Source organism: Haliotis rufescens, unplaced genomic scaffold (assembly GCF_023055435.1).
Source record: "Haliotis rufescens isolate VD_foot unplaced genomic scaffold, xgHalRufe1.0.p SCAF_25, whole genome shotgun sequence".
Lineage (NCBI taxonomy): Eukaryota > Metazoa > Mollusca > Gastropoda > Lepetellida > Haliotidae > Haliotis > Haliotis rufescens.
This window is the reverse complement of record NW_025963946.1, coordinates 1,268,776-1,340,864: the sequence shown is the minus strand read 5'-3', so window position 1 is coordinate 1,340,864 and position 72,089 is coordinate 1,268,776. Positions and strand designations below refer to the sequence as shown.

Below are 72,089 nucleotides of genomic sequence, written 5' to 3'. Positions count from 1 at the left end.
ATTTTTTGCCCAATAAAAAAAATCCACCCAGATCGGATAACGTCAGCATCTTCAAGATTGCTTTGTCACTGCTGCGGAAACTGCTCGACAGACCATGGGACACACCAGTGACACATTAGTGCGGTCACCGTGCGTCGACGATGACGTGCAGACACCTCCACTGTCACAGGCCACACAGTGCATTCGCGCCACCGGCAGTGGAGAAGAGTCGTCTCCTCAGACGACAGCCGTTACTGTATCTCAACAGCAGATGTCCGTTTCTATCCGGTTCGTCCCGATACTTTCAATGTTTGCCAGCAACAGTGTTAAACGTCAGTTTGGTACTTTCACGCGCAGAACCCTCATTAAACGCCTGACCTCGGGTATACAACCAAGTTGTGGCCAGGTAAGCTGCAGCGCCCTTGTATGTATGTTTCAGGTGTGGCGACGGCATGGTCATTAAGCAGACGAAAGGTTTCAAAACCGTTGGCAAGGTGGCCTACAGCGCTTTCTTCAAACTGTTTACTGTTAACGGGGATCCCAAACTGAGTATTGAATGCAACTTTACCGTCTGCGCCAAAAAATGCAATGGGGTAAGAGCTTAACCGCGCAAACAGACATGAAACCAAACTTATTCTGCTCTAATTTCTTGGCTTCTGGCTTGGTCTTCAGCAACCCGTGTTTGCCGCGCAACAGGCGACTAACGTTTGGTTTGTTTAACCCCGCACTCGGCAATATTCCCGCTATATGATGGCGGTCACAGACAATCCATTGAGTTACATCATGAGCATCGATCCACGCGATTGGGATACGATGACTTGCATCAACCAAGTCGGCGAGCCTGACCACCCGATCCCGTTAATCGCCTCTTACGAAAAGCATGGTCGCCCTTAAGGCAAGCATGGGTTGCTGAGGACCTATTCTACCCCGGATCTCCACGGGTCAGGCGAGTAACGAAATCGGGTGGTCAGGCTCGCTGACTTGCTTGATGCATGTCATCGTATCCCAATGCGTAGACCGATGCTCAGGTCAGTTACTGGAATGTGGTCCACTCGATTTTTTTCATATAACTAGAATATTGCCGAGTGCGGCGTTAATCAACAAAGAAAAATTGGCCTCTTTCCGTTTATGAAATAACCAATTTAGAATTTTTTAGGCTGTCGGTGCTCTAACAGGTGTTGTACAAATTCCTTGTAATGTTTGCTTGGCTATTACAGCTATCCTGTACTCGTAATACCTCAACTTCTCCCGAACAAACACACTAAAATATTGACTGCATCCTTAAACACATGTTGCATTTTTTAATACTCGTTCTGTTTTGCCTTTCAGCCGTCATGTCATTTTGAATGGCGTAAACGCAGGGAACAGCCAGGTAATTTATAAAAACCCGGATAATTCGGGATTTTATTTTTTTCATAAAATGCTCTTAATCCTCCGGTCAAGTGAAATTTAAGCGGCACAATTTATCAAGTTATAACTTGGCCACCCGAGTACATCCGGCTTATAATGGTGTCCAGCAACCCATGGTTGTCATAAGATGCGACTAACGGGATCAGATAGTCGGGCTCGCTGACTTGGTTGTCGCATGTAATCGAATCCCAAGTGTGGGATTGATGCTCATGTCAATCACTGGAATTTCTGGTCCAGACTCGATAATTATTCAGACTTGTCTGAGAATATTACGAGGGCGGCTATAAACATTAAAACAGGGCTTGGCTGCCCGTGTGGTGACTAGGTGCAAGTTATCTGGTCTTTTTTAATGCCGGGGAACGTCTCACTGACCCCAACTGTTTATGTATTTAACAGGTGACGGTACACGAAGTTTTCTCTGGAAATCCGCCGGCCATGCCGCGACGGACATGTACACGCTGAACGGCGTTGCGGTGGACGTACCTGCTGCACAACCCGAAGCTCCTCGGTTAAGTGTCAGACGCAACCAGTAAATCCTGTACCGTTAGATGGTGGTGGTTCATCAATAAAAATAATAAAATCAATTTACCTCTTCATGGTTTTTGATATTTGAGCCATTTAAAATACGTGAACATTAAGAGCACGTCTTTCAACCAGGGACCAGAAACTGGACATCACTAGATCTAGAGGAACAATTCACTCTTGGCAGGGCTGGAATTGTGTGCTCGCATTGAAATCGCTTGAGGTACAAGTAATAAAACTAGTTTAACTGCCTTCTGCTTTCACAACGGCGCTTCATTGGCACTTGACCTTGAAGATATGGGGTAGAATAGGTCTTCACCAACCCATGCTTGCCGTAAACGGCGACTATGCTTGTGAGAGGCGACAAACGGGATCGGGTGGTCGGGCTCACTGACTTGGTTGAAGCATGTCATTTATCCCAATTGCGTGGATCGATGGTCAGGATGTCAATCACTGGATTGTCTAGACTCGCTTATTTACAGACCATCGTCATGTAGCTTGAATATTTCTGAGTGCGGCGTTAAACAACAAACAAATCCAAGTACAATGATGGCAACACCTGGGTACTCTTCCAGAGTACCCAATTAAAAAAATATAGCATTTTTGTCATACCAGGTCGATCTCTCCGGCTAGATTATATGTAAAAAAAAAAAATTGGAGGTTCAGTGACATAGAACCGAGTCTGGCAATGTTCTATTCAGTCGCTCGCTGTTGTGAAATGTGTCGAATATTGGCTCTTTTTATAATATACAGGCATTTCGTTTACCCCCAAAAATGTTACAATATGTTGCGGTTGTTAGATGAACAAGGCCACGTAAATTGGGTAACGAAACTTAAAACTGTATTTTCAGATTAGGATTTGGTGATGTCTGGTACTTTCAAACATGTGGTAATAAAACTGCATTTTTAAATCTGTTACGCCAGCGGTTAAAATGCGAAAGGGACACTGTATAATATGACTTATTTACGTTACTACCTTGCTTCCATGGAAACGGAAAGGGCATCTGCAGAGCTGATTAATCGATATTCAGAGATTTGGTATTTAAATTTGATATTTAGATAGTGTATTTCAGGACTCAACCGATTTGGTTTTCTTACCATCATAAGCAATATAACCGAGGCATATGACTGGTCGAAATTTATTTATTCGATTTCGTTAAAAAGGATATTTAGATATATTTTTGCACACAAAGCACATTTTATTATAATACCAACGGAATGGAGTCCTCTGATTGGTCGAAATTTAGATAGTTAACCCTATTTAAGACTATTTTAACCATACTAATAAGAGCTCTTTATGAAACTGCATGTAGGTGTGGATGATCAGCACAACATAGTCATATAACCTCATTCAGAAATCCAAGATGGTCTCACAGCCGCCATTTTGTAATTTACAGGTCTCAAACATCTTAATGAGTAAATATCTATTTATGAATTCCTTTTGAAAACCCTCGTGAATATCATTTCATTAGATTATTAGTTCATTGTACCACTGCAACGAAGTTAGGGGTTAAAATGGAACCACTTCATTTTTAGAGCACATTGCAATTGTTTTTGGTTTTTTTTCATTTTGGCGAAGTTATTGCCGTTTATTACTTCGTCATTTCAATTTGTCTGGACAACTTCTAAACTACTACATCGATTTCTTTCAGATATGTACGTGAGTGTAGCTAGGGACACTGTACGACCTGCCTTCATTAATTCCCCATAGGACAGTTCTAGTTAGCTTAATTTATATCCATACATGCAAGATGTCCGAGAGGCTTACGTGACGTATTGCCATCCGTCTTTGTACGGCAACGTCATCCATCATTCGAAATCTATTCACAATGCAATACGATTTATTTATAAAAAATGTCGAAATATAGCATTTACAGCTCACCTGGTACGAGCGGGTGAGTTGGGTTTAACGCCGCTTTTCACAGTATTCCAGTTATATCACGGCGTGTCAGCTTAATGTGGGAGGAAAGCCCGAAGTGATGCAGGTATCAGACGTTTACCACTTCGGTGAAACCCACGAGCACGGGTATGGTGCTGACAAACCTAGAAACATAATCGGGCGAACCGGGATTCGAACCCACAATCATAGGTTTCTGGCGTGCCCAAGGGACGCAACTCTGCAGAGCGAATCGCGGCGCCTTAGACGACTGGGCCACCCGTGCCCCCCACCTGGTACGAAGTTCCGTGGTGAGCTTATGTCAGCTCCCCCAAGAGATTGAATGGTCGGTTCCTAACTGACATGAAATACTATACAGGCTGTATGCCTAATGTTCTTTTTCGCTATTTTCAATCAACAATGGTCTTACGACAGGATAGGCTAAGTTGCTATAGAAAAGGTACAGAATTCATTTCCGAAAAATGTCAACTTTAAGTGGCTATATTTGAATCGGCACGGTACTTGGGAAATCTACGGTTTGTGTTTTTTACAACATCATTGCATTAGAATTCCTGTCGCTTGTAACAGCATATGATTCTGGTGTATGCTTAACTGTCATATCCGTAATACTGCAACAAAATGTCCATTATTTTATGCCTAAAACTCTGTTAATGGAGGGGCGGTCGGGTAGCCTAGTGGTTAAAGCGTTCGCTCGTCACGCCAAAGACCCGGGTTCGATTCCCGATATGGGTACAATGTGTGAAGCCCATTTCTGGTGTCCCCCGCCGTGATATTGCTGGAATATTGCTAAAAGCGGCGTAAAACTATACTCACTCACTCACTCTGTTAATGGACCATTCTAACAACCCACTATCATCTACAACTTGGTCTGATCTGCTTGGCCTGAGTCCTCCTTTCCGTCGTTACGGTATTAGAATAGGAATGAGGTCACCTTGTATGGAAAAATAGCCTTTGTAAAACAGTAAGTTTGATCAAAATTGGTTATGTAGCCTGAATATAACAACCACGTGGTCGTTGTAGAGAGGGAATCTAAAAATGATTAGTCATTTGCACATCTAGACAAAGTAACGATCAATTAAATCTGCGAAGTTTCAGGAAAGTTCGATAAGTATTATTTCATAGTGATAACCCTTAATGTTATCTGATAAAATATTATCTATCACATCAACCCTTAATGTAAAACTGTTTACATTAAGAGTTCTTTTTACATTAAGAGTTGTAACAAAGGTGAATTCGCAACTCTTAATATAAAATATTTTTACATTAAGAGTATGTTCTTTACATTAATGGTTGTTACAAGAGTTAACGCGCAACTCTTTTATAATTTTTTACATTAAGAGTAATTTTACACTAAGGGTTGTAACAGTGGTTCCTTCATTTCCGTATCTTTGCTCAAATCAAGCCTATGGGATATTGATACATTTTTGATAGAGCACGAAGATATGCATCACGTGACTGAGGGAATAAATTCTGATATGAATGTTGAGGAAATTACAAACTTAAGGCAATCGTGCAATAAGGCGAAAAGTGAATTGTCTAAGGAAGGAAAAACGTATTTACCAGAATAGCTGTAAATATTGTTTGACTACCTCTTATAGAAATGGGATATTCACAGCAATGTACACTTGGTATACTTCTTCCAATATATAACATGGCATATTCCCGGGGTAAGGGAGTTAACTGGCCATAAAAGTCCAGTTTCCACCCTTGTCGAAAAACGCTGGAATTTCCAGGCTCGACCGTAGCCCCACCAGTGGCTATTACGAGTTATGTCCCTTCTATGTCCCTTCTATTGACCAATCAGATTCTCCTTTCTCACATCACTTGCATTTGCTCCAAACAAAATGGCGGCGCCCAGTCAAGACGATCTCATCGATAATCAACATCCATATTGTAATAAAAGGGGCCCTAACTCGCGAAGGGCATTAAATCATTTGAATATCTTGATTAAAAACATGAAACGATTTGGAAAATATTTGTCGACGCCCAGTTGATTGTGCACATGTTTTGCAAATCCTGCAGTCGATCGAAATCTGCACGTTGAAATCCATGTTGTTCACGAATCGAATGTCCAGGTTCTCTCGTTGCGCGATTTTAATTGGACTATCCTTAGACTCGTTAGTCAAGTCAAAATGTAACTCCAGTATTCCAGCCTATATACTATACTAGTTCGGCAAGGGTGAAAAGTGGACATTTAAAGTCACTTAACTCCCTTGACTCGGGAAGATGATATCATGGAGTTGGAATTATTCCTGATAATTAGAGGCATTACGCTGATTCGTGTTATGAGTGAGCTATATACTTCAGCTTTAAATGGTAGACTCTCTATATGGCTTAAATGATATACATCTGAGGATAACATATCTGTGTTAAATGCCGTGCTCCATGTCGCGAATCTGTGCTCCAATGATCAGGGGTGTCTTAAAACAAGAATAAAGTAAACGTGTTAAAAAGGTTCACACGTTTATTACCAGCCGCTAATAGTATCAATGGACGTCAATATAAGGTATCAAAGAAACCCAATCTACTGACAATGAGAGCTGAATAATTAAATCAGAACAAATACACAAGCGGCTTAGCTAGGCAACTGTATTACAGTAATGAGACTAGCTTAAACAACGCTTTGACAAGATGCATAGACAGCTTATTAAGTCGGCTGCGACCCATTAACACTAATGAGTGAATTACTTCGGCTGGGTTGAATAGCGGGAAATAAACACAGAGCCTATCCCTAAAATATGTCAGCTGGACAATAAAATAGACGAGAACGTCCTAGTATTAAACTAAACTAATAGACTTAACGCTCAGGCACTTTTACTGACCAAGGAAATTTAATTTTCAGAAATATAACATAATCACGGGAAGGTTGGTTATCCACGGATTACTAGAAAAACGGAGTATTGAAAACCCATGTTACTGTTTTGTTTGTTTGTTGTTGAACGCCGCACTCAGCAATATTCCCCTATATGACGGCGGTCTGTGAATAATGGAGTCTGGACCAGACAATCCAGTGATTGACATCATGAGCATCGATCCACGCAATGGAGATCGATGACATGCATCAACCAAGTCAGCAAGCCTGACCACCCGATCCCGTTAGTCGCCTCTTACGACAAGCATAGTCACCGTTTACGGCAAGCACGGGTTGCTGAAGACCTATTCTACCCCGGATCTTCACGGGTCCCCAAGTTACTTAGTTTAGCTCAATACAACCAGAGTAAGTCAGGAGCAGATCCAAGGGGGCCTGTAATCACTTACTAACGAAACCTGAGTTTCGAGTGACCACCCAGTTACAAATCGACCCGTAAAATGCCTAACGATTCCTGGGAGGTAAAGACACAAGATCCTTACCGAAGTTTTTTTTTATACCAGCTCGCGGACCTCGGAGGAGACAATCTCTCCTGGTCAGCCAGGAATACCATAGTCTGGGGCGCTTAGCAAATGTGTTTCTTCACATGGGAAAACACGAACAGCAAACTACTAGGTCCATACGGAAGATGTAAGTATCAAAATAACATAACATAACCATCCAGCGGTATCGTTAAAGATTTACAACAAGCTATGTACAATTATTGAGGGGGCGGGGCGGTGGGGTAGCCTAGTGGACTCATCTATGAACACTATACTGTCACAGTCTTTGATCTCAGGCATGCCTGACGGTAGCGTAGAAGCAAACTTATGCGTACCTCTGGACGTCGGGGCCTAATGTTGTGCTCACTCAGCCGGTTGCGTACGATTCTGCCACTAAGTGGTCTCATCCCAGGAGCTGTCCGAGCTGTCAAAGTAGCGGGTGTGGTATCGATTCCGTAGATGCACCAACCGAATGTAGTTGACTTGTTGACGTGAAGTCACACGTCGACGACCAGCCCGTCATGAGTATTTCCCTGCTGTCGATAACGTCTCCGAAAGGGTGATATTGTGTTTCGATAAACATTAAAATGTCTGGCAACTTCGTTTTGCGCCATTAATGTTTGTAGCATACCCACGTAGACGTTTATTTCCAACACACCGTGGCGTTGCGTAAACGTTATTTATGGATAAACGAAAGGTTTTTTTTGTGAGTCCCTGATAGCTAAACAATCGATGTCTGCTGTTCACATTATAACACGAGTATGAGTATCATGCTCCCATCAAATACGCACACACCCAAATTGAAAAACATGCACGTACAAAAGGTCTCATGAATATGCATTGAAAGGGGGCGGTGGGGTAGCCTAGTGGTTAAAGCGTTAGTATGTCATGGAACTTAAATCCTTGACGAATGAATTGACGTTCATATGAACGTGAGAACTATATAAAAAAAGCCTGCTACAAAACCTACATTGTTGCAAGGTATTAGTTATTGTATTAAAGAAATGCTCGTAGTTATAAATAAAATAAATATCTAGTTTTGCAGTTATAGCTGTAAATAAAATCGATCGCGCCACAAACAAAAGTATATAAAAGTGTAACATGATGAATCTTTACGTAAATTCAATGTCATAACACAATATTAATGTAAATGTTGGACGTAGATATGAAGACAAAGAATCTAAAATGAGTATCTGTAAAAACTGCCAAGGATGAAATTGAGGATGAAATTCACGTTTTATTAGAAACAGATAAGTATCATCACCTTAGTAATTCTGAAGTTTAACGAGAATCTGATGTTAATGATCAGTCTAAAAAATATCCAACACCTCTGATATTATACGTTCTCTAGCCACATTGATGAAACATATATTCTCTGCCAGATAGTTTTGTATATCATATATGCTGAGTCAAATTGAAAACTTCAATTTTTTAAAAGTAATCCCATATATGATATACAACGGACAAATGTATCAGAAAAGTTAATTTTTAATCATTAATGTCCAAAGAAGGATTTTAATTAACGGTGGTAACCATAATTTGTTCCAAGCACCTACGGTATTCGGTAATAACATCAACAGTTTAAATCATAAGTCCCAAGCATAGGAATCTGATGGCACACAAGTTCAGTAGCGTGTATGGCCACCATGTGCGTTGACAACTGCCACACAACGCCTCCGCATGGACCTTGTGATGCTTGTGAACACATGATTGGGAAGACGACGCCATTGTTGCTGCAAAATGGTGCCAAGATCTTGCAAATTCTGAGGTTGGTTCTGGAGAGTGCGCAGACTTCTGCCAAGAGCATCCAAGACGTGTTCGATGGGATTGAGGTCGGGAGACCTTGACGGCCAGTCCATGACGTTGACTCCCGCATTCTGAAGGAAATGCCTTATCAAAAATGCTGATTGGGGTGTGGCATTGTCGTGTTGGAAGATCAAACCGGGTCAATGTGCTGCCATAAAAGGCAGAAGTTCTGGTGCCAGTACCTGGTCGCGGTAAGCAGCAGCGTTGAGGTTGCCACGGATGACAAGAAGCCTGGAACGTGCATTGGCACAAAAAGCACCCCACACCATGACACTTTCGCCTCGAAATCTGTCAACTTCCTGTACACGACACTTGGCGTAACGTTCATGACGGCGCCTCCACACCCTCGCCCTACAATCAACAAATCGAAGATTAAATCGGGATTCATGACTGAAGACGACTTGATTATAATTCCTCTGAGTCCATCGTAAGTGTCGCTGTGCCCACAATTGATGTTGACGTCTGTGTAATTGAGTCAGAATCGGCCCGCAGTATGGCCGTCGTGCTTGAAGGTCTACCCGTAAACAGTTCATTTCTGGTTGATGTAGCCGTCAAAAATCGGTTACGGATGTGACGTAAGACAATCTGACGATCCTCTGCATGTGACGTCACACGTGGTCGACCTGGCCGAGGGCGATCGGCGGTGGTACCCGTTTGCTGTAGACGCGTCTGTAAATCATAAACAGTCCGTCGACTACAACCCGTCGTCCTTGCGACTTCAGCTACGGACGTTCCCGTCTGCAACATGCCGATGACACGTTCACGTTGCACATTTGAAAGGCGTGGCATGACAAATGGCCGTAAAAACTTTTGTTTTCTTGTGTTTTTTGTTGTTGTTAATAACTGCTAACAACTATGGCTGAAAACACGTGCGGTATTATGGCCACGTGACCAGTTGCACGTGAAAAAACACTTTTGGCACTATAGTGCTGTGCACATGATTTTGATCGATTCACCTGCACAAAAGCGGGTGTTATCTGAAGACAATACGTGGCCATTACTGTTTAAATACACAATAAGGGCCCACAATGATAACTGGTCAAAATGTCAAAATTTTAGGATCGTGAAGTTTTTAATTTGGTTCAGTATATATCACGTGATTAAACAAACGAAACTGAAATGTTAACTGTATAATGGGCCATGTGGTCATAAATACCGAATAAATTGTCCGATGTCTGATGACTCGAGTAAGATCTTCAGCAACCCATGCTTGCCGTAAAAAGCGACTCTGCTTGTCGTAAAAGGCGACTAACGGGATCGGATGGTCAGGCTTGCTGACTTGGTTGATGCATGTCATCGATCCCAATTGCGTGGATCGATGTTCAGATGTCAATCACTGGATTGTCTGGTCCAGACTCGATTATTTACAGACCGCCGTCATACAGCTGGAATATTGCCGTGTGCGGCGTTAAACAACAAACAAACAAACAAACAAAGTATGCTAAGAGTAATCGTACTTGTTTAAAGTCAACATAGAATCTTTCGAGAGCATTCCTCACCACTCGCAACCTTGCGTAACTAACATCATGGCTCTCGTCACCCTCTCGATGGCCGCATGAGTCGAAACGGCGCCGATCATAATGAGCCGCAGGTCACTTTGGTCAATATTATCCCAAATATTTAAATCAGTTAGCGGACAATATGGGTTTGTTATATTTTTGGGGGAAAATGTAAGTTGTCAGTTCCAAAACCATAAGGTATACGAAAAAATTAAGTGTGTTGCTAAAATTGTGGTTTACGTGATAGGTAATAGGTTCAAATGTACACGTGTGTTTGTTTACATTCAGGAAACACCTTACTCGGCTGAGACAAGGAGATAAACTCTTCTTGCCTTTTCAAAATTAGATACGTGGACGAAACAAGTTCAACGATTAGACACCAGGGTCAAAGTGATCGAACCTGTATAAAGCTTGGCCAATATTCAAAGAACTTAAGCACCTAACATGTTTTAACAACATTGTTTTGAGGGGGCACGGGTGGCCCAGTCGTCTAAGGCGCCGCGATTCGCTGTGCAGAGTTACGTCCCTTGGATACCCAAGAAACCTATGATTGTGGGTTCGAATCCCGGTTCGCCCTGATTATGTTTCTAGGTTTGCCAGCACCATACCAGTGCTCGTGGGTTTCACCGAAGTGGTAACGTCTTCATCACTTTGGGCTTTCCTCCAACATTAAGCTGACACGCCGTGATATAACTGGAATACTGTGAAAAGCGGCGTTAAACCCAACTCACTCACTCATTCACTCACTCACTCACACTCACATTGTTTTGATAACCGAAGTGTTCCTCGTTCCTTGCCCAGGTGCAGGGGCGGTCGGGTAGCCTAGTGGTTAAAGCGTTCGCCCGTCACGCCGAAGACCCGGGTTCGATTCCCGACATGAGTACAATTGGAAGGCCAGGGGCCACACGCAGCAGGGGGTCCCCGGCAGACATCCATATATGAATATGTTGGGTTACACAGTAAATGTTCCTGTGTTCGGACATTGGTACCTTGTTCGTTTGACCAAAGTGCTCTGGGCTGCTGTATACCTCGTATGTAAGCTTTACCATTTCAACCATAGGCGTTTGAGGTGAGGTGAAATGGGGTTTAACTTCGCCGTCAAGATTATTGCACTTATATAGCATGCACGAATTTGCAGTCTGATTGTCCCAGAATGGCATGAAGTGGTCAGCTCGGGGACACACCAAAAAGCTACAATCCCTGGTTCGAATCCCGGTTCGCATTGATTATGTTCCTAAATTTGTCACCACACTCTGAGACCTGCATCACTTCGGGCTTTGCTCCCATATTAAGCTAACACGCCGGATATGGCTGGATTAGTGTAAACGCGGCGTTAAACCCAACTCACTCACTCCAGTTCAGATAAGGGTTGCACCCGTGAAGATCCGGTTATAAAATAGGTCTTCAGCAACCAATGCTTGTCAGGGCGAGTACATGTATGCTTGTCGTACGAGGCGACTAACGGGATCGGGTGGTGCGCTGATGTCAGTCACTGGATTGAATGGTCGGGACTGGATTATTTACAGGCCGCCGTCATATAGCTGGCATATTGCTGAGTGTGGCGTTAAAAACAAACAAACAATCTTACGGGCCGTCGTCACACAAATCGAATATTGCGTGCGCGTGCGCGTAAAAAGCAGACAAAACATCGCACTCTCACTGTCATTCTTGACCCTGTTGTGTGCAGCGTAGTCATTCGTGACCAACTCGTGTTATTCCGGGACAAGCCGAATAGCGACTCGTGGCCATTTTTGTGACCGGGTTCCGTCTTAGCGCAAACGGGCATGCCCATAACAATTGTCAACTCGTTGCGTAATGGTTCACATATATTTCCCCACATATTATATATAACTCAGATGCAATGTAAAGCACATCGGGACATGTGGAAATATACAGTATGATTGAACACATTTAACTCTGTCTTGGGTATATTTTTAGATGCAAGACATATGTAAAATCAAATATTATTTCTGAGGGATTCTTTGACGAAGAACTTGAAATCATACGCACATTCTGATTTGTTTGTTGTATTTTCGCACATAACATTCATCGATAGGGGTACGAGTCTTCTTGCAGGTTACGGAAAGGGGCGAGTGGTGACGAATGCAGCGTTGTGTCACATTCACAAGAGTAACGAGGGTTGTGAACAGATTGCCCTGGGCGTGTCGCCAAAACGCAACCCGGCGTTGCTGCACGTGTTTCACGCTTACGTGCCGCATATAAATGAAGGCTGACTGATAATACTGAACGTTCCGAGCACTAACCATCGTGGTGAGAGCATTACCGTGAGTACTTCAATCAGTTCAATGGCCAGGAGTTGTTTCCACCCCAAATTTCGATGACGTGATCATGTCAGTATTACTAAAATTCCTATGTTAAAACACAATTTACCGCTAAATCATCATGTGTTTCAGGACAAAATGGCGATTGCGTTCCCCATATTGGTGATTTTCTGCATGGCGGTATGTAATTTCTTTAAAAGCTCGTTTCCAACGCGTATTTGGTAGACGGACTGGGAACCCATGACGGCATATGACTTTACTGTCTAAAACTGTTCCCTTAATTTCCATCAGTATGTATTGCACCACGCTCAATGGCAGTCTGACGGTGACACTTCGCCAATGCTGTTCTATTGTCAGTTGTATTGACGTCAAGACCCGTGAAGATTCCGGGGTAGAATTGGTCTTCAGCAACCCATGCTTGCCGTAAAAGGCGACTATCGGGATCGGGTGGTCAGGCTCGCTGACTTGGTTGAAGCATGTCATCGATCCCAATTGCGTGGATCGATGCTCATGATGCCAATCACTGTATTGTCTGGTCAGATTCGATTATTATACAGACCGCCGTCATATAGTTGGAATATTGCTGAGTGCGGCGTTTAACAACAAACCATGTATTGACGTCAAGAATATCGGTAAAATTCAGACATGGGAGACCCGTGAAGATCCGGGTACAGTACAGGTCTTCAGCCCATGCTTGTTAAAAGATGCGAATGACGGTCTGGTAATCGGCACGCTGACTTGGTTGGTGCATGAACATTGGCAGAATAATAGTTATTCAGTTATAGAATTCGTGTTGGAATGTCAAATGTCTCCCTTGTCATCGCTGCACGTGAGATGTGTTCCTCGGGCTTGAACGTGCACTTCGTTCTGTAGTTTCTCGGGTTATGAAATGCATACTCCGTGGCAAGCATACCCTTCATATACGTATATATATATATATATATATATATATATATATATATATATATATATATATAAACTGAAATTAATATACCAATCCACACAACTGGAATATGATTACATGCATCAACCAAGTCGGCGAGCCTGACCACCCGATCGCCTTAGTCGCCTCTTACGACAAGCATAGTCGCCTTTTAAAGCAAGCGTGGGTTGCTGAAGACCTATTCTACCCGGATCTTAACGGGCCCCACGTTGATTTACTTATGAACAAACGCAACCCTTATTAAGAAAACGTTGCGACGAAATTGAAAATGAAGGGCAAATGGTCCCCCCCCCCCCCCCCCCCAAATCAATGCCAAGAGGTAGCAAACTACGCCTACATGTCTTTTACGTCGCCATGTTGCTGTTTCAGGCTAGCAGCGTCAGGTCGGCGATACCTCCCGGCTACATATTGGATAGTAAGTATGACTTGTTTTTATATTGAACTAAGTTGAGTATCGATAATACCCATGTACTTGGAAGCAATCCAAAACTTGTCACTAACCCATGTGTCTAATTGTTTAACGCCGCACTTGGCAATATTCCACCTATGACGGCGGTCTGTAAACATTCTAATCGGTACCCGACAATCCTGTGACATGAACATCTATCTACGCCATCGGGATACGATGACGTGCATCAACCAAGTCGGCGAGCCTGACCACCTTATCCCGTTAGTCGCCATTTACAGCAAGCATGGGTTGCTGAAGATCTCTTCCAACCCGGATATTCACGGGTAGCGATTACTAATTAATCGTGATTGCCCATGTTGCAATGACTCGTTTTCACTCGTCTTGCAAATTGCGTTTTAAATGAGAATCGACACGTCTATTGCTGAGTGCGGCATTAACTGTTCACCTAATGGTAGTCGGCTCTATAATTTCAGTTATGAATTATGCCATAAACATGTATTTTCAGTTACCCCCGAATGCGGGCCTGACGGAATTGCCGATGGAGTGGTGAAACTCATGACTGACTTCAGCGCTGAGGCGAAGGCCTTCTGTGCAGGAGGAACCTCGGTCAAGCTCACGTCCAAAGATGGCGTCAATTACGCCGTGCCCGTGTCGTACCCAGGAAAGGGCGGCGGGAAGTCGGTTTGTAAATACAAAGTAAGTCAACTGTTTTTCCTTTCGCTTTGGAACCCCTTCTACCATTAAAAACAATTGAAAAGGAGCATGGAACGCAATGGTTTTAGTATTCATATTAGTGTTTTGATCTCATTAAAATGAAATCTTAGTTCTCGCCACCGCTAAAGATCTGAAGACATCCCATTACGGGTCACGTCGGACCGACCTTGCGCGAACTTTCACCGACCAATGGAATGACTGAGAAGGCAGCTTTCTTCAGGCTTTACGGCACTAATTTCAAATTGGCGACTACGCTTCGAAACATTGACAATTTCTCCAAATTTGAAACAGTACAAAAGAACATTTTGGAATGACTAATAGTCTAGATTGTATGGATTCAGTCGTTAAACCTGTAACTATCGTTCGGAATACCCCGTATTAAAGTGTTCGAGGTTGCATGATTAGAAATAGCTTTCTGGCTATCACTTTCATGATCTGGTAAGCGACGCCCTGAATGGTTGGATGAAAGGTCGTTCTGACATGACCCCCTAATGGGATGTCTTCAGATCTTTGTTTAGCGGTAGTGAACTAAGGTATTTTAATGATCTTGGTTTTGATCCTATGTAGCGAAAAAAATGTTTCACTCGTGCAGTGTGAATGTAATGGGCGCAAGTGGACTTCAAAATGTTAGAACGTATACCTGAGGCAAAAGTACTTGGGTCTGATCTTGAAAAAATGTGGATTTTTTAGCTTAGCATGTAACACGTTATTGAGCTTTGTAAATATTTGACGTGTTTGTAGATACCGCGTTCCTCCACACAGCGGCTGTGTAGTGGTGGTGACGCGTCATTAATTGCAATGCATAGTTTCAAATCTGTTGGTTAATTTAACGGAAACTCTGTAAAGCGAGTAATGGAAGAATGACTGGTCTCCGAGTTGGGTATCGTGTTAAACTGTGGCATCAAGCCACCCCACGCGTCACTGAAGCCAGTTTCATCTCGCATCACCTGAAAATACTACTTTTTCATGTAGTTACTATTGCCTTGAGTTTGACATTGTAATAAACTGCTTGTTGAGACATTTTTTCCGTCATCAGAAAAAGCGAGATTCCCTGGTATACACGGTTCTGATCATTGTGGCCTTCGGCGAGCCAGGCAGTCGTCTCCACCAGTCGGACGAGGAATACACCATCACGTGCACCTTCCAGCCCAAGGGAAAGAAAGACAGCGGTCCTCTGAAGATCGTTCCCGGGTTTGTATTAAGTTTGTACTTACCCTGTGGGTATGCCGGAAGTATAAGGTAAACGGGAACAGAAAACATGTGTAAAGTACCATTATATTAAGTTCTAAGATCAAATGTATTTGACACTCGTGCAATGTTTCTTACGCTCTAACATCACTATTTAATATAAACATCGATAGATGTCTAATTTGGGGGCACGGGTGGCCCAGTCGTCTAAGGCGCCGCGATTCGCTGTGCAGAGTTGCGTCCCTTGGGCACGCCAGAAACCTATGATTGTGGGTTCGAATCCCGGTTCGCCCCGATTGTTTCTAGATTTGGGTTTCACCGAAGTGGTAAACGTCTAAGACCTGCATCACTTCGGGCTTTCCTCCCACATTAAGCTAATACGCCGTGATAATAACTGGAAAACTGTTAAAAGCGGCGTTAAACCAAACTCGCTCACTCGCATGTCTAATTTCATGATGGCAGTTGCGCATTAACACAAACGGCGGCCATGGTTGTCGCCATCCGGTTTACTGCTCGTGACCTCAATACAGTAGACAACATCTGGATTATTAATGCTATGATTCAAACTAGACAAATGAAACATTTATGAAAAAACCGCGAAGTTTCGACGCAGACGTGGGTGAATTCGCATTAAGCACGAGAAACTTGTCGGTGACTCCATGTTTAGGGGGAGTGAAATTAGTCCGCCATAATCTGACCTCGGGTATAACGATGAAGTAGCTAATCTAGGATCTGGAGTCCGATGTCGTATGTTTTTTTAATACCAGAAATCTCGAAGGGTTTCTCACCAACGTGTGTAAGAAATCGCGTCGCAAGAGAAACTTGAAGTTTTGTTTTCTGACTTTGAAGGATTTATGAAATGAACTTTATCTTTTAGTGTAAGCGCTCCAAAGGTGATCGAAGGCAACAAGGCTCCGGTCAGCGTGTCCGTTGTCAAGGTGTACTTGGCGGACGTCAAGGGCACGCCACTCACCGGCAACATACCGACAGGGAAGAGCGTCAGACTCATGGCCAAAACAACCAGTAAGTACTCCCTGTTGAGGACCGGTTGGTTTTGAGTTAGAATAGGTTCCAAGAAGCCTCTATGCTGGGTCCGGCACGGGTGGGCAGCCGACCAAGGCGCGTGCCATTCGCCGTGCGGAGTTGCGTTCCTTTGGAATGGCAGAATCTTCTGATTGTAGGGTCGAATCTGTTAGACCCTATCATGTCTAGCTTTGTCGGTACCATACCCGTGCTCGTTGGTTTTAAGTCTTAAACGTATGAGACCTGCATTACATCGGGCTTTCCTCCCACATTAAGATGGTAAATATTGATATACCTGCAATAGTGTACAAAGCGGAGTTAAAACCCAACTCGCACACTGTAATTAACTCAATGGATATGATTATCAGACTAGGTAAATTGTTAATTACCTTACCTTTACCCCACGGCGTGTATCTCTGCTCATGTCTAGTATCTTTGGCAAGACTCGATAATTTACAGACCGCCGTCATTCAGATGGACTATTGACTGGGCGTTAAACAGGAAATAGGGCAGTTAGCCTACGACCACATATCAACTGATCTCGATTGCTTCTAGCATATCAGTATGTCATTGGAATAGTGTTTGCATGTCAAGTTATAATCAATCCTACATTACCAGGCGAGGTAACATTGTGTGCTTCATTACAGCACCTAAGGACCTCGGCATCCAGGTGGAGTCGTGTGACGCAATGGACTCCAAAGGGAACAGATACTCGCTGTTAAGAGCAGGGTATGCACCCACTTTGGCTTGTGAAAGGAACAAGTGGGATAATAGCCCGAATGGGACTGGCTTACTAGAAAGTCATCTCTAAGCATGAATAGTTTCACAACAGTATACATGGTCAAATGGTTGACGGTTCTCATTTCTTACACGAACGAGTTCAACTTCTGAAATGACCATACAAAGGTCATGATATGAATCTGATCCTTAACTACCTTGCAGTATAGCAAAACGTTAACCTAAATCAGACTTTGCGATAGTCCATAACACGCAATTGTTGACATGCACCAAGTCTACAAAGAACCTAGTTCTCATTTCCCAGCAACACGACCCGTGAAGATTCCGGGGTAGAATAGTTCTTCAACCCATGCTAGTCGTAAAAGGCGACTAACGGGATCGGGTGGTCAGGCTCGCTGACTTTGTTGAAGCATGTCGTCGATCCCAATTGCGTGGATCGATGCTCATGCTATTAATCACTGGATTGTCTGGTCCAGATTCGCTTGTTTACAGACCGCCGTCATATAGCTGGAATATTGCTGAATGCGGCGTTAAACAACCAACCCCTGACAGAACACTAGTCATGTCTCTTCATAAATTTCAGTTGCGGCGACGGTATGATAATCGATAAGAATGCGGGCTTTGTTACTCGCGACAAGAGCTCCTCCAGCCCGTTCTTCAAGGTGTTCACTGTCAATGGCGACTGGACGCTCCGGTTCGAATGCAACTTCACAATATGTGCTATAAAATGCAATGGCGTAAGTATCATTTTGCTTATATAATGAAGATATTGCATTGGCCAAGAGATCCATGTAACACGTCTGTTCAGTAAGACGAGGTAACTGTCCGACATCTAAGTTTAAACTCGGTGAATGGTGCTGATGCCCTTGGCATCCGAAGTCGCTGTTCTTCCAGAGATAAGTTGGTTCAGATTATGACGCTACATGACGGGACACGCGATATCCCACACCCGTGCATACCCATTCGTGAATAACTCGGGTTATTCCGGGACAAGACGAATAGCTACTCGTGCCCCTCCCGTGGCCATTTTTGAGACTGGTTTCCGGCAAAGCGCAAGAGGCATAGCTAAAAGAATTGTCAACTCGTTGCATAATGATTCGGGCATATTTCCTCCTTACATAAGTAGGCCATATGCTATTTTAAAACATCAGGACTATACAGTATGACTTAGACATTTAACTGTCTTGGGTATATTTTTTTAAGATACAAGACATGTATAAAATCAAAACTTATTTCTGAGGGATTCTTTGTCAGTACTTGAAGTTCTACGCATTCTGATTGGTTTGTCGTATTTTCGCACATACAATTTATCGATAGGGGCGAGTCTTGTTACATGTTACGGAAAGGGGCGAGTGGGTTCACCCCACGATATATAGGGGTTGTGGAGTAGCCTAGTGGTTTAAGCGTTGGCTCGTTACTCGGAAACCCGGGTTCGATTCTCCACATGGTGCAATGTGCGAAGGCCCATTTCATGTGCTTGTTCAATTAGCTCATGCATTATCTTTGCTGTAATACAGCTGTGACAAATGGCTGAGATGTAAATGTTCTACAGCATCGCCCATTTTAAAAACGGATATAAAAGGATTTCCTCAACTCGCAATCTTTCATACACATACAATGCTTTCAGCCCTCTTGTTCATCACAAAAAACCGCACGAAGACGTCGAGAACCAGGGCTAGGTAAGCACAATCCGTTTCGCATGATATGACGAAAATATTGCATAATTAATGTCTTGTCTCCCGGCAAAAAATAACGTTAATTCAAACCTTGGATACCTGGCTTACTGAACATTGCCATGTATTTGCATCCTTCCGCAAGTGTGGCAACCAGACCTTTTCTTTTTAAGTAACTCCCTTGCCCACGGGACCAGGGTTAGATTCCCGACATGGTTACAAATGTCTGAAGCCCATTTCTAGTCCCCCCGCCGTGATATTGCTGGAATATTGCTAAATGCGGCGTAAAGCGATACTCGCTCCCTTGCCTTAAACATATTTGTTTAACATAACTGTCTTGTGTGAAGGTTCTTGCATCCAGTTGGCTGTGGCTTCACGAAGTCTTGGAACAAGTTCCAGATAACTTGTTTTCGCCACTAGTAAAAACTCCCGTGTATTCACACTTGGTATTTAATTTACTCTAATGAAGTTTAAGAACACCCCCCATTGTTTCAAATCACTCTAGTGCATCTGTCTTGGCACCAATAACATCAAAGAATCGGGTGCTCAACTTATGAGTAGTCTTGAAACACGTGTGCCCCACAAATAGTCTTGTCATTTGAAATGTGTTTTTGACGGTGATTTCAGGCCATAAGTTAAGATTTAATTGGTCAACTGTAACATAGCATAAATGCTGATGCAAAACGTTCATGCTTATTTTTCGACCTCGGATTTACATCTCTAATTGCGCTACCCGTGAAGATACGGGTTGCAATTGGTCTTGACGGGTTACCATGCTCGTCGCAAGAGAACGGAATCAAGTGGTCAGGCTCCACTTGTTGATGCACGTCATCGTATCCCATTGCGTAGATCGATGCTCGTATCAATCGCTGGTCCAGACTTAATTATTTACAGCCCGCCGTCATATAGCTAGAATATTTCCCAGTGCGGCTTTGAACAAATAATACTTGCGTATCAAGTGGGACTTGTTTCCTGTTTTTCAGTTGGGCGACTACAGTCCTACCTGTGGGGATGGAAGACCAATGCTTTCTCGGAACCCTACTCCTTGACGGACAACGGGTATGCTGTCGCGCGCACGGTCAACGTGGGCTCCTCTCGGTTGGCACGGGACGTACTCAACCCGTAAAAAGTTGAGGAAAATGTAATAAGGTGGTTGGATGTCAATAAACGTTATAAAACAACAACAACCGTTTTGCGTTCATATGAAGTTCATGGTATGCTTTACTTTACGAGCACTGCACTCTCGTAGGCAGGTGACTATGCTTGTCGTAAGAGGCGACTAACGGGATCGGGTGGTCAGGCTCGCGGACTTGGTTCATGCATGTAATCATATCAGTTGCGTGGATCGATGCGCATGGTGTCAATCACTGGATGGTCTGGTCCAGACTTAATTAACAGACCGACGTCATTTACACTCTTCAAAAACACAAGTAGAATGTAGACTATACAAAAAATCCGGCATCTAAATTAGATATGATTTTGGAAAATGTTGTTGGTTTGATATTCGACAAACGGTGCGTCAAAACGCAGTCATTGTCGATTTGCAATGTCTTAAACGGCAATATTTTTTTTAATTTGAAGTTTACACAATATACGGCTTTTCCATTGGACGAGGGGTCGGTCATATGAACCGCGAAATCGACGTTCATAAGTGTATGAACGACACAATTTGACGTTCATACGTGTTTCACGAGACCGTGTTCTTGAAATGACGTAATATAAACACTGACGGACTACTTCCACATTCCACAAAACCCTGGGATTTCCCTAACACGAAAACATGCATAAGTGTTCTGATCATTTAGAACCTTTATTCTTGGTCTCAGCGTTTCAGTATACATTCAGAAATGTCAAAGCGTGACTGCATGATTGTTCACGAATATCCTCGCTACGGCCTATCCTAATGAACAAACGAAGAAATGCTCATCTAAACTATCGACTCGATCCGTGTCTTCGGCTGACCGTCTCCAGCAATCTATGAATTTACCTTAGTGTCTGTTTGACGCATCTTTATTCACCTTTCAATGATCGGCCAGTTGATCAATGATTAACACATGTAACCGCCACAGGTTCATTAACAACTTCGGAAATCTCTCCCTTCACGTTTATCGTGTCGGCCATTTTGACGTCTTGTACTTGATGTAAATTTATTACGACGCGCTGTCATTGTGACTTACTGAGGAAGTTCTTTACAGAACTTTCTCATCTAATGAGGATATGATTTGAACACATGTGCTGCGTAAGAGGTTTGTGAAGAGCAAGTTGTGCATCCATACGCTCATGTCGCGTCTCTCGACGCTCATACAGTTTGCCCCTCACTCTATGAAGGTTCATACTCCAATGAACTCACACAAAGTGGACGTCAATTCTTAATTATAACTGTTATGAACTGATGTATTCATTTCCATACATGTCAATATCAAGGCAGATGTACCGATGACGGCCCCAGGGCATATCGATACATACATTAGAGTTGGGTTTGGCCCCCTCTTTGAACAGTATTCCAGGGACTTCACGGCCTGTCGGCTTAATGTTGGAGGAAAGCCCGAAGTGATACAGGTATTGGACGTTCACTACTTTGATGCACTGGAATGGTGCTAGCCATAGAACACAATTGACCCGTGAAGTGCTGGGGTAGAACAGGTCCTCAGCAACAAATGCTTGCCGTAAAAGGCGTCTATGCTTGTAAGAGGCGACTAACGGAATCGAGTGGTCAGGCTGGCTGGCTTGGTTGAACCAGGATTCGAACCCACGATCATAGGTTTCTGGCGTGCCCCAAGGACACAACTTTGCTCAGTGAACTGCGGCGCCCTAAACGACTGGGCCACCGGTACCCCGCTAGATACAAAGACAGATGGAAGGACAGACAGACAGATAACTTACCTCAGGAGCTTTTTTGGAATCTCTTTATTTAAAGATGTATCAACTTTGTGAGGCCCCAAGAGTTTCTGAATCACTTCCAAAGAAATTAGCATTGAATAGATCACTCTTACTTAAATAAAAATAGGATATGCTTCTTAAAAGAAAAATCATCTTCAACAATTTTCATCTTATCTTCAAATGTTTCGTTCACAATGACAAATCTCCAGCACTCTCAACCAGATTTACCTCCAATACTTTTGACCGACCAGTGTGAAGCCCATTTCTGGTGTCCCCCGCCGTGATATTGCTGAAATATTGCTAAAAGCGGCGTAAAACCATACTCACTCACTCACTTTGACCGACCATGTTGTGTTTGCGCGCTCTGTTCCTATCTTTTCCATGTTTGAAGAACCAACCTCCAATAGTCTACCCCGCACTTTACGGCGACTTTATTTTAAGTTGGATATTATTCTCAAAGTCACGATTAGTTTTGCACGTGCGGCTCGTCCTCGGGCTAGCGGCTTCGGACAAACCCCACGTGCAAAAGTAATCGTGCCGTTTCATACTATATCCTGCACGTACATGTGAAGATCCGGGGTAGAATAGGTCTTCAGCAACCCATGCTTGCCGTAAAAAGCGACTCTGCTTGTCGTAAGAGGCGACTCAAGGGATCGGGTGGTCGGGCTCGCTGACTTGGTTGATGCATGTCATTGATCCCAATTGCGTGGATCGATGTTTACGATGTCAATTACTGGATTGTTTGGTCCAGACTCGATTATTTACAGAACGCCGTCATATAGCTTGAAAATTGCTGAGTGCGGCGTTAAACAAAAATACAAAGACTACGCCCAGGTCCCTCTGGGACTTCTTTTTGGTAAATCTTTAGAAATGGCAGTTTAACTCCAGACAATCTTGAAGACGTCAAAGTTCATAGAATTACTTCCAAGTGTATTCTATTCGTTAAAATACATTGTGATGGCGTCACCCGTTATTTCGGTGGGGACATTTCTTCTTTTTCAATACGTGTCGTGTTTTAACTGTTCCAATATTTGACAACCCTTTTCAATTGTTCTGCCTGATCGTATGTTATGACTCGTTACTCGCGACTATCTTGAACTTACTCAAAATTACATGCAGACATTTCCGAAGAGACAACTAGAATTTCGATCTTTATCCAAGTATCGAAATATATACACAAAGAAAAACGTAAAGCACACCCTAATATATTTAATGATTGTTTGGTACCAATATTTGTTTGTTTGTTTGTTTGTTTTGGGGTTTTTTTTCTTCATTTTTTTAAAACTTTATTTCTGTTGCATTTTTACACATGGGCTATACAATGTAATACATAGGCAGTAAACAAAAGTTGAGAACAGAATTATTGTGTGGGAAACAAAAGATGACAAGATGACCAAAATTTGTAGAATTTATCGATACTATTACTTATGAGAGCTGTGTATTTTGTAAGCATGCAATATTTGTAAATCTCTTTTTTAAGAAACTGGAAGTTCGGTACCTTTTTTGAATCTCTATATTTAAAAAATACGAATTTGCAAAGTAAGATAATAACATTTATAGGATCGTTGTGTCGCTGATCAGATCCAAGCAGAATGTTTTTTCTTGTTAATGTGAGTTTAACTTGAATCTCATCTGATAGCCACTCTTCCAGTTTTTGCCATATGGGTTTCACCAATATTTGTTGCAGTCATGAAAAATTTAATTACGGGAAGAGTTATGTTTTCTCGGGATGATGTAATCAGTCATGCGTGACGAAAGCTCACGTGCCATGCATGGTCTGCCCGTGCAGCATGCTACCCTCGAGTATCTCTAAAAGCAGTATATCCAAACGTTAAAATTGCTTTCTTAAGCTCGGTTTTAAACTTTTTTTCCATGACTTTTGTGACCATGGCACGAAGGCGATTATCAAATGCCACAAAATGGAAAATAATCGGCATGCATAACGCAGGAATGTCTTGTATTGCTATTGGTCGGAATTCGGGGTATCATTACACTTTCGTAAGCCGTTAAGTCGAGAAACATGCTCAGACCGGTGATGTACAGGACCGTCCCAGATCCGGAAAACCTGTGACGACACATCGCGAAGACAGGGAACTTCTTTGTCTTATACGCCGAGAACCCTTTTTAACAAGTACTCGCCTGAAAAAGCCGTGATTGCCCAATCGTCGTTTCAGCACCAGAACCGTCAGGAACCAGCTGAAAGCAGCAGGAATGAGGGCTAGACGAGTCACAAAGCGTCCCGTGTTGAGAGATCACCACAAAGCTGCTCGTTTAGCATGGTGTATTGAGCGACAGAACTGGAATCTGAGAACTTGGAGACGGATCTTTTGGTCAGACGAAAGTCGCTTTCTGCTCCACGTCACAGATGGAAGAACGAGAGATTGGAGGCACGGTAACACGGCCTATACCCCCAGGAACATTAAACCGACTGTTGCATACGGCATGGGCTCGTTAATGGTTTGGGGGTTTATCTCTCATGATTGCAGGTTGGATTTGGTCACCACAAGGGGCAACTTAACAGGGTATCAGTACATCCGGGACGTTTTGAGGTCCAGTCGTCGTTCCTCATTTTGACAACCACCCTCTTGCTACTCGACCTCAGTACATGGATGACAATGCCATGCCTCATCGTTTGCATGCAGTCGTGGATTACATGAGGGCCAATGCAATAACGACTCTAACGATTTGAACCCCCTTGAACATGTTTGGGATACTCTGGGGCGGCGCATACAAGCACGAGATCCTTCTGTACAAGATTTACGCCAATTGGAAGCAGCATTGCATCAGGGGTGGTTGTTGTTGACCCATCAACAGATCCAACGTCTGACTGGAGGCATGAGACGTAGGGTGGAATGCGTTATCCGGGCACGTTGGCTACTGATCTGTTTCACGTGTCATGTCAAGTAGAGACTTTAAGGAACATTTTCACAAAAAACATCAAACTCGTTTACTTAATCCTGCAGCTCCATACTTTTTTGAGGTATTGTCTGAGGTAAAAAAAAAGAGTACCTGTGTTACCATGATGTTTTTGTCAGTAAATTTCAATCACAACTCACCAATATCTTCTTTATTTGTTGTCAAATGTTTGTTCTATCCGATAACATTGGTATCGCTCAGCTCCTGTGGTCAGTCATCCCATACCATGAATTTTGCCATTTGTCATGGTTTAGAAATAGGGGTGTGCTTAACTTTTTTCTTTGTGTTTAGAATGCGTGGTGCATTTCGTTTAAACACGCCTCAAAAATATCGAGAGGCGCCTGGATAAGTCCACCCTGCAGTCGGATCAAATATAATCTTGCCATGCACACATCACGTGCCAACAAGACCAGAGTGATTATGGAAATGTCCTGCACATGTTAAATTCACATCCCAAACAAGCTTGTTACGACGTAAATTGTAATAAAAAGGTAAATTGTAATACTTGCAGCAAATTGTAATAATTTTGACGTAAATTGTAATAACGTAAATTGTAATAAAATTTGACGTAAATTGTAATACGCAAATTGTAATAAAAATTGACGTAAATTGTAATAATCTCAACATGCGGTAAAATGTAATAACTTTTTACGTAAATTGTAATAACCTTATAAGTTAAATGACTAGAACCTATCCTTGTCAGGGTTGGTACAGGGTTAATCGTACAATCGTCATTTAAGTATGGGTGTGGGGGTGGATTGAGGTCTTTATCGTACATTGTTGTATAATTATATGTATATATAAACGCATTGGAATTTCATTTCTATGGTTGTCCAGAAGAGGATTAATTACTAGAATGAACTTAGTTTTCTTATTTATTTGAGAAATACCCTGTGTGTTTTGTCCTTAATTGTAACATATCCTATTGACGATTTTCATCATAATTGTTCATATTTAACCTAATGGAATCATATTTCAATTGGTAAAGTAGGTAGTAATATACACAATGGAATAATTCTAACGTAACAAACTTACACAAATATATTGATGTGTAAATGTGGAAAGTCTGACTTTTACGGACTGTATTTTGCAACTGTATATTTGTACATATTTTATGCGGAGAGGAGTTTACTAAGTTGCAAGAACTTGTCCCCAATACAATTCTCATTTTGTTCTGTGAATAATTTTTTTTTAAACTAAACTAAACTAGTAAATAGATGACATGTCATTCTGCAGTAGTCTGTGTGCAAGCTGATATATACATGTTCATATACATGATATCAATTTATTATTATTCAAGTTTCAATTTTCTTAACGTTGCTCGGAGGGCGTAAAGCAAATAATGACAATGTCCTGGGCGATGTACATATAGGTATGTGAACCCTCAAGGACTACCTTTATCAATTATTTTACGTGCAGCTTGTGTCATGTATGTATTGTTAGAATGATACAAATGTATGACTGAAAGATCCATCCTCGGGTTAAAAATGATGGATAACATTAGGTACGTCTATTCGACAAATAGGTTAATTGATTCATCATCCAATAGTAGCTTAGCTAGGAGTCCATTGCAATAATATTGAGTTACGAACTACCGAAGAGAGCTCTGTGCAACCGGACCCTGAAAATATGTCGATTTGCATTGGAGGTTTACTTAATTTGATAAGGAGTACATGACCGTTTCCTTGAAACAAACGAGACAATTCAATCGTATTTATACATTATATTTTGACGAAGAATTCAAATACAACAAATGCGTGACAGATCACCTGTGCAATGTCAAAGGAAAACAAAACAGTCGTCAGCAAATGCAGCATAGATTTCCCATGCATGGGAAAGGAGAATACTTAATACATAACATCATATACAATGTTTTTATTAATATCAAAAGAGGGGCGTGGATATTCTTTACCTACATTGCATATACTATTAGATATTGTGTATTCTCGATCTCTGTGAACTTCTCACAGATAAAGAAATAATAATAAATAAATGCAAACCATGTTAACTTATGCAATATTTGTAGCAATGTATGATTAACATATGGATCATTAATATAACATAAAAGATTTCCTTTCATAGGAAGAAGTATATTTAATGAAATAAATGAATAAATGTAACTGTCTGGATTCCTTTCATATGTCATGAAGAACTAACAACAACTTACTGACAGCTTTTGCTGGGATAATAACGCCTAGCCCCAACAACAAAAACAGAATCCATCATGATGGCACGAAATCATAATTCAAAGCATACACAAATGATATTCTTCGGGCATGTCTTGTTGAGTTTCAAAGAGCATCAGAATGTATAATAAATTTGTTGCAATCAATTATTGCTGAAATATATCTGTTTTGATCAAAATTGAAGGGATGGAAAATCTATAATGCAAAGAGTTTTGTCACTAACGTAAATATTCTCTTTGACCTTATACGAAGAGTATTCTAAGATCATTAAACTCGGCAATTGCGCCAAGCAACCTTGATACCAAATTTGGTACCTCACGTATAATGCGGTACATAATTTTCGAAACAGATAATTACGTTTTTCGTACGTTATCACTAATTTGTGACATATATACGGACAAAAATTACCTCAGAGGATAATCTTCTCTAGGGGTTTAAGAGGATTAAAATAATTCCAGCTAACATCAAGCACTGTAATAAAATATTGAAATTATAGCATACCTTCTTAACATTCCAATGAAAAGAATAGTGACTAACTAAGAAACCAAATGATATTTATCTCCTATAGGTATGTATGTATGTGTGTGTTTGCGTGTGTGTTTATGCATGCATGCATATTATGTATGTATGAATGTATGAATGTATGTATGTATGTATGTATGTATGTATGTATGTATGTATGTATGTATGTATGTATGTATGTATGCCAGTAAATACGACCTCTATATGTCATTGGTATCAGATCTATGACTGCACTTCTACATATAGTTCCAAGCGAAAGATGAGTGACACTACTTTGTGAGAGGTCCCACAAAAATGCTGATATGAGCAATTAAAGGTTATACAAAAATGTAACAAATGAACAAAGTAAGATATTTTAAAACATAAAATAGAAACACAAACCTGTAGATATACGAATTAGAATGTAGCAAATACATTAGATAAACGTATCTTCTACGTAGATAAAAGTATGTCCAACGAAGACATAAGTATATTCTTCGTAGATAATACGTTTTACATTTTTTTCCACTAATTTGAGACGGACAATAATCCCCTGAAAGCATAACGATTGTCGAGTTTAATGATCTTCAAGTACGTTTCAAGGTCAGAGAGAAAATATACTTTAGTGACAATCATATTTTCATTATAAATTTTCAATTCCTTACTATTTTGATACAAGCAGATATATTTCAGCAATTGATTGCAAGAAATTTATGATAATTCGTATACCCTTTGAAACTGTACAAGAGTTATCCGAAGATACCGGATGTTATTTGTGTATGCACGGGATCTGTCAACTCATTTGTTGTATTTGAATTCTTCGTCAAAATAAAATGAATTGTATAAATATGATTAAATTCCCTCGTTTGTTTCGAGAAAAGGATCATGTACTCCTTATCAACTCGTATAGCGTTTCCACTGCAAATCGACACACTGGTTGACCAGCCTGTGTTTGTACCCTTCGACATCACTCGTCCAGGTCGTGTCGGACTGGTCAACGTACTGTTGAAGCAAGTCATGCAAAAAACATCGTGAATAGCACAGTATTGAACAATATGTCACAATTAAGTTATTCGTCGAATAAACGGTTGTGTAGCCCATCATTTTGAACCCGAGGATGGATCTTTCAGTCATTTAAATCCACGATGTTGACACCACCCTTTAATGACGATTGTACGATAAAGCCTATACCAACCATTCCTAACTTAACAGTTTTGTACGTTTGTCATCATACACAGTATTTCTCGAATTGTACATGTGAAACGCAAGCTCAACTGACAAAGATCATTTCTAGTCAATTGGCGTCTTGGACACTACGGTAGTAAGGTTATTACAATTTGCGTAAGAATTTATTACATTTTACCGCAAGTAGAGATTATTACAATTTACGTCAAATTTTATTACAATTTACGTCAAATAGTATTACAATTTACGTTGTTATTACAATTTACGTCAATTTTTTTTACAATTTGCTGCAAGTATTACAATTTACCTTTTTATTACAATTTACGTCGTAACAAAGCTCCTTTTTTCTATACTTGGGCTACCTCGCCAGAAGTATCCAAATGGTAAATGCTTGGGCTCGATTGTACAAGGGATCAATGTGTGAAAGCTATTGATATAGCTCGAGTATTTGTAACATCGGCTAGTGAGTGGTCTGGGTTTGAGGCCGTTTAGAAAAAAAGGTGTTTTGGTTGTATCACGGCGTGTCGACGGGAGGACATTTAAAAGCCCAATAGTATGTGGGCATTTGCCGTTTACCTTTTGGAATCCACAAATAGATGTGTGCTTGTTAGCACTCGCTTACTCGCAAAACGAAATGGAGATATGAATAAATATCTGCTGCATTATCAATGTGTTTAGAGATACACTCTGTGTATTGCTCTTCGCACTTCTTCTAAATCCTGATTTAGATCGGCATAGTTCTGGTTGATAGGAAATGCAACGATCCCAGTCGTCGGGCATTACAATACAACAACCATGGGCATTTGAGGTCTGGACTCACCATGAGGATGCTATCAGAAGACATATTTACGCTGATACACACTGTCACTAAAGTACACTGTTATTGATACAAACTGTCACTGATACACACTATCACTGACACACACTGTCACTGATACACACTGTCACTGACACACACTGTCACTGACACACACTGTTATTTACACACACTGTCACTGATACAAACTGTCACTCACACACACTGTCACTGATACACACTGTCACTGACACACACTGTCACTGATACACACTGTCACTGATACACACTGTCACTGATACACACTGTCACTGACACACACTGTCACTGATACACATTGTCACTGATACACACTGTCCCTGATACACACTGACACTGACACACACTGTCACTGACACACACTGTCACTGATACACACTGACACTGATACACACTGTCACTGATACACACTGTCACTTATACACACTGTCACTGATACACACTGTCACTGATACACACTGACACTGATACACACTGTCACTTATACACACTGGCACTGATACACACTGTCACTGATACACACTGTCACTGATACACACTGTCACTGACACACACTGTCACTGACACACACTGTCACTGATACACACTGTCACTGATACACACTGACACTGATACACACTGTCACTGATACACACTGTCACTGATACACAATGTCACTTATACACACTGGCACTGATACACACTGTCACTTATACACACTGTCACTGACACACACTGTCACTGACACACACTGTCACTGACACACACTGTCACTGACACACACTGTCACTGATACACACTGTCACTGACACACACTGTCACTGACACACACTGGCACTGACACACACTGTCACTGATACACACTGTCACTGACACACACTGTCACTGACACACACTGTCACTGATACACAATGTCACTTATACACACTGGCACTGATACACACTGTCACTTATACACACTGTCACTGACACACACTGTCACTGACACACACTGTCACTGACACACACTGTCACTGACACACACTGTCACTGATACACACTGTCACTGACACACACTGTCACTGACACACACTGGCACTGACACACACTGGTACTGATACACACTGTCACTGATACACACTGACACTGATACACACTGTCACTTATACACACTGTCACTGATACACACTGTCACTGATACACACTGACACTGATACACACTGTCACTGACACACACTATCACTGATACACACTGTCACTGACACACACTGTCACTGATACACACTGTCACTGATACACACTGTCACTGATACACACTGTTACTGACACACACTGTCACTGATACACACTGTCACTGACACACACTGTCACTAATACACACTGACACTGATTCACACTGTCACTTATACACACTGACACTGATACACACTGTCACTTATACACACTGTCACTGACACACACTGGCACTGACACACACTGTCACTGACACACACTGCCACTGATACACACTGTCACTGATACACACTGTCACTGATACATACTGTCACTGATACACACTGACACTGATACACACTGTCACTGATACACACTATCACTGACACACACTGTCACTGATACGCACTGTCACTGACACACACTGTCACTGATACACACTGTCACTGACACACACTGTCACTGACACACACTGGCACTGATACACACTGTCACTGATACACACTGTCACTGACACACACTGTCACTGATATACACTGTCACTGACACACACTGACACTGATACACACTGTCACTGATACACACTGTCACTTATACACACTGTCACTGACACACACTGTCACTGATACACACTGTCACTGATACACACTGTCACTGACACACACTGTCACTGATATACACTGTCACTGACACACACTGTCACTGACACACACTGTCACTGATACACACTGTCACTGACACACACTGTCACTTATACACACTGTCACTGATACACACTGTCACTGACACACACTGTCACTTATACACACTGTCACTGACACACACTGTCACTGATACACACTGTTATTGATACACACTGACACTGATACACACTGTCACTGACACACACTGTCACTGATACACACTGTCACTGATACACACTGTTAGGGAAAAACTGTATTTACTTCGGAGCTTGCGATTCTGAAATAGAACAGTTCCAAAGCATGTCATTGCTTAGTTAATGTCGGTTTCTGTATTTCAATATGACTATATCCCTAAGTAACCGAAAGCTAATATGTTAACGTCAGAAAACGTTAATACATAGCAAGCGGTGCTAGACATCTTTTCCAAATAACGAGTGTAACTTACCAACATGACTCGGAAATATTTATAACCGTGCATTGTTCGGGTGCTCAGGTCCACTTGCACCTCGCCCTTGACACCAGTCAGCTAAATGTCTTGACATGAATCTGCAATATATATCACAAAGTGGAGAACGTGCAACATGCTTTAATGTCGGTAAGAATATGCTTGAACTCTCCGTTCTGTGTCTCCAGAGAACCAAAACCCATGAACATTTTTATATTAATGAATCACCCAAACTCACCATGTCCGTATTTCCACGTGCTTTTCGCCAAGCTTGTGTCCTCATTTCCCCTGGATGCAGTTCCGTGGAGACGATTGACAGACAAACCGTCTTGGTGAGAGCATAACGGTGGGAAGGCCTTTTGTATTCAAGTACATTTCTCGAATAACCATTTTTTATTGGATTATATCATTGCTCCTGTATAATTACGCTTTTCTAATTCACCTATGTCTGGTAACATACAGTCGAAAGCAGGTTACAAGAACCTCTTTGTTCTGAACGTATCGTCTGCATAAATGTCGGCAACTGCAACAGCTACGAATCCCTCGCTCTTATTGCGGGTAGGGGCAACACCGACTCAATGTCTCGGACAGAGTGAGCATTGAGCAATGTCACACAAACGTGAAGCCAGAAATCATTCTACATGCATATTTCGATTTGACATGTACTCTGCCAAAGTTAAACCGGAAAACAGGTCGAATCCTCAGTCCTCAACGTGTGTTCGAGGAATCGCTGTCAATCGAAATATTTAGTATTTTAAAGATAAATAGTATGTATGAAGACGTTATCGATATTTTGTAAGGATCATATGGATCCCCATGGGAACATACCCGTGAAGATCCGGGTTAGAATAGGTCTTCAGCAACCCCGGCTTACCGTAAGAGGCGACTATGCTTGTCGTAGAAGGCGACTAACGGGATCGGGTGGTCAGGCTCGCTGACTTGGTTGATGTAATGTCATCGATCACAATTGCTTGGGCCGATGCTCATGATATTAATCACTGGATTGACTGGTCCAGACTCGATTATTTACAGTCCGCCGTCATATAGCTGGAATATTGCTGAGTGCGGCGTTAAACAACAAACCAACCAACCAACCCAATTGCGTGGATGGATGCTCACAATATCAATCACTGGATTATCTACAGACCGCCGACATTTTGCTGGATATTGCTAGATGGGAACATGACTACCGGCTGGACTTGGGCACAAGATCTGTTTTGTAAACCTGCCTCTCCACCAGTAAAACAGAGCCATGCCATGGAAAGAAAACTAGGCGACTCGCATCTCGGTTTTTATATTTTCCGTCCATGACCCATGCACCAAACTGATACATATACGTAAAGTCCATACATTCTGTATCCCTGGTTGAGTAATACAATGCATGATGGTACATACCCATCCTGGAAATATCAAACTGGTAAGTGATTATCGTCAATGTTGTTTGTTTCAGGTAAACGATGACTGCATACATTGTCTTGGCCGTTTTCAGCTTGATGGTCAGTATTTGTTTCAAGGTTATGTGATTTTATGTATATATGTATGCATGTATACAAGCATATACGTAACCCGTGAAGATCCGGGGTAGAATAGGTCTTCAGCAACCCATGCTTGCCGTAAAAGGCGACTAACGGGATCGGGTGGTAAGGCTTGCTGACTTGGTTGATGCATGTCATCGATCCCAATTGCGTGGATGCTCATGATATCGATCACTGGATTGTCTGGTCCAGACTCGATAATCTACAGACCGCCGTCATATAGCTGGAATATTGCTGAGTGCAGCATTAAACAACAAACACTGAAAAGAAGTTAAAAAACACCTTCAGCAACCCATGCTTGCAGTAAGATTTCCTTAAATACACTGGGTCTCGGAGAGTGACCGCCTCCGTGGTCTTGTGGTAGAGCGTCCGCCCGGAGAGCAGAAGGTCCGGGGTTCGATCCCCAGCCGCGCCATACCAAAAGACGCTTAAAGATGGTACTTGTTGTTACCCTGTCTGGCGCTCGGCATTAAGGGGCTAAAACAAGGACTGATCGGCTAGGAGTCAGTATACTGTGTCTGAGTGGGGTATTCATGTTCAACTGCGGCATGGTATCTCAGTGAGCTAGCACTATAAATCGGCATCAGTCCGGACTAGTACAAGCAGCCACACAAACACACACACGTACATGCACGTCGCTATATAAGTGCAATAATCTTGGACGCGACGTTAAACCCCATTTCACCTCACCTCACCTCATCACACTGAAATATCGGACATCGTTTCTCATACCACTCATGTAAAGATTACGTAGCCGCAACATGCTGGTACATTACGTTTAAGTGCAAGACAATATTACTTTTTTCACAGGTACCTGCCTGGGCTCCTGTTCCGCCTGGCTATGTGTTCGACAGTAAGAACTCTCCTTTCACAGGGTCCGGGTTAGAATACTTGCAGTGAAAGGCGACTATGCTTGTCGATAGAGGCGACTAACGGGATCGGGTGGTCAGGCTCGCTGACTTGGTTGATGCTTGTCCTCGTAGCCCAGTTGCGTAGATTGATGCTCATGTCAATCACTGGATTGTCTGGTCTAGACTCGATTTTTTAAAATAATTTACAGACCGCCGTCATGTAGCTGGAATATTGCTGAATCCAACGTTAAACAAACCCTTTCACAGAGCGGTGGGGTAGGCTAGAGGTTGATGCGTCCGAAAGCCCGGGTTCGATTCACCACATGTGTAGCCCATTTGTGGTGTCCCCGCCGTGATATTGCTTGAATATTGCTTAAAGCGGCGTAAAACCATACTTCCTATCACTCCTTTCATATATACAGTGCTTTAAAACGCCATGCCGAAGACCTGGGTTCGAATAGCAACGTGGATCGATCTGCCTGACATCAACCACTGGATTGTCTGGTCCAGACTCGATTATTCAGACCGCCGTCATATAGCTGGAATATTGCTGAGTGAGGCCTTAAACAACAAACATCTCGATTATCCATTGAACAATCGCCATTCTATTATAAGCACCTGGCGTGACGTCTGCATCTCGATCATAAACATAACAGAATATCTCTTATGTGATTTAATTGTACAGCTATTTCTAGTGTCATGCTATTCGAGTCGGGTTCAAGGGTAAGCCATGGTGTTGAAGGTTTCCATGGTCATGATTAGAAGGTGTGGTAATTATTTCTCTGGTATAGTGACGAACATTTACACCGGTAGACGGCTGCTTGTACAAGTCCGTACCGACGCCACGCGTATAGTGCTAGCCCACTGAGATACCATGCTGTAGTTTAACATGGAGCCAGTCAATCCTGGTTAGAATAGGTCTTCACCAACCCATGCTTGTCGTAAGAGCCGACTAACACGATCGGGTGGTCAGGCTCACTGACTTGGTTGATGCAAGTCATCGTATCCCAATTACGTAGATGGGTTATCATGTCAATCACTGGATTCTTTTCCAGACTCCATTATTTACAGACCGCCGTTATATAGTTGGAATATTGTGTGTGTGACGTTAGCCAACAAACAAAACAATGTTTTATGAATTCAGTTTCCCCTGAATGCGGTGTTGACGGCGTTGCCGATGGTTTCGTCACGATAATGACTGACATGGGCATGGAAGCGAAGGCCATTTGTGCGGGAGGAAAGGAAGTTCTGTTTAGCACGGAGGATTTTGTGTTCTTTGGACTCCCAATATCATACCCGGGCAAGGGATCTTCCCCTTGTGTGTTTGAGGTTTGTTTCAATATGTATAGATAGGTTAAAAGACCAGTGTCAAGCTCTGACACCCCAAGGTCACGTCAGTTGAACTGGGCGATCTGGGACCATCCCATTACATGTGTGTTCTTGAGAAAGAGAAGAAACGATTCTTAATTTTGCCAACGATTCGTTGTGGGTGCGAACTTCCGCTTGGTAATTTCTTTACCATTTGTCCCGATTCGGTAATTTCGCCCTGAACAAATTGTACAAAACAGATGTATTTTCTGTAGTCGGATATGCTTATGCGAGATAGATGTCTTGGGAAAACTAAGCTTGTAAGAGACAACTATATGGAATATTTCAACAAGACAAGTTCGTAACATGCTAATTCGCTTGCCAAGTCGCCACTACGCCAGATAAAGTTTTGCAATTTATTCAAAAATGAATTTGCCTTGTCTCTACTTTAAGGCCCTTAACATACACTAGTTTGATTGGGGTCACGGGTGGCCCAGTCGTCTAAGGCGCCGCAATTCGCTGTGCAGAGTTGCGTCCCTTGGACACGCCAGAAACCTATGATTGAGGGTTCGAATCCCGATTCGCCCCGATTATGTTTCTAGGTTTGTCAGCATACCCGTGCTCGTGGGTTTCACCGAAGTGGTAAACCTTTTAGACCTGCATCACTTCGGGCTTTCCTCCCACATTAAGCTGACACGCCGTGATATAACTGGAATACTGTTAAAAGCGGCGTTAAACACAACTCACTCACTCAATCACTAGTTTGATTCTATGTGTAACTCTAGTTCACGGGATCCGTGAAGTAATTACAACTCTTACGAATCAGTATAATCTTGAATCGCTTGGAAAATATTAAATTCATGTTAATTTATGCTTAAACGCATATTTCCCCAGAAAAAGCCAAACGCAAAAGTGTTCACGATCGAGATCCATGTTTCATTTGGGGAAGCAGGCCAGCGTCTTCACTCCCCGGAAGATGAGTTTAAGCTATCGTGCTCCTTCCAGCCAGAAGGGAAGAAAGGCAGTAAGCCTCTTAAAGTCTCCCCACCGTAAGTCTAGACGAGGCCATTTCAAGCTGTTTCTCATCTCGGGGGGTTTTACTCATATAACTCGCCTATTTTCGAGTACTGTCATTAGAAGTTTATACAAATAAATGGAAGTGACTGTAGTAGAAAGAACAAGGCACGAACATGCTTTCCTAAACCAGATATTAATTTAACCGGAAGTGATTATTTTTAATCTTAAAATAGCTAGAAGCGTGGACCCGTTTCAAATTTGTACTGCACTGGGCATGTTTTCCCAAACCGGAAGTATTGGCTTAAAAGTGTAATGCTAATAACGTTAGTGACGGGTGTTGCTAGTCTCTTAGCTCCAGAAATCAAGCTCTGCTTGGGGCTCCAGGTGGATTATATTTTTCTTTTTGTATAGAGGCGGTCGGATAGCCTAGTGGTTAAGGCGTTCGCTCATCACGCCGAAGACCCGGGTTCGATTCCCGACATGAGTACAATGTGTGAAGCCCATTTCTAGTGTACCCCGCCGTGATGTCGCTGGAATATTGCTAAAAGCGGCGTAAAACATACTCACTCACTCACTCTTTTTGTAGATTTAAAATATGATAATTTTCTTGCACTAAATGTTAGTCAAGGCCGCCGCCGGTGGGGCAGGGTACGTTCACCTTTTCGGAAACATCCGATATAACTATTTGATACCTATTCATATACATATGCTCATCGTCGGAATCGTGTAATTGATTTTGGGTCGATTTTTAAAAAGTGTAGCTGAAAGCAAAAATCTAGGTCGTATCGCATTGGACAAACTAGGGGATCAAAGTTGAATTTATCACATTGGTGACGTCAGCTTGACGTCATATGGTTCATGCAGCATGTTTCTGATGGTAAAGTGTTTGGCCCTGCAGGTAAAGTGTTTGGCCCTTCAGGTAAAGTGTTTGGTTCTGCAGGTAAAGTGTTTGGCCCTGCAGGTAAAGGTAGGGATGGCTGCTCATTGGTATGTGATGTAAACACCTTCCTCTCTGGGGTGGTTTGCTCCCAGTCGGTTCAGTGGCTGTATTTAAAGTAAAACATGCGATCTTTTCGTTGTCTAGGTTAGAATAGGTCTTTAGCAACCCATGCTTGTTGTAAAAGGCGACTGTTACTGTCGAAAGCATTCGTCACCGCTCGCCCCTTTCCGTAACCTGCTAGAAGACTCGTCCCCCTATCGATAAATGTTATGTGCGAAAATACGACAAACCAATCAGAATGAGCGTATGATTTCAAGTTCTTCGTAAAAGAATCCCTCAAAAATATGTTTTTATTTTACATACGTCTTGCATCTAAAATATATCCAAGACACAGTTAAATGTGTTCAATCATACTGTATAATTCCGTACGTCCCGATGTGCTTTAAATTGCATCTGAAATATATATAATATATGAGGAAATATCCTATTCGGCTTGTCCCGGAATAACACGAGTTGGTCCCGAATGTGTCGAAATAGGCGACAAACGGGATCGGGTGGTCAGGCTCTTTGACTTGGTTGATGCATGTCATCGTGTCTTAGTTGCGTAGATCGATGAATATGTCGGCGTGAAACAACCAAATGGGACAATAGTTGGGAAATAGATCTGGATCACGTGATTCAAAAATGTTTGTCCAGAAACGACGTGGGTTAATAAGGACTTGAGCAATAGTGCTGGGCCACTGGGATTGATGCAGCAGTAATGAAATTCATCAACTCTTGAACTCATTTCAGAGTCAGTGCTCCGCTGGTGCTTCAAGGCAATAAGCCGCCGGTGAGCAAATCGCATATCAAAGTCATGATGGTAGATGTGCTGGGCAGACCTCTCACGGGCGGGTCCATCGCAGCCGGCAAGATGGTGCGACTGAAGGCCTTCACCTTGAGTAAGTACAGCCAAGACCCGTGAAGATCCAGGGAAGAATAGGTCTTCAGCAACCCATGCTTGCCGAAGAAGGCCACTAACGGTACCGGGTGGTCAGGCTCGCTGACTTGGTTGATGAATGTCATCGATCCCAATTGCGTGGATCGATGCTCATGATAATAATCACTGTATTGTCTGGTCCAGACTCGATTATTTACAGACCGCCGTCATATAGCTGGAATATTGTTGAGTGCGGCGTAAAACAACCAACCAACCAAACTAAAGCCTAGTAATTTGTAAAGATGGTGAAGCCTCTAACTTTAATCCAACCTATCCCAGATAACACTTGCATTGATGATTGAGGGCTTCCTTTGTAGCCGAAATCAGTGGAGTGATTATAGGATATCTTCAATCCAGTTGTTATAAGAATACATTCGTGTCGAATATACACTGTCCGCGTAATTAATGCACCCACAACTGCTTGATTGATTCATAAAATGTGTTGATAAAGTCGCTTTGAATAACTTAAATCGAATTGGGGGGGCACGGGTGGCCCAGTCGTCTAAGGCGCCGCGATTCGCTGTGCAGAGTTGCACGCCAGAAACCTATGATTGTGGGTTCGAATCCCGGTTCGCCCCGATTATGTTTTTAGGTTTGTCAGCACCAGACCCGTGCTCGTGGGTTTCACCGAAGTGGTAAACGCCGATATTAAACCATACTCACTCTTTCAGCCCCCGGCGACAAGGGGATCCAGGCAGTATCTTGCAACGCCGTTGATTCCAAAGGAAACAAGTTGTCGATGCTAAGGGATGGGTAAGTCAAAGCTTTTGGGTCACCTCAAGACATAGAAAGTTTCTTTAACCTTTTCTTCAAGTGCTCTTCCTACTCATTTATTATCCTCCGCAACGCGTTTTGCGGGGGCTATTAAAATCGACACCGTCCGTCCAAGATGTCGTTTCTGGAGCAGATCTTGAAAACTGTACAGTATTTCTTCACCAAAGTTGGTACATAGATAGGTTTTGTTGTGAACTGGTGCCTTCTCATAGTTTGGGATTTTGAAACAAGTATTTGAAGTTAATATTTTTTATTCCGATATTTGTACAAGTATTTACATTGCGGGGGATACCGGTGACTTTGTCCTCTTAAAACATTATTTCAATTTCTTCAACCATATGTCAAGCTTAATTTATGAACTTCATTATAATGTCGCTTAGATGGAATATTGGTGAGTTGGACTTTGGCATGGAAAATTAAGCTAAAAACTATATCTAAAATTAAACTAAAAACTGGAGACAAAACAGAACTTAGTATAGTTTGTGTTAAAAGAACAAGACTTAATGATTCAGTGATTCTCTGAAACTTGTGTGGGGGTTGGGGTGGGGGTGTGGGTGTGGGTGTGGGTGTGGGTGTGTGGGTGTGTGGGGGGGGTTTGCCCAGTCTAAGGCGCAGCGATTCGTTGTGCAGAGTTGCGTCCTTTGGGCACGCCAGAAACCTATGATTGAGGGTTCGAATCCCGGTTCGCCCCGATTATGTTTCTAGGTTTGTCAGCACCATACCGTGCTCGTGGTAAACGTCTGAGACCTGCATCACTTCGGGATTTCCTCCCACATTAAGCTGACACGCCGTGATATACCTGGAATACCTTAAAAAGCGGCGTTAAACCTAACTTACTCACTCCTCTTTTTGTCAAATGCTAAACCCTTGCATCGCTGGCCATTCTAAAGTAATTTAAATCCTTATATTTCAGCTGCGGCGACGGTATGATCCTAGCGAAGGACAAGGGGTTCGTCACCAAGGGAACGGTGGCCCTCAGTTACTTTTTCAGAGTATTTACTATCAACGGTGACGCAGGACTTCAGTTTGAGTGCAAATTCTCAGTTTGTTCTAAAGCATGTGACGGGGTAAGTCTTTCTGGTTATCGCCTATCAGTGTGACGTACATTTACCGAGTGTACTGTATCTCATCCTATTATAAATCTCAGATCCCCAGATCTCTTCGCTACCTTGCCGATGTGTGACGTTCAATTTTAATTCGCTCACTATTCACTACCATAGCTTCGTTTGAGTCGGATTTGAATGACAAGGCGCTAAACACAACCAATCAATCCTCACCAGTGTGCGAGTTATCTTCTGTGGGAAATTACTTAAATGGAGATCGTGACGTGATTTCTGAAATGACGCTATTGGAAGGAGTGAGTCGAGAAATAATTATTCTCGTATACTACAATGACAGCCTCCGTGGTCTAGTGGTAGAGCGTCCCCGGCTGCGTCATACCAAAAGACGTTAAAAGACGTTAAAAGATGGTACTTGTTGTTACCCTCTCTGGCGCTCGGCATTAGGGGCTAAAACAAGGACTGGTCGGCTCGGAGTCAGTATATGGGATTTTCATGTTAAACTGCGGCATGGCATCTCACAGGGCTAGCACTATAAAAATCGGCATTAAATTTTAGTCCGCACTAGTACAAGCAGCCGCGCACGCACGCACGCACGTCGCTATACAAGTGCAATTATCTTGGACGCGACGTTAAACCCGATTTCACCTCACCTCGTATACTGCTCATGCAATGACAGATTAACAATGGTAATGTGAAAGAATCGGATGGTCCCCGCCTTTTCGTAATAGTATATAATGTAATTGACAAATTTAATTGAGAATCGGATGCATAGTATAATACTGATAGTTCTTCCCTTGTTTTGTAACACGAATGGGGATTTTTAAGGCTGGACAGGTACCATTTGTCCGAGCTCTCCTTCACTGGTTGTGACAAACTTAAATAAACACGTGTTCAAAGCGTTCAGGTCATTTTTTGAGTTTGAGATGAGCATGTATAGCTTTTGTTCCAACAAAAACGTTGAGTTTTTTTAAAAGAAATATTAATGGACTGTATAAGAACAGTTTGACGGCAAGAAAATGGACACTTTCACTCTTCTCCCGAAAACCAAATGATACATTGTAGCTTTCTTAATATTTTATTTGTATATATTAGATAGCTACGCGATAAATCGCAAAGAGTAATGAACAAAACGTGGTTTATTTCACGATAAAACATTGTTCTACCATGACGTCATTCATGGAGATTCGAAAAAGCGCTCGCAACTTGATGACGTCGTAAATTGGAGGTTATTAGGTGTCTAGTGGGTTGTTCCCGTAGATGTCGCTAGGCAACGTAGATATTCGCGATGGCCGAACGGTCGCATCCAAAAGAGATGACAATCGGTATTGGGAGAAAAGGTACAAGTGATTGAGGGGAAGATTGTGAGAATGTGCTCGAAATACCCACCTCTGCATAAATTGGACTTGTCCGGCGTTCCCGAGGTCGGATTCTATTGAGGGAGTTATTAAGATTTGGGTAAATATTTTTAAAGCTTGTACATTTTATCATCATCCTGAGAGGCTGTACATCATGTGTATCTTATAAGTAATAAACGACTCGTGGTCGTGTATCGTCCAATCAAACACTGCAGGGAGAATAAAACATGAGGGGCGCAGTTCCAAGTGGTTTATTCTCCCTGCAGTGTTTTACTGAGCGAAAAACAACTCCCACTCGTTTATTTCTTAAGTACAAAATGCCGAAGTGACCGTTCTTTCATCATACTGAACTGTCATGGTAACTAAAAGTGGTAATGATGGCCTCGCGTTAGTACGTGATATTTAGCCCGCCATGCCCACAAGCTACACCAGCTACAGGGAGTTTGAACAGGACTGACCGGACAAACTGTTCGGCTGTTCCAAGATCGAACCACCCAAAACTCCAGTGTGTAATATCTATTAAACGTATCGTTACGTATATTTTCAGAACCATAAATACCTAACTCCACCAAATAAATCTAGCACATTTAGTAAACATACATGGATGGGCCACTAAAACAACGTGTTTACGTCCACAACAATATTTACAGTTCACTGTACCATGGATTTTTGGCTTGACTTTCTATTAAAACAAAATATGATTTCGAAAAGGTATGGCAATATTACATCAACCGGCTTTCAATCTCATTAAAATCGGATCCTAGTTCTCGCTATCGCTACACAAAGATGAGGACATCCCATCACGGGTCACGTCAGAACGACCTTTCATCCGACCAATCAAAGCGTCGCTTACCAGATCATGAAAGCGACAGTCCAGTTTGAATGTGTTTTTTCTAATCATGCAACCTCGAAAACGTAAACACGGGGTATTCCTAACAACAGCTACGGCCCGTACGACTGATTCCGTCAAAATTATCGTCTATCTCTCGCTTCCGTGGTATACACATTTGAACACGGAGGCGTTGCACAGCACGTGGGAAGCACTGCCATACAATCTCAACCAAATGTTAGACATTCCGGAATGTTCGTTTGTTCAGGGTTCAAAATTTTGATCGAGAACTGTCAACATAATTTTCAAGCGTAGTCTGAAATGGAAGTCGCCGGGTTGAAACGAGTGCTGTAAAGCTCGAGAAAGCTTTCTAATTGGCTGATGTCGACTTCTTGTAAGTCATTTCAGTGGTCGGTCAAAGTCCCTTAATGGGACGTCCTCAGATCTTTGTTTAGCGGCAGCGAGAACTTAGATCTCATTTTAATGAGACTGACCTGGTTTTCGTTCACCAAAATATTTGTTATTCAGTTAAGTTACCTGTAGCTCCAAGACGGCAGGCAGGGAGATAGGATTCTGTAGACATTACATAACCATCTTGGTCAAATTATTTTACGTATGTTATTCACATTTACCTATGCAAAGTTGTTTTTAAATTCGGATATTGATGTTGTATTTTTCAAGTATTAAAACTAAACTATATTTACATTTTGTATACAGTTAGCTTCACCTCGTATGTCGCTCGTGAAGATCCGGGTTAGAATTGGTCTTCAACCCATGCTTGTCGTAAGAGGCGACTAACGAGAGGCTTGCTAACTTAGTTTCAACCCTTGCCGAACTTGGCTGGTATTATGGAGTTACATTTTGGCTGGACTAACGAATCTATGCTTAGTCCAATCAAAATCGCGCACCGAAATCGAAAACCGGTTCGTAAACTGTCATGCAGATTTCGGTCGATTGCAGGATTTGCAAAACATGGGCACCGCCAACTCGTTGTCAGCAGATATTTTTAAGGTGCTCACGTGATTCGATGCATTTCGCGATGTAAGACCCGTTTTATCACAATATAGATCTTGATTATCGATCACATCGTCCTGACCGGGCGACACCATTTTGTGTGAAGCAAACCCAAGTGATACGAGAGGTGGATTTTGATTGGTTCATAGGCGAGGCTTAGAAGGGGTCCTAACTGGTAATAGCCACTGGTGGCGCTACGATCGAGCCCAGTAAATCCAGCCTAGTTCGGCAAGGGTGGAAACTGGACTTTTATAGTCAGTTAACTCCCTTGCCTCGGGAAGATGGTCTGTGGCTGGAAGTTTGCAGATTGCGACAAAACAAACCTTCCTATCTGTCATCCTAATGGTTGATTATACAGAACAAAAAACCCAGGGATGATGCATATTGTTTATGGTGAAGACTGAGCACACGATTTCATAAAAATATCCACAAAATGGCCATTCCTAAATTGTTTTGGTCAGAATAAATCCGAAAAAGTATGTGATTGTAACCTTTTCTCAGAACATACCTGGCCATTACAAATTTGTTTCATGTTTTCAAGACGATGAATTAAAGCCACATTTTACAGGTCCAATTTGTTTTTTGCATGAAATATTAATCTTTCCGACTTAGTAATTTCAAAGTACGCGTTATTTTGTGCTGGTAAATGTAGTGTCATAACTTGTGGACGTATTTCATGGTTTACTACTCTACCATACGGTTTACACTGCCAACGCGCACCCGACATAAGCTGAAGTTCAAATTCCATACGACCCGTGAAGATCCGGGGTAGAATAGGTCTTCAGCAACTCCATGCTTGCCGTAAAAGGCGACTTTGATTGTCGTAAGAGGCGACTAATGGGATCGGGTGTCAAGCTCGCTGTCTTGGTTGATGCATGTTATCGTATCCAAATTTCGTGGATCGATGCTCATAATGTCAATCACTGGATTGTCTGGTCTCGATCATTTACAGACCGCCTTCATATAGCTGCAATATTGCTGAGTGCGGCTAACCAATCAACCAGCCCCGGAATGACACGAGTGGCCACGAATGATGCATGCATTTTCCATTCACTTATCACAAGCCCGAATCGCGTATCACAGGTTTCTCACAAAACCACGATAGGACTGCTTTGGGAAACATGATTTGTCTTATGGCAAGTCGTGACTAAAGTACTCACGGAAATGAAAAAAAAACTGATTTTTCGACCTCAGATCTTAAATAAATGCAGTTAATATACAAAATATTCAAACAACTAAATTAGTACTAATTGGGCCGTGGCACAAATACAGCGTATCAAAGGTTTTTATGCCATTTTACACGTAAAAGTGTGTAAAAATGTGAATAAAACAGACTATTTTGAAACAGGGCATAACCAGGTGTAAGTAGATCAAGGTGACCTATGACACCTTGATGACAGGTGAGAACAGGTGCATAATGCCTATAGTCTGTTTCTGCTATGTCAATTTGTTATTTTTGAATGTTGAAAGTGCCGACAAATTACCTCCGGTAAAGTACATTTTGTATTGTTCACTGAGATCAAACTAGCAAATCTAGACTAGTACTACTCGAGTTGTTTTGTTATTTCGTATTTACAGCTACGTAACACTTTGTGTCGATTTTTAAATTGAGAAAAACAGGGGTTTTTTTCATTTCCGTGAGTACTTTAATATGTTCAATTTCCAGGCGTCGTGTGTCAAGTCAGGTGCAGGTCGTAGACGAAGAGCAGTTGCAGTCTTGACAGGACCGAAAGGTAATATGCTGGAATAGATATGTCGGTCAACACTCTCACTTTACGGCAAGCTTCAAAGGCTGACCAAGTCGTCTGAAGCGACGCTATTTGCTGTGCGGAATAGTCACAGAAACCTATGATCGTCGGTTCGAAACAGGGTTCGCCCTAGTTGTTTCTGGGTTTTGTCTGCATTCTCGTCGGTTTCAACAATTCGGAAGTCTAGGACCTACAGGTGCCTACGTGGTCTTGTGGATAGATCTACCCCTGAGCGGAAGTTTGGGGGTTCGATCCCCGGCTGCGATCCCTCAGCATTAAGGGAATAAAACAAGGACTGGTCGGCACAGTCGGTAAACCCTAAACCGTAGACCCGTGAAGATCCGGGGTAGAAAAGGTCTTCAGCAACCCATGCTTGTCGTAAAAGGCGACTAACGGGATCGGGTGGTCAGGCTCCCTTACGTGGTTGATGCATGTCGTCGATCCCAATTGCGTGGATCGATCCTCATGATATCAATCACTGGATTGTCTGGTTGACATATACAGCTGGAATATTGCTGAGTGCGACGTTAAACAACAAACCAACCAACGGTAAACTCTGAACAGGGGATAAACACGCACGCACGCACGCACGCACGCACGCACGCACGCACGCACGCACGCCACTATACAAGTGCACGAATCTTGCACTCCATTTCATCTAACCTTAGGGCGGTCAGGTAGCCTAGTGGTTAAAGCGTTCGCTCGTCACGCCGAAGACCCGGGCTCGATTCCCGACATGGGTACAATGTGTGAAGCCCATTTCTGGTGTCCCCGGCCGTAATGTTGCTGGAATATTGCTGAAAGCGGCGTAAAACCATACTCACTCATCTAACCTTAGACCTGCATCACTCGCTTTTCTCACGCCAAAATTAGACGCTATGCTATGATTAAAATTTTGTTCAAAGCGGCATTTAACCAAACTCACTCGCACCGTAAACGGCTAAAAACACTACGTCTGAAATATATTAGCTTTATCATTTAACCAAGTACTTAGATGAAAGAATCAATGGATCGAATCCCAGATCATTGGTTTGGCGACACTATACCAGAGCTGTGAACGTCTACGTGTCACTTGGACTTTCTTATCACATCAAGCTGACGCCCAAAGACTGTAATTGAAATATATACATGTGTTTTATTCCCTTAAAATGTCTCGCTGTTGACAAGAACCATATTTTTCAGAGTCGCCTCTGAAGAACATGCTGTGGACGTGGAGGACCCAAGCAACGTCGGCGGCCTACACGCTGACTGGCAGCAGCTTCGGGGAGTCCCAGAACAGGCGATGATCGACGCCACCCGTTTTTATGCTTTTATTTGGTGGCTGTCTTAATAAACAAAACAAACAAATCGTTGTTTGGTTTCTAATTTTCAAATTTTTTTAATTTAAAATTAATTTTTTTTTTTTTTTAAGGACCATCCATTGTAAACCTTGCAGAATATATATTTTCGGTAGCGGCTTGAAGACAGCATTTCCATGGAACAATTCCAGTATCTCCTCTCATCCCCTGAATTTCAAATGGTCCTTCCATCAAATAGTTGGTCATAATATAAGAATGGCATCTTTTATTCCGATACTCCTGCGTTAATAACTGAGTAAATGAGTTAGTGAATGAAGTTATAGCAAGGGGTTTTGTATTTCGCTTTGTACAAATGTGGTGTCTGGTAATAGTGGAGCCGACTCCAAGTACAATCGGGTTGCCATCGTGGTTCTGCGGTGTGGGTCGTTGGTGTTCACGTCTGGTTTGCCTCAGAATTGGGTAGCCCTAGTGGTTAAAGAGATTGGGGGTAAGGCGTTTACTATGCGGTCACCATGATGGCAGCTGACATAGCCTTTCAGAGGGCACTACTAGTCGACTTAAATGTTTAAGCATAGTCTTGATATTTGCAGTTGCGGTAAACTGAATTGTATCCTCCCACCCTCCCAATATTCGTGATTATTTGGGGGGGTGTTGTGGAATGAATTCCCCGGGTTAGTATATTATTCTTCCAGGACCAGGATCGCCATATTTCTACCATGTTGAAGGACTTATGGACCAACGTTGGTTTCTATTAAATGGCTATCAAGATTGATTTTATATATAGTCAATCAATATATATACTACTCAAAAGAAGTTAAGGATCACCCGATTCTTTCATATTGGTAATGTTAATCGGCCATGGCATGAGATATTAACTTTTGTAATATGAAAGAATCAGGTGATCCTTAACTTCTATATATTATCAGATTGAGATTCATGTCATGACAGATTAACTATAGTAACAATGAAAGAATTGGGTGTTTAACTATTTTGTGAGTTATTACTCAACTAAAGGGTCAGCCATATAGTTATGGACGATACAGTTGAAGGTCTATTCAAATCTAGAACTTGTATGCAAAGCCCCATTTGTTAAACACATCATTAACGGAATGTTTGTTGCTTTTTTAATTAAACAATTTTTGAGAAGTTTGACAAGTTTCATAAATGTCATCATTGTAAACTGTTATTGTACGGCACTCGGTGTGATTGGATATGGTTGGGCTACTGGAACGGTGGCCTATGCACGAATACCAGGTCGTCCTATGCTCAATACAGGCAGGATAGGAACCGAGTGAACCTTCTCGAACTTGACCGATTTCTGACGTCACGTCAGATAAGTAATGGATACTTTAACGCCAATGTCCGCATTAGCCAGACCAGCATAAAGAAGCAGATTGCGTTCAGCAGGTCCTCCGTCAAAGAAGTCGCAATGGTGCTGACGTCAGCGTTGGAATCAACGTCATTGCTGTTTACTGATCAAACAGATTTAATCTGACCTTTCGTGATGAGTCAGCGAGTATGCAGACAGCAACATGAACGTTTTCATGATGCAACTGTGGTGGCGCATAAATTCATTTGCAAGGACATGATTACATTTTATCGATGGAAATCTCACTTCACAACGCTAGAGACGAGATGCTGGCCCCATTTGCGGTACCATGCGTCACTAATTTCTCAGTTAAATGGAACAATTAGCTGAGCAAAGTATAGGAAAAATAAGTAGTGATTTTTTTACATGAAAACTTTTTATTTTCATAAATTAGAAACTTCAACGATACTATAACCATAAATTCAACACTGAGGGACAAATAGTGTCGTGACCCAAATAATTCAAAGTGACCTACCCTGATATTACAGACTGAGTTTAATTTACATAACAAAACCTGGTTAAACATTAGATTCTACCGCGATTCCTAAAGATCCTTTGATGGACAATGCAGCATATTTTAAATACTAAAAGGAAACTAGATACTTTTACGCACAATACCTTTTAAAGATGTCTACCTTATACTTATAGTTTTTCTCCTTTATTTGTATATGCAAGAAATTAACCCGAGGACAACATATACGCCTCATTACGGATCCCGTGACGGCAAGTCTTCATACACCAAAATATTTTGATAAATGTCACTGGGAAGTCATATAACGTAGCAATATGAAAATATACCTGGTTCTCACATTTAGACAGTCGTTCAAACAGTAGCACAGTACATGACCGCGACGTTAATTTCAAATCTTAACAATTTTGCCATATTGTCTGCAATAAACAGTCTAATTTAAAGTAGCAGCATATTTAAAACACCTTCAACCGATTACTGTTGCATTGGTTCAGTTTAACTTATTGACACTAATCTATTCCATACTGAATGTGTAATTTACGTCACTCTGAAAACTTAGTTTGCATTTGAAATTACTTCCTAAACAATTGTATTTGAGTGTATTCTGACCCAGTGATTAATTTTACAAATACAATTTATCTCGAATATATTTTAAAATACGGCTCCTGGCGGTGGGTTCTTTGAAGAATTCCCAACAATAATTGATCTGTCATTGAATTTGACTAAAAATGATAAAAACTCGATATTTTAATTTAACCTGGTGGGTTATTTAGATTGATGACACTTCTAAGCACAAAATAAAAGAAAGATTTGTCAGATTTTATAAAGTTAAATAGCAGTAAATGAAGATCCCATCACGAGAAATTAACGTTATACTGAACAACATGGACAAGCCAAACCTGATGACGTCAGAAGGCGTGACGCAATGGCCAGTGGTACAAACACGTGTTTAAATAGTCTTTGGGGTTTACATTTACTACTAAACGGGTTTTTTTTCAAATGCCTCTCAAACGTAAATTACATCTGAACTCCAATGGTTCATATTCAGATAGAAAAAGCTGCGTTTTGGCGCTGTTCTGTGACGAAACAATTGTGGATATAGAAGTCCTGACAATATTAGGCTGAAACTAATCCAAATTCACATTACCTTTAACTAGCTGTCACGTATAATTACATCCTTAAACAAATTGAAAATGCCTCATCAACGAACAAGTTCTTACTAACTATAGCGTTTGTTGTATTTTACAAGGTATATACTTTTTGTATCTTCTTTCCAGCTTTGAATAAACCTGTTTGGTTATATAATTACAAAATATGCTACAAACAAATGAGCTAAGCGTAATGAACGTTAGCATAAGGTAAATTTCGCAACATCTGCCGACAACATATTTAAGTATATTTGACAATTCAATTCTGGCTCACATGCAGGATTTTTGGTATTGAAATAAGAGGACTATACTGAAGTATCTATCAGAATGATAGCATTTCTGACATCTTCACACATATCTTAGTTTAACATTTTCATGATTGAAATGTTATTCACCGACAATTGAAAAATGGCACCCTTAAGCTAGGAAATTACATCTGAATTATTTGCACATGTATTATTTGTTTAAATGTATTTTCAAATACACTACAATTTAGGAATAAATCGGCGTCATATCTGAGCGACTGTATTTGTACCATTTAACCGAGAATGACTGCACTACAGATGTGCCCGATTCTACACGTCCTCTCCATGGTGTCCAAGAGCGTACATTTTCCTCTCGGAAGGTAGCTCAGGGTTGAAGATAGATATGTTTTTTGTTGCAGGTTGAAATACTTACAGGTCGAAATGGCAATCACGTGACAGAACGCACATCAGGGACCTGCTGTGTCACATAGGAAGTCTGAGAGACGGCGGCCGCAGCGAACGCTTCTGTCGATCTAAGCACGTCAGATTGACCATGTCAGTCAGGTTTTGTACATGGAGGAATCACGTGACGTGGTGTTAGGTCAGTGACCCACGTACGTAACATCCGGTGATTTTGGTTGGTTGTTTAACGCTATTCCAGCTATATGACGGCGGTCTGTAAATAATCGAGTCTGGACCAGACAATCCAGTGATTGAATCATGAGCATCAGTCCACGCAATTGGGATTGATGATATGCATCAACCAAGTCAGCGAGCCTGACCACCCGATCCCGTTAGTCGCCTTTTACGACAAGCATGGGTTGCTGAAGACCTATTCTAACCCGGAATCTTAACGTGTCTCCGGTGATTTAAGGTGTTAATTGACATTTACATTAAGGGTCCTGCCTTGAGGGGGCTTGTGGTTAGAGGGGAATACACCAAATGTTTGCTGTATACAAAGGATATAATTTTGGTGCAATTTTGATGGTTATTTTGTATAAATGAAGTTTTTAAGAGAAGTATAGAATGGTTTGCACTTTAACAGTGCTAATGAATTTATCAACAAGAATACGCAGGGCGGAGTGGCCGTCTTGATTATCTGGCTTTAGGCTCACTCGAACGTGTTTAGGATTACCTATGCCGCCAGGAGTTGCCTTGTTCCGCATGATGTTGGGAATGGAACGCCATACCCCAGGCTGTTTTCAATTAACCTGGCAAGGTGCACAGTATCGGGAGGTTACACACGATACTGACTTCGCAAACGTCTAGTGTCACAGTAGTTTTATGAACATGCTGTAGGGTACCCAATCACCGGTGACCTTCTGCCTGTATAGTTTCTTTTGAAATAAATGTCAATAGTTATATATACTTTTCAGTCTCGTATTATGTACGTGACCCTTCAATAGTTGCGTATATACACAACTTGTGCTCCGGACTCCATGGGGGGCACGGCTGGCCCTGTCGTCTAAGGCGCCGCGATTAGCTGTGCAGAGTTGCGTCCCTTGGGCACGCCAGAAACCTATAGACCGGCAGCCCAGAGCACTTTGGTCAAACGAACAAGGTACCAATATCCGAACACAGGAACATTTACTGTGTAACCCAACATATTCATATATGGATGTCTGCCGGGGACCCCCTGCTGCGTGTGGCCCCCGGAACATTTACTGTGTAACCCAACATATTCATATATGCCGGGGGAACCGGGGAGCCCCTGCTGCGTGTGGCCCCCGGAACATTTACTGTGTAACCCAACATATTCATATATGCCGGGGGAACCGGGGACCCCCTGCTGCGTGTGGCCCCCGGAACATTTACTGTGTAACCCAACATATTCATATATGCCGGGGGAACCGGGGAGCCCCTGCTGCGTGTGGCCCCTGGCCCCCCAAAAGAAGGGACCATTCAAGGACTAGATCAAACATTGGAAATACCACATGAAAGTAAGTGTAAATGAACTGATTCATCTCACAAAGTACAGAATGGGCCACGCCAGACAAATCTTCCTCTGCATAAGGCCTGCCAGACACCCCCAGAGAGGGTCCCAAAATTTTGGCTGGGTTAAACAATGGAGGTACCACATGAAATCAACATAAAATGAACTATTACACTCTACTAAGTATAAAATACCCATTGCCAGACAAATCGTCTGCTGCATAAGGCCCGCAAGACACCCCCAAATGTTGACCCTTAATGCACTCAGTGGACACTGAATGTATACTCTAGTCAAATTTTACCAAAGTACCAGATGAAAGTAAGTTTAGATGAACAAGTTTCATGTTACTGAGTACAACTCGGCCCATACCTGACAAATTTTCCTCTGCATAAGGTCCGCCAGACCCCCCAGGGAGGGTCCCAAAATTTGGGCTGGGTTAAACACTTACAGGAGACGTTAACACGATAAAGAAATGACTTAAAGTTGATGCTAAATATCGCCCATTTGTCTTCCATAATCCTCTTGTGCGAGGTCTGGTTTACCGATTGCTTTGTTGTTTAACGCCGCATCCAAACATGTTCCAGCTATATGACGGAGGTCTGAAAGTAATCGAGTCTGAACCAAACAATCCAATGATTAACATGAGCATCGATCCACGCAAATGGGATCAATGACATGCATCAACCAAGTCAGCGAGCCTGACCACCCGATCCCGTCGCTGACTGCGACAAACTTGATTAAGTACACGTGTACTCGGCGAGACTGAGTACACTAATGTTTACCTTTTATTTCCAACCAAAACGGGTGCTCAATTTTTGAAGAAATATCAAAGAAATATCAATGACGAACTATATTATGACACTTAGCGGTCGCTATTACAGGATAAAGTTTATGTCTACTAAGGAAATATTATATCAACTACTCGTTAACCAAACATACAGGCTTGGCAATATTTCAATATTTTGGATTATTTGCTGCGTTTTACATTAAATCGAGGGCCGAGGGCCGAGGCCCGTGATGCCTTCTACCGGACCTAACCGATGACCCACGTGTGATATTGCGAGATCGTAATTCAGACAAGAACCTCTTGTATCGTGAATGCTTCACCTGGGTTTCGAAGGCTATTTCACCAACCACTTTCTGCGGGCAACTATGTAACCAGACATTACTAGAGTGGCAGCAACAACTCACTAGCATTTCGCGGGTATGCTTCACTGTTTACCATTTAGAGACTACAGTTTTATTCAGGATCGACTCATCGACAAGTGGGTCAATTTCTTATAATCATATTTATATCAATATGTTCCCGAATATTACGACCCACTTCGTGAAGAGTAGTTTCATGACTCAGGATGTATACATTCGACACTAAAATACAGTGCTGCTATAGTCATGAAAATAGTATCACTCCATCGAGGAGAGTTTCCCATGAAATCCACATTTTCTATTTTTCAATTGTTTCAAATTGGCCTGATTGCGATGCAGTCAAATTGAAATTGTGCCAAAAGAAACATACGTCAAGGCAAAAAATAGGAAACCCGAAGAGATTTTAATCTCAATTAATACCGGAAATGTTAGAGTTATGATATCTCGATCCAAATCATATCAAAAGGTTTTTTATTATAACATGCAAACGTGCACGCGATTCTGGAACATTTATCAATTTCACATGGAGTAGCACATCTCAAAACGTTCATTCCAACTGATGATAAACATGTTTTCTGGAAGATTTCGTGAAATAGTATATTTGGTCGTAATTCATAACAGGAAGAGAATGATTTTTCATATTTATTTCTCCCACAACCCGTTAAGTACAGAGCGTCATCAAGGCGACCGGTGTTTAATGTGTTCTACCGTTCCCACGGGGCGCAGTTTAGTTCCTCCGTTTAAGTTTAAGGAGTCGGTCGCTGCCAGCACAAACTTCTTATCGTCTTCCCTGGTACCTGCAAATGAATTTGGAAACAGTAACCATTAATGCTCGTTAAATTTAATCAGTATATTTTGGTATGAACTAGTTGTAGCGTCATTAAGAAACATGGGTAAAGCGATAGTAAAGCGATAGTAAAGCTAAACAAACATGTACTCTGAAGTAATAGACTAGGCTTGACATGAAAATATACCCTGAATCTTAAAATCAAAACTCACATGTACTACATTTTCTAGCTGTAGACAACCGACTTTAAGATGCTTTAAAGCAGTGTGAACAAAATCTGTAAAGCCATTGTCGGTTCTATATATGAATGAAAATAGATTCAAAGTTCTTGGGATTTGTATTCTCATTTCCCACCGAGTTACTATAACGCTAAACTATTTTCTAGCTCACGACCGCCTGAAAAGAACCAATCTTTAGTAGACAAACCAGTGACTTCATGCGAGCACCGGTGTTCGCTGGCACGTAAATCAGCAAACTACCGAACCTGTATTCAGTGTTAGGGTAGGTATACGAGAGACGGTCAGTTATACTTACCTCGGCGACGCCGTGCGTTAGTACAGGAATTCTGCAAAGAATGGCAGCATGGTTACACTATGAACTTGTCCGACAGCAAAATCCTTCGGAAAAGCATGCCCATTGTACATGAAAAGGATTGGAATAGTCAATATTGCTGTGAGATTTATTTCACGTCGCTGTCAGAATTTTCTGTCAAGCAGAAGGCGTCTGCCTCAGGAACCAGAGATGTCCTGAACGCTTACAAATGGCACAGGTAGTACGGGCTGCACCTAGAGAACGGGGCCTGTTTGGTATCAACTGCAGCCATGGCCATCTACTATAGTTTATCGACTGTCGCAAGTCTATACAATCGCTGAACTGGCTTTCGCCACTGCAATTGCTAGGGTTAGGGTATTATGCACGTGAAGACAAAGTATACTAGCCACATTAAGAAACTGTGCACCGGTGTTGGCTACAGAGATTCTGAGGCCTGTGGTCATTCCTTTTCTGCAACGTCATGGCCCGGGATTGACATTTCAACAGGACAACGCTCGTCCTCACACGGCTAGGGTCGCAATGGATTTCCTTCACCATAACAATGTCATGTTACTGCCATGGCCTGCAGTTTCTCCAGATCTCTCCCCAATAGAGCATGTGTGGGATGAAATGGAGCGCCGTCTGCGTCGTCTTCCACATCCTCCAGATAACGTAAGATTTGAGGAGGATATGGCAGGCCATTCCCCAGGCCTTCCATGCCCATTTGGTGGACTCCATGCGTCGCCGATGCACTGCTGTGATTCACGCACAGGGTGGTCATACCCGTTATTGACTTTGTGACTGTCGTATGATCCCCTACTCCATATTGATCGTCTGACGTCATCGTAACAGATGTTCAGGTCCCGTTGACATTTTCTTATGGTCCGATCATTCAGCTGCTACAGCGTCTGCATCATTTTGTTCTTGCTGTGTTGTATTTCAATCCAGAATATATTTTCTCCGTGCACAGTTTCTTTATGTGGCTAGTATACGTATGTTATATACTTTACGTGGGACAAGTTCATGTATCTGTACCAAGAGGAAACACTCCGATGGAGTCTCGTGTTGCTCGGCTGGATATAAGTCAGTTAAGTCACTAAGAATTGCTGTCAGAACTGCTATTCAACCAGTATCTGCCTACACACCACAAAACGTAGGAACAATGAAACAACTAGTCAGCGAGTTGGGTTTAACGCCGCTTTTAACAGTATTCCAGTTATATCACGGCGTGTCAGCTTAATGTGGGAGGAAAGCCCGAAGTGATGCACGTCTTGGACGTTTACCACTTCGGTGAAACCCACGAGCACGGGTATGGTGCTGACAAACCTAGAAACATAACCGGGGCGAACCGGGATTCGAACCCACAATCATAGGTTTCTGGCGTGCCCAAAGGACGTAACTTTGCACAGCGAATCGCTGCGCCTTAGACGACTGTGCCACCCGTGACTCGAAACAGTTTTCAAATAGTTTCTAAATGTGGAAAGTTTTAATGCACGAGAGTCGAAACATACGAAAATTCAGCTTCCTCGGTGAATCAATTTCATGAGATTTTCAAATTGCAATTGGATAGAATTGTAGAGAACACTACATTAAGTATAAATGGCTAAACACCTTAAATGGCTAGTAACAGTTGCATGGTGGCCATAACGGTAGTTTAAAGATGTTAAATTAAATATATACTACCCCAAAAAGAAACTGCATTGGAATATTATATATAATAATTATAAATCACAGGAATAAGAGAAGTAAACACAAATGTGCACGAGTGATTGAAAACCGAGATGACTGTGCCAATGAAAGTGTTTTGACATTAGGCGTAATGCACGCGAGGTCACAAGCATGATTTGCGTGTGAAAAATCGTGCAATGCATGCAATAGAGCGAGTGAGATGCCTCAACACATGACCATTCCAAACGCTGACATTTTCAAATGAAAATCTCGACGCAGCCCGCCTCAATGCCATGCCAAGACCGTTTAACGCCGCTCTCAGCAATATTCCAGTTACATGACGGTTGTCTGTAAATAGAGTGAACCAGACAATCCAGTGATAGACATGAGCATCGATCCACGCACTTGAGATTGATGACATGCATCAACCAAGTCAGCGAGACTGACCACCCGATCCCGTTAGTCGCCTTTTAGGACAAGCATGGGTTGCTGAAGACCTATTCTAACCCGGGTCGTCTTGGGTAGACTTGTTCATCTTGTGCTTGCTTCTACTCGGTCAATTGAAATGCCTTCCATTCAGTTGTAGACGTAGATGAAAGTCGTTCCCTGCAATAACAGATAGCACAGAAGTGTCTACTTACACCGTCACACCGAGACGCACAAAGGGTGAAATTGCATTCGAACTTGAGCGCCTTGTCAACGTTGATGCTGAAAGCCTTGAAAACAGGGCTAGTCGTTTTCTTGCCGACGGTCTTGAAGCCCTTGTTCTTGCTGAACACTATTCCATCTCCGCAGCTGAAACATGACAGTTCGAACAAGGAATGATGTAAAACCACCTAGGTTTTGATAACGTCCTGACAACAAACAAGGCGTCCGTTTAGTAATGTGGCCATTACACGACTAGATCATTTCCTGGGTTCATTTAAACTGTACCGTCCTCGTTTAACCGAACGTTTGAATTACCAAAGATTCAGCGAAATAGCTATTTAGCAATGTCTGCGTCATTCACAGAGGGTTACCCAAGTATGCAGCTCCGAGTATATTGGCTAATGTGATCAAGAGCTGCACATGTTTATGCCCACGTCACTGAAATGCGTCCGCGCGACCGACCCCCCCCCCCCCCCCCCCCCCCCAAAAAAAAAAGTCTAAACGAAAGCAATGGTCCTAAGAAAATGTTTAGTATACCGAAACAGAGCACCGCCCGATTGAAAACCCAATTCCGACAAAATTCCGATCTTATCCCAATGTAATACTTTTGACGGTCAGCTAGAAACCCTCTCGTTGTGAATGGAATAAAACCGACCCATATACTGCATCATCTCGATGTTAATTCGAGATCAGATCTGCGGCAGGAGTGGGGGACGAGATTCGTGGTGTGGGCCGGGTGCCGATACTTCAGTGTTTTTTAACTCAGTTTTTAGACGCCACACTCGGCAATATTCCAGTTATATGACTGCTATCTGTAAATAAGCGAATATGGACCAGACAATCCAGTGATCGACATTATGAGCATCAATCCACGCAATTGGGATACGATGATATGCATCAGACCAAGTCAGCGGGCCTGACCATCCGTCCCGTTAATCGCCTCTTACAAGCATGGGTTGTTTTTAGAATTCAGATAACGTAGATTGACAACGTCAGCTTCATTGTGCTATGTGTTGTGTTGTTTCCAACAATAAAACGCACCAGTCAGTTTTTAAATGTACCACGTACAAAGTATCCAACAAAGTAGGGTTCTTAATAAATGCACAGTTGTCCATGTACAGATCAGATTATCTACAGTGCAGTGATAACGTAATCCTACCCAGCTCTTAGGATGGCATAGCGAGCATTAGAACTGTCGATAGCGTCGCAAGACACGGGGCGGATGCCTTTCTCGGGGCCTGGAACAATAAAACGTCATCAGTACTCGAAGAAGTCACCACATGGGAAGGTGAAAAAAAACAAGCGAGACAAGTGTATACATTTTGAAATCTTTCGCCATCAAGAAAGTTATATTTTTCTGCTGTGCAATGTGGTCGGTTCCTAGTCACTCCTTTCGTTAACTAGCTTGTCCCTAAAGGACGGGCCATGGCATGATGTCGAGGCCAGTGTAGGCATGTGTATTCCGTTAACAGGCCATCGACATTGGGGCTCAGGAACTAAATGAAACGCCAACGAACTCTAACATCGTTACAGGAAGAAACTGACCTTTTACAATAAAGGTTTAGATAAAAAAAAAAAAAAATTAAAAATTGAGAACGTGAATTAAATTCATTTTTAAAATTAGAAAAAGTCATTTTCTTATCCAAACGACCGTTTCAGTGTCACGCGTTCTAGCAAACTATGGGCTTGATCATTCGAGTTGTTAATGGTGGGTTTCTAAAAAGTACACTTATTCTTGTAATGAACAAATCACGTGATGGTTCTAGAATTCATCAAGTTGGAGTACTAAGGCTACGATATATGGATGGACAACTTCTTTATTACAATAAGGAGCGACGTTTCGGTGTAGGTCCTGACACCGTTATCAAGCAAGTGATGTACAGATATGTTCCCTGTATCAATTCTGTACGATTCTAAATGTACAGTTTACTGCCATGAAGAAATCTGAACTTCAGAGCTGCTCGAATTTAAACTAAATATTGTAGCATCTATGAATATATTGCAGTGTTGGGGGATACTTACCAGTAACAGATGCACTGATGCACACCTTACGGCCGTGGTTGACCTTGACACCAGTCATGTCGTTTCCAAGGACATCAAGCATCCTCAAGGAGATAAGGGACCCACTTTTGCGGCCAACGTTGGTTTGAATCTCTTTCGGGGCCATCAACCTTGAACATTCATAAAATTGAAGGGTACAAGATTTCGCTTCCGCGTATTACATGTTCGACACCAGATGGTACACTTGTATTTGGTAGACTATTTTTTGTGGGAGTATATCGAAAGATTCGGAAATTAGAAGCGAGCCGTTAGCGGTTCAGTTGATGTGGACGTCCAAGAGTTCAAATGTTCCCGACCCGTGAAGGTCCGGGGTAGAATAGGTCTTCAGCAACCAATACATGCCGTAAAAGGCGGCTATGCTTGTGGTAAGAGGCGACTAACGGGATCGGGTGGTCAGGCGCGCAGACTTGGTTGATGCATGTCATCGATCCCAATTACTTGGATGCTCATGTAAATCACTAGATTATTTGTTCTAGACTATTTACAGACCGCCGTCATATAGCTGAAATATTGCGATTGCGGCGTTATAACAAACCAAATGTTCGTTAATGTCTGCTTAATATCAACTTTCGACCGTTCATAGATCTGCCCGACGCACCCAATGCACAATCCAAAGCGAATGTTAATCTTACGTTTTGCCTATTCTCTGAACGGCGCTGACATCATTTCCTTTGGCCCCGAACGAGCATGAGATCGTGTATTCCTCCGTGTACTGATGCAACAGGCTCCCTGGCTCCCCGTATGACACGATAACCTTAGCAGCATACATCCTTGAGTTGGGACGTCTCTTGAATACAAACAGACTACAGTAGAAAGCATATCTCAGAGCTCCAGATAAGCTTTCGGTGTTGTGGGGATTTTACCCATGCATTGGGTATCAGTAATTCTATCTGGGTATTCAAATTTCTGTTACCCACTAGTTTACACATATGGGTATTTAAGTTAAATATTTAAAAATACTATTCATCTAGTTCCTGCAAACTGGTGTCGTGTGGGTTCCAGAGCTTTATAGGACTCAAAAATACCACGTTACTGCCACAAGAAAGTGTGATGGCAAATGATCATGATGTAACTGTCAAGGTTGGCGGAATGCCCGTTTATAATTTCAAAATAAGTTGCTGATTTGCTAATCGAATACGCAGGGTTACTTCACAATATTTTGATGATACGCACAAGTTTTATTTTTGTAGCGTATCTGTAATATTCGTACCGTATTTAATACGCTTGGATTTTATTTTACTGCGTATTTCTGCATTTCTGATGCGTATTTTACGCAGATACGCAGCTTATCTGGAGCTCTGATATCTGGTGCAAGTTTAAAAAAAAAAAAATGTCGTGTGCAGCAGTTCGAATCCAACATCCCAGGCCACACATATCCCGTCACACGCAACATGTACGTTGAAGGTGGTACAGTTTAGAACTTAGCATGCATTTGATGTATCAAGGTACTTACGACGAAGACACAGCGCCGGCCACGTCTCCTGGCGAAATACGAAAACGGAAGTTTAAAGTTCACACCATCCCTGGTAGAAAACGGAACTCTCAACCCTCCTGCGCACACGGCCTTGGCGTCCGCGTTCAGATCCGTCACCACCGTCACCGACCCATCCGTAACACCGTTAGCGCCACAATTGGGCGTAACTGAAAAACAGAAGGGATAAAAAAAAAAAAGTCAGTTCGACAGGTATCGTAAAACTTGTAAATGTTTGTTGTTTAACGCCGCACTCGCGATCGGCAATATTCCAGCTATACGCCGTCTGTCTGTAAACCGAGTCGGAATCAGAATCCAGCGATTCACCTCCATCAACGAAGTTAGCGACTGAGCGCCAGATCCCGTTAGTCGCCTCTTACGATAAGCATAGTCGCCTTAACGCAAGCATGTATTGAAGACACTGGTATTCTTACCCGGAGTTTCACGGGTGTCTAAAGAAATATTCCTGCGTTATCACAGCAAACTAAATATATATATATATATATATATATATGCGGACAGGTACTCAGCGAGCTGTAACAGCAAAACCGATATTTAAGACAAGTCAGAAATATTCCAGCTAGAGTGAGTGAGTGAGTTGGGTTTAACGCCGCTTTTAACATTATTCCAGTTATATCACAGCGTGTCAGCTTAATGTGGGAGGAAAGCCCGAAGTGATGCACGTCCTGGACGTTTACCATTTCGGTGAAACCCACGAGCACGGGTATGTTGCTGACAAACCTAGAAACATAACTGGGGCGAACCGGGATTCGAACCCTAAATCATAGGTTTCTGGCGTGCTCAAGGGACGCAACTCTGCACAGCGAATCGCGGCGCCTTAGACGACTGGGCCACCCGTGCCCCCTATTCCAGCTAGATGACGGTGACCTGTGCATCGACCCCCAGTCCTATTTAAGGCCTCTAGTAAGCTTGACATACTATGGCGTATTATATCGGGCGTCGCCATGGACGTGTAGTAAACAATGCTACAACTCACTTTTCAGGATATAGCCTGCCGGAATATCTGCGTCAACAATAGCCTGCAAAGAGAAATCATGATAAATTTCAAAACGACTGAAAAATGCACACATAACTTTCAGTGTACAACCTATAGATAATAACGCCATAATCTACGACTGGGTCGGTCACATTTCACCTTTGAAGCAACCATTTGATTCAGGTTGGGAGAATTGGGTTAAGGGATGAGCGTTTCGGTAAATTTGTTTAACGCCGCACTCAGCAATATTGCAGCTATATGACGGTGGTCTGTTATAGATAATAAAAATATTATAAAAAAATATTTTAAAAATCGGGTCTGGACCAGACAATCTAGCGATTGACATGAGCATCGGTCCCCGCAATTAGGACCCAATGACATGCAGCGAGCCAGACCACACGCACAGGAACTCGATGATAGAGTGTATAATATAATATATACGAGGTAAGGTGGGCTGGTAAACAGGCAACTGTCGACCCCCAAAACCTAGAACACCTAATGCAATACAAGAATGATTCTTTCCGATTGCGACGATAGATAAGGGTCTCGTGGCCGATTTTACTTACCACGAAGGCAAGCAACGCCAACAGTGCGTGTTCGGTAGACATTCTTGAATCTGAAATAAAATAAAAATTCATTCGAGGATCGTACGCGATTGAACCTCAAGGTAAAGACACTACTTGAAAAGGAGTTTAACGTCGCGTTCAAGATTGCACTTGAAGAGCGACGCCGCAAGAATAGATTTTAGGCACAGGTCAACCAAATGTTCGGGGCCAGGCCTTCCAATTCTCGTTCCAGTGACCTGCTGCGACAGGCACGTAGGTTGCGGCGGTCCATCCTGCTCTCACACGTGGTACGAGAGTCGCGAGGAAAGACATGTATTCACAGACCAAGAACCAATTTGTGAAGTGAAATCGGTCACTTTAAGGAAAACATGAAAATTAGCAAGCACCAAAATAACAGATGCATACGACCCTGTGTTATGTTTTTCTTTTCGTTTTCCCCCTTTTAATTTCATTTTACTCACGAGCGGAAAAGAGTTGCTTACCAGTCAGACAGCGACCACGTGAGTGGCACGTGTTCAGCAATCCTTTTATAGTCGGACAAACATTGATGCTGCACGTGGAAAACATGGGTTAGTTCTCGGGATGGAATTCATAACATTAGCCAAGGGAAACGCGCTGTTGTGTTTTGGAGATCCCGTACGACAGATCTACGAAAGTAGAGTGAGTGAGTATGGTTTTACGCCGCTTTTAGCAATATTCCAGCAATATCACGGCGGGGGACAGAAGAAATGGGCTTGTTTTAGGCCCTTAAAACCGAGCGCCAGGCAGGACAACAACAAGTACCATCTTTTAACGTCTTTTGGTCTGTCAATGAAGGAAGCCTTATATTTTGAAATGTATCTTAATAGTATTGATGTAAAATACCGAGGAGCTCTATCACGTTTTTGGTCCAGTCCAAATATGTTCATGATTGGTTAGTTGGTTGGTAGTTTAACGCCGAACTCAGCAATATCCCAGCTATATGACGACGGTATGTAAATAATCAAGTTTGAACCAGACAATCCAGTTATTAATATTATGAGCATCGATCCACGCAATTGGGATCAATGACATGCATCAACCAAGTCAGCGAGCCTGACCACCCGATCCCGTTAGTCGCCTCTTACGACAAGCATAGTCGCCTTTTACGGCAAGCATGGGTTGCTGAAGACCTATTCTACCCCGGATCTTCACGGGTCTGTTCAATATTTGAAAAGGGGAGACGGGTTAAACCCAAATTACAGCTAGAACAATTTGTGAAACAGATATAGAGGTCAGGAAGTTTTAATAATGTTTCCAAAATATATGGAGTTAAGAAGTCTGTATTTGCCAATACTCATATATGCACCCTAGTGTTTTTAAATCTGTCCAGTTATTGCAAGACTGTCGCAGAAATGTCATTTTTCGATTGTCAATGTGTATGTGTGTACCACATTATGAATGAAAGAAAGGCTTGACTTTGACTTGACTTGACTTTTGGTGTAAAGCTCCCGGGGATCGAACCACCTCCCGCTGTCTAATTAGACGCTCTACCCACTAGACCAGAGACGATGTCCATATTTAGAAAAGGTAACTGTACTGTATAACCATTGACTATATCAGATACAATAATGTGCAGATGAGAATCTCTCTCTCTCTCTCTCTCTCTCTCACACACACACACACACACACACACACACACGCGCGCGCGCGCAGAGAGAAAACAAACGAACAACATTTAACTAAACGTTTTAAGATTTGAAATATCCAATATCCACCGTATTAACTGTTCCCGAAGTGAACTTTGCAAGTGTTATAGATACCACCACCGAAATTGACACCTTAGCAATGAGTGTTGCCATGCACATATCAGTGTCTGTCGCTAGACATAACAATAACCGTATCAGTGATATGGCGCGTGATAACAGTCACGTGCGTGGGTCATGCGACCGTGTTGATGACGTTGGTTTGCAAACACTGATAAACATCTGATCACCTCGCTCCCGACTTCGTCTTCGGAAATTACCAAATATGGAGAATACTGGTTGCTGTTGCCGTTCGAATGCCATCGGTAAATATTCTAATGGTTATTTCTGTACGATTTTTGACAAATTAGCGTCATGACCAGTCCCAGTGGGGGAAGTCGGGTAACCTAGTGGTTAAAGCGTTCGCTCGTCACGCCGAAGACCCGGGTTCGATTTCCGACATGGGTACAATGTGTGAAGCCCATTTCTGGTGTCCCCCGCCGTGATATTGCTGGAATATTGCTAAAAGCGGCGTAAAACCATACTCACTCACTCACTCACTCTAGTCCCAGTAGGCATATGTCAAGCTCCTCACAGCGATAGCCCGTTCGCGGAGCTCTCTGGACTATCGCTGGCACGAGTCACAGCTCCCCGCTGTGCTAGGCGGCCTACAACCATGCATGGAGTTGATGTCGCAACCGTTATGTTTACAAACACAGTTATCAGAGGCACAACGAGGCTAATTTTAAGTGTAAACAAAACCATTTTATGTAAGCAATTGCATTTCTGCTACAGTGGGAGTCGCACCTGGTTGTCGTGACGCCGAATACTCTTCTCCCAACTGAACTGTTTTGGGGGTTTTCAAATTTGAATTTCTATTTCATTTTCATGTAATTAGTATGGTAAGTATGTAATCGGGGATTTGGGTACTTTTACTTGATTCTGCAATTTCTAAATAGAAAGTGGTCGTAATCCTTTTCCAATTCACAATAATGACTTTCTAGGGTTTAAATCCAGTTCGCTCCGATTATATTTCTTGGTTTGCCAGCACCAACCCCGTGCTCGTTAAATTTTCGCCAAAGTGGTAGACATACATCCCATCCTCCCACATTAAACTGACTCGCCGTGATATTGCTGGAATGCTGTTCAAGGCGGCATTGAACCTAGCTCACTCACTCACTCACTCACTCACTCACTCACTCACTCAATCACACTGGGGCGGTCGGGTAGCCTAGTGGTTAAAGCGTTCGCTCGTCACGCCGAAGACCCGGGTTCGATTCCCGACATGGGTACAATGTGTGAAGCCCATTTCTGGTGTCCCCCGCCGTGATATTGCTGGAATATTGCTAAAAGCGGCGTAAAGCTATGCTCACTCACTCACTCAATCACTCATTATATAATAACGTGGAAATTCCGAGAGGACATCATACGCCTCGGATTACTTTGGGGAACATACTTTGGGACAGTACATAGATCGTACGCCTCGGATTACTTTGGGGAACATACTTTGGGACAGTACATAGATCGTACGCCTCGGATTACTTTGGGGAACATACTTTGGGACAGTACATAGATCGTACGCCTCGGATTACTTTGGGGAACATACTTTGGGACAGTACATAGATCATACGCCTCGGATTACTTTGGGGAACATACTTTGGGACAGTACATAGATCGTACGCCTCGGATTACTTTGGGGAACATACTTTGGGACAGTACATAGATCGTACGCCTCGGATTACTTTGGGGAACATACTTTGGGACAGAACATAGATCGTACGCCTCGGATTACTTTGGGGAACATACTTTGGGACAGTACATAGATCATACGCCTCGGATTACTTTGGGGAACATACTTTGGGACAGTACATAGATCGTACGCCTCGGATTACTTTGGGGAACATTCTTTGGGACAGTACATAGATCATACGCCTCGGATTACTTTGGGGAACATACTATGGGACAGAACATAGATCGTACGCCTCGGATTACTTTGGGGAACATATTTTGGGACAGTACATAGATCGTACGCTACGGATTACTTTGGGGAACATACTTTGGGACAGTACATAGATCGTACGCTACGGATTACTTTGGGGAACATACTTTGGGACAGTACATAGATCGTACGCTACGGATTACTTTGGGGAACATACTTTGGGACAGTACATAGATCATACGCCTCGGATTACTTTGGGAAACACACTCTGGGACAGTACATAGATCGTACGCTACGGATTACTTTGGGGAACATACTTTGGGACAGTACATAGATCGTACGCTACGGATTACTTTGGGGAACATACTTTGGGACAGTACATAGATCATACGCCTCGGATTACTTTGGGAAACATGCTTTGGGACAGTACATAGATCGTACGCTACGGATTACTTTGGGGAACATACTTTGGGACAGTACATAGATCATACGCCTCGGATTACTTTGGGGAACATACTATGGGACAGAACATAGATCGTACGCCCCGGATTACTTTGGGGAACATATTTTGGGACAGTACATAGATCGTACGCTACGGATTACTTTGGGGAACATACTTTGGGACAGTACATAGATCGTACGCTACGGATTACTTTGGGGAACATACTTTGGGACAGTACATAGATCATACGCCTCGGATTACTTTGGGAAACACACTCTGGGACAGTACATAGATCGTACGCTACGGATTACTTTGGGGAACATACTTTGGGACAGTACATAGATCGTACGCTACGGATTACTTTGGGGAACATACTTTGGGACAGTACATAGATCATACGCCTCGGATTACTTTGGGAAACATACTTTGGGACAGTACATAAATCGTGCGCTACGGATTACTTTGGGGAACACACTCTGGGACAGTACATAGATCGTACGCTACGGATTACTTTGGGGAACACACTCTGGGACAGTACATAGATCGTACGCCACGGATTACTTTGGGGAACATACTTTGGGACAGTACATAGATCGTACGCTACGGATTACTTTGGGGAACATACTTTGGAACAGTACATAGATCGTACGCTACGGATTACTTTGGGGAACATTCTTTGGGACAGTACATAGATCATATGCCTCGGATTACTTTGGGAAACATGCTTTGGGACAGTACATAAATCGTGCGCTACGGATTACTTTGGGAAACATGCTTTGGGACAGAACATAGATCGTACGCTACGGATTACTTTGTGGAACATACTCTGGAACAGTATGTAGATCATACGCTGCGGATTACTTTGTGGAACATACTCTGGAACAGTACATAAATCGTGCGCTACGGATTACTTTGGGAAACATGCTTTGGGACAGAACATAGATCGTACGCCTCGGATTACTTTGTGGAACATACTCTGGAACAGAACATAGATCGTACGCCTCGGATTACTTTGTGGAACATACTCTGGAACAGTATGTAGATCGTACGCCTCGGATTACTTTTGGGAACACACTCTGGGACAAAACGTAGATCATACGCCTCGGATTACTTTGGGGAACACACTCTGGGACAAAACGTAGATCATACGCCTCGCATTACTTTTTGGGAACATACTTTGGGACAGAACGTAGATCATACGCCTCGGATTACTTTGGGGAACATACTTTGGGACAGAACGTAGATCATACGCCTCGGATTACTTTGGGGAACAAAAGCTTGAACAGTACATAGACCGTACGCTACGGATTGCTTTGCGGAATGTACGCAGGTACATTACGTAGATCTACATTAGGATTACATCGGGGAACATACTCTGGGACAGTACGTAGACCGTACGCTACGAATTACATTGCGGACCGTACGCAGGTACATTACGTAGATCGTACGCTACGGATTACTTTGGGGAACATAAGCTTGGACCGTACGCAGACCGTACGCTACGGATTACATTGCGGAACGTACGCAGGTACATTACGTAGATCTACACTACAGATTACATCGGGGAACATACTCTGGGATAGTACGTAGATCAAACGCAACGAATTACATCGGAGAACATGTGATCATACGCGACGGATTACATAGGGGAATGGAGGCTGGGACAGCACGTATATCATACGCTATGGATTAAATCGGGGAACATACGTTTGGATGGTTCGTAGATCATACGCTACGGAATACATCGGGGAACATGTGATCATAAGCTATGGATTACATAGGGGAATGGACGCTGGGACAGCACGTAGATCATACGCTGCGGATTACAACGGGGAACATACTCTGCAAAAAAGTATTTGCGGTGAAATACGCAGCGTAGATAGTATGTGGAAAGGTGAGGTGAGTGAAATGGGGTTTAACGTCGCGTCCAAGATTATTGCACTTATATAGCGACGTGCATGCACGTGTATGTGTGTGTGTGTGGCTGCTTGTACTAGTCCGGACTGATGCCGATTTATAGTGCTAGCACACTGAGATACCATACCGCAGTTTAACATGAATACCACACTCATACACAGTATACTGACTCCGAGCCGACCAGTCCTTGTTTTAGCCCTTAAATGCCGAGCGCCAGACAGGGTAACAACAAGTACCATCTTTTAACGTCTTTTGGTATGACGCGGCCGGGGATCGAACCCCGGACCTTCCGCTCTCCGGGCGGACGCTCTACCATTAGACCACAGAGGCGGTCTGTATGTGGAAAGATTCAATTTAGAAGATGCATAACATTATTCACATGAACCCTTACACCTATCTCTAACTCGAAACTTTCAAGTCATAAATCTTACTCAACCTGTTCGCTATTAAGTCTTAAATGTAAATCTGTAAATATAAATAGTTTCGAGTCTGTAACAATGTTATTGAGATGTAGTACTTCATGTGTGTTTAGGGGTCACGGGTGGCCCAGTTGTCTATGGCGCAGCGATTCGCTGTGCAGAGTTGCGACCCTTATGTTTCTAGGTTTGTCAGCACCATCACCGTCCTCGTGGGTTTCATCAAAGTGGTAAACGTCTGAGGCCTGCATCACTTCGGGCTTTCCTTCCACATTCAGCTGACACGCCGTCATATAACTGGAATACTGTTAAAAGCGGCGTTAAAACAAACTCACTCACTCATGTGTGTTTCTTTCACTATACACATGAATATTTCTGAAACTTTCCCTAAATCACTTAGACAGTTGTCTGTTCCACCACATCAGCTCCTGACTCCTTGGAGGCGAAGGATGTACGGAGGAAGGCGGCACTGTTCCTGCTGCGACTGTCCTGGGTTCAGATCGTCGCCAGTGTACTCTCCGTAATAACCGGCCTTGTGTCTGTAGGCGTGGCCCTCACCAACCCGACATACCCGAAGATAAACGGACATGCGGTGTTAACGGGTATTCTGGTGAGTGCAATTCGTTGTTCACATCATGCAAGAACTTTACACAAAACAGCATATGTTTCTATGTTTGTGGTAATAGTTTTGTTCGTGGAATTTTAGTCAATCATTTTTAAGAATGCATTAATTTCTTCAAAATAACACAGTAGCTTGATCTTGCATCCATAATACCACAAGAATTCCTGCTTGATCTCGCAATTCCAAATTTCGTAAGGTGAAGAAATTGTTTCACTTATTAAGTTCTCTCCCGGGACACAATATGTGTTAGATAATATGACGTGACTTTTATGATTGATATTTAAAAAAGCCGTTTATACATGTAAGGGTGGGTGCTAAAAATGATTCTAGGGGTCTAGGTGAAGTCAAATTCCCTGTGGTTTTATAATAAAGTCTTTTGCATCGAATTTTCAGCCGCTTACGTTTGTCACACCCTGTGTACTCATGATTCAAGTTCACTGTTCAAGTTCCGAAGTTGAATGATTGTCAGTAAATTATTTTATAATGTTTTAAAAAATATGATTTAAATTTATATTTGTTGATATATGTCAACTCCCCCGTGAAGATCCACATTAGAAGTGGCCTTTAGCATGTTTGTCGGAAGAGAAAACGGGTTCGACAGGACAGGTTTGCGGACTGAGTTGATGCATGTCATCGTATCCAAGATATCTGCTCATGATGTCTATCACGACTGAGCGGCGTTAAGGCCCAAACCAACGTTCATTATGTTAACTCAACGTAACAATATGTTTTTTCATGCTATGCATGGTATTGCTGTATATAAAGGTCGAGTCAGCAATAGTAAATCCCCTGTGTGGCTAGGATGTCACAGGAGTGACGTTTATATTTTTTCCAGGTTTTCATCGGCGGTGTTTACGGAAGGAAAGCGACGAAGAAGGATGTTGTTGAAGAAGTTGGCGTGAGAGTTCGTGCTTACGTAAGATAACAGGACTTTAAACACACCTTTCAATACATTTACCCTATCGCAAATATAATTTTCACGCAATACATGACCGCCTCCGTTGTCTAGTGGTAGAGCGTCCGCCCGGAGAGCGGAAGGTCCGGGGTTCGATCCCCGGCCGCGTCATACCAAAAGACGTTAAAAGATGGTACTTGTTGTTACCCTGTTTGGCGCTCGGCATTAAAGGGCTAAAGCAAGGACTGGTCGGCTCGGAGTCAGTATACTGTGTCTGAGTGAGGTATCCATGTTAAACTGCGGCATGATATCTCAGTGTGCTAGCACTATAAATCGGCATCAGTCCGGACTAGTACAAGCAGTCACACACACACATACACGTGCATGCACGTCGCTATATAAGCGTAATAATCTTGGACGCGACGTTAAACCCAATTTCACCTCACCTCACCTCACGCAATACATAGAGGATAGTGGCTTTTCATGTAAATTAACATACGTATCTCACTGTGATTATACCTGACGAGATGATACGTTTCAATCAGCCACGAGTGAAAATGTCATTTTCCCAGACCAGGAGATGAGATGTTTTTGGACAAGAAAACCCAGAAAATCCTGTAAAATCATAGAATAAAATAACTGGCAATTAAACATACTGAACAAACATGTAGTTTTAATATATGTTCAGATAAAAATAGTGATACATTATTGAATACTGAATAAAGGGGACAGGTGTAGGGGTATAGAAAAGAACAGCTGGAGGGTACCTGGATAATCCTTGGTAACGTCATTGAACCCACCCGTGTTGTGATATTAGGTAAGATAATTTTGAGAGTTTCTACCCCAAACTGAACATTTACAGGTGTCATGTTGCCACTTGGTCTAAAGCGCCCGCAGTTTGTTGTTCGGAGTTGTTGATTCGAGTCACTCAAACACCTCAATTACGATGGTCTGTGGGTTTCCTCCCACACAAAGCCGAGCTGCTGTGACGTAAGTGCATCGTGTCGAAAATGGCGTTACACAGCCTAAAGTACTCACTCATACACTTGTACTTTCAGATCACCATTCATTTTACTCTCAGCGTCACTTGCATCTCCATGTCAGTGCTACAAATCCTCTTCACTGGTTGGGCCGTGGCTGAATGCTTCTCCACCAATCAGGACACAGCTTACAAATGCCAGCCATACGAAACAGCCAATGTCGGCCTTGGTTTTATTGTAATATTCCTCGGCGTGGTTCTGCTCATCGCCAGTATAGTAGGCTCCACGTTCCTGTGTTCTTACAAGCGAGTGTTTGCATTCCTGGATTACCAGGATCGGATACAACAAGAAATGGCCCTGCTAAGTGACAAGTCTACGCAAGGGTCATGTGAAACTACACACTTTTGATCAATATAAAACAGTCCACCGAACACGGAACTCGTTTCCACAGTTTCCAAGCCGCGAATAGCTGCAAGATTGCTGATACGGCGTTTAGCAAAAAGTACTCACTCACTCTACAGTTTCCAAATATTTTGCTATTTACAATGGCCGTTATTCCTCAGGAAGTGCCAGTGGGGGATAACAGTATCCACAAGCCTGTGTTAAAGTATGGAGTGCCATGCTATCCTTGTGCAGGTGGGCCAAGGTATCTAAGGACTTCTGAAATAGTTCCTCAACTTAAATGAACCATATTTGTCAAATACTAGCGACATCGTTGAAATTCTATATTGTCGTTTATTGCAACCCCATTACATTTGTGTATACCTTAAATCGCTAACTTACTTATTCTTTTTAAAACGGTACGGATGGTTAGGATCCGCCAGATTTGGGTTCGAGTCCCAGGTTTACCCGATTATGATCCCTGGTTACACTCTCCTACCCAGAGTTCCATTCGGCCACTTCCGCATAATGACCTCAGCTGCATATGCCTTCGTGACGTCACTGTTGTACCCTGGGAAGACATGCGAGAATTTCCCTGGGTGGTGAACTCAGTAACTCTCCTGTCCAGAGTTCCTTGAGGCCAGCCAGTACCACTACCACACGCCATGTGTAATCTTGTCACCTCTGACACAGCCCATTCAATATATTGCGGGGGTCACGGGTGGCCCAGTCGTCCAAGGCGCCGCGATTAGCTGTGCAGAGTTACGTCCCTTGGGAACGCCAGAAACCTATTATTGTGGGTTCGAATCCC

At 42.6% G+C, this 72,089-nt stretch overlaps 5 protein-coding genes across 7 annotated transcripts in view; 4 read left to right on the top strand and 1 right to left on the bottom strand.

The window, feature by feature from the left end:
* Positions 1 to 1,973, top strand: part of LOC124141347 (vitelline envelope sperm lysin receptor-like) — a 7,168-nt gene extending 5,195 nt beyond the window's left edge. For both annotated transcript variants that reach the window (XM_046509331.2, XM_048402238.1), the window contains exons 8-10: positions 419 to 572; positions 1,309 to 1,351; positions 1,786 to 1,973. In XM_046509331.2, coding sequence (XP_046365287.2) covers positions 419 to 572; positions 1,309 to 1,351; positions 1,786 to 1,922 — 334 coding nt within the window. In that variant the 3' untranslated portion in view covers positions 1,923 to 1,973. The remainder of the gene's footprint in view (positions 1 to 418; positions 573 to 1,308; positions 1,352 to 1,785) is intronic.
* Positions 1,974 to 12,683: 10,710 nt separating this feature from the next.
* LOC124141349 (vitelline envelope sperm lysin receptor-like) lies at positions 12,684 to 20,613 on the top strand. The gene is made up of 10 exons (XM_046509333.2): positions 12,684 to 12,749; positions 12,879 to 12,926; positions 14,059 to 14,104; positions 14,604 to 14,794; positions 15,849 to 16,003; positions 16,878 to 17,023; positions 17,671 to 17,752; positions 18,345 to 18,498; positions 19,389 to 19,440; positions 20,418 to 20,613. Exons 2-10 carry the CDS (start codon positions 12,885 to 12,887, stop codon positions 20,558 to 20,560), a joined length of 1,011 nt encoding a protein of 336 aa, XP_046365289.1. The 5' UTR covers positions 12,684 to 12,749; positions 12,879 to 12,884; the 3' UTR covers positions 20,561 to 20,613.
* An 11,896-nt stretch (positions 20,614 to 32,509) lies between these two features.
* Positions 32,510 to 46,993, top strand: LOC124141350 (vitelline envelope sperm lysin receptor-like). Of its 2 annotated transcripts, none has more exons than XM_046509334.2 (10): positions 32,510 to 32,581; positions 33,686 to 33,731; positions 34,581 to 34,623; positions 35,766 to 35,950; positions 36,824 to 36,978; positions 38,679 to 38,827; positions 39,537 to 39,618; positions 40,553 to 40,706; positions 45,565 to 45,631; positions 46,829 to 46,993. In XM_046509334.2, exons 2-10 carry the CDS (start codon positions 33,693 to 33,695, stop codon positions 46,930 to 46,932), a joined length of 978 nt encoding a protein of 325 aa, XP_046365290.1. In that variant the 5' UTR covers positions 32,510 to 32,581; positions 33,686 to 33,692; the 3' UTR covers positions 46,933 to 46,993. The 2 variants fall into 2 exon arrangements, with proteins under 2 accessions (XP_046365290.1, XP_046365291.1); XM_046509335.2 differs by having other exon boundaries at positions 32,517 to 32,567.
* A 6,890-nt stretch (positions 46,994 to 53,883) lies between these two features.
* LOC124141348 (vitelline envelope sperm lysin receptor-like) lies at positions 53,884 to 62,565 on the bottom strand. The gene is made up of 10 exons (XM_046509332.2): positions 62,466 to 62,565; positions 61,984 to 62,033; positions 61,418 to 61,460; positions 60,403 to 60,590; positions 59,582 to 59,736; positions 58,911 to 59,059; positions 58,048 to 58,126; positions 56,882 to 57,035; positions 54,576 to 54,606; positions 53,884 to 54,051 (listed from the first exon to the last, which is right to left on the bottom strand). Exons 1-10 carry the CDS (start codon positions 62,548 to 62,550, stop codon positions 53,933 to 53,935), a joined length of 1,053 nt encoding a protein of 350 aa, XP_046365288.2. The 5' UTR covers positions 62,551 to 62,565; the 3' UTR covers positions 53,884 to 53,932.
* Positions 62,566 to 63,873: 1,308 nt separating this feature from the next.
* LOC124141353 lies at positions 63,874 to 71,668 on the top strand. The gene is made up of 4 exons (XM_046509341.2): positions 63,874 to 64,012; positions 68,826 to 69,010; positions 69,858 to 69,938; positions 70,976 to 71,668. The coding sequence occupies exons 1-4, from the start codon at positions 63,973 to 63,975 to the stop codon at positions 71,303 to 71,305; spliced, it is 636 nt and encodes a 211-aa protein (XP_046365297.2). The 5' UTR covers positions 63,874 to 63,972; the 3' UTR covers positions 71,306 to 71,668.
* The last annotated feature ends 421 nt before the right edge of the window (positions 71,669 to 72,089 follow it).

Bases quoted from the DNA above. Each gene is read 5' to 3' on its own strand.
- LOC124141349 (XM_046509333.2), top strand. From the start codon at position 12,885: ATGGCGATTGCGTTCCCCATATTGGTGATTTTCTGCATGGCG. The intron at 16,004-16,877 runs GTTTGTATTAAG...TTTATCTTTTAG, and splicing joins CCTCTGAAGATCGTTCCCGG to TGTAAGCGCTCCAAAGGTGA. The intron at 18,499-19,388 runs GTAAGTATCATT...CAATGCTTTCAG, and splicing joins GTGCTATAAAATGCAATGGC to CCCTCTTGTTCATCACAAAA.
- LOC124141350 (XM_046509334.2), top strand. From the start codon at position 33,693: ATGACTGCATACATTGTCTTGGCCGTTTTCAGCTTGATG. The intron at 35,951-36,823 runs GTTTGTTTCAAT...ATATTTCCCCAG, and splicing joins CTTCCCCTTGTGTGTTTGAG to AAAAAGCCAAACGCAAAAGT. The intron at 45,632-46,828 runs GTAATATGCTGG...CATATTTTTCAG, and splicing joins AGTCTTGACAGGACCGAAAG to AGTCGCCTCTGAAGAACATG.
- LOC124141348 (XM_046509332.2), bottom strand. From the start codon at position 62,550: ATGTTTTCCACGTGCAGCATCAATGTTTGTCCGACTATAAAAGGATTG. The intron at 59,060-59,581 runs GTAAGATTAACA...TGAATGTTCAAG, and splicing joins GTTCAGAGAATAGGCAAAAC to GTTGATGGCCCCGAAAGAGA. The intron at 54,052-54,575 runs GTAAGTATAACT...ATTCATTTGCAG, and splicing joins TAACGCACGGCGTCGCCGAG to GTACCAGGGAAGACGATAAG.
- LOC124141353 (XM_046509341.2), top strand. From the start codon at position 63,973: ATGGAGAATACTGGTTGCTGTTGCCGTTCGAATGCCATCG. The intron at 64,013-68,825 runs GTAAATATTCTA...CCACCACATCAG, and splicing joins TTGCCGTTCGAATGCCATCG to CTCCTGACTCCTTGGAGGCG. The intron at 69,011-69,857 runs GTGAGTGCAATT...TATTTTTTCCAG, and splicing joins CGGTGTTAACGGGTATTCTG to GTTTTCATCGGCGGTGTTTA.